General features: G+C 43.5%; 2 protein-coding genes across 9 annotated transcripts; one reads left to right on the top strand and one right to left on the bottom strand.

Moving 5' to 3' along the window:
- Positions 1–2,252: 2,252 nt before the first annotated feature.
- On the bottom strand, positions 2,253–14,786 carry LOC119174156 (uncharacterized). 3 transcript variants are annotated; one of them, XM_075878035.1, is made up of 7 exons: positions 14,454–14,785; positions 14,209–14,381; positions 14,006–14,115; positions 13,870–13,931; positions 13,749–13,806; positions 10,269–10,443; positions 2,253–5,027 (listed from the first exon to the last, which is right to left on the bottom strand). In XM_075878035.1, exons 1-6 carry the CDS (start codon positions 14,482–14,484, stop codon positions 10,398–10,400), a joined length of 480 nt encoding a protein of 159 aa, XP_075734150.1. In that variant the 5' UTR covers positions 14,485–14,785; the 3' UTR covers positions 2,253–5,027; positions 10,269–10,397. The 3 variants fall into 3 exon arrangements, with proteins under 3 accessions (XP_075734150.1, XP_075734152.1, XP_075734151.1); XM_075878037.1 differs by having other exon boundaries at positions 14,209–14,324; positions 14,454–14,767; XM_075878036.1 differs by lacking the exon at positions 2,253–5,027 and adding an exon at positions 9,671–9,783 and having other exon boundaries at positions 14,454–14,786.
- A 95-nt stretch (positions 14,787–14,881) lies between these two features.
- LOC119174117 (uncharacterized protein F13E9.13, mitochondrial) lies at positions 14,882–31,326 on the top strand. Of its 6 annotated transcripts, none has more exons than XM_075878032.1 (7): positions 14,882–15,029; positions 15,102–15,186; positions 24,742–24,928; positions 30,482–30,535; positions 30,614–30,632; positions 30,727–30,854; positions 31,049–31,326. In XM_075878032.1, exons 1-7 carry the CDS (start codon positions 14,920–14,922, stop codon positions 31,255–31,257), a joined length of 792 nt encoding a protein of 263 aa, XP_075734147.1. In that variant the 5' UTR covers positions 14,882–14,919; the 3' UTR covers positions 31,258–31,326. The 6 variants fall into 6 exon arrangements, with proteins under 6 accessions (XP_075734147.1, XP_075734144.1, XP_075734148.1 ...); XM_075878034.1 differs by adding an exon at positions 18,404–18,440 and having other exon boundaries at positions 14,962–15,029; positions 30,482–30,632; XM_075878031.1 differs by adding an exon at positions 24,337–24,446 and having other exon boundaries at positions 14,992–15,029; positions 30,482–30,632.
- The last annotated feature ends 30,060 nt before the right edge of the window (positions 31,327–61,386 follow it).

Genomic DNA, 61,386 nt, shown 5'->3' with positions numbered 1-61,386 from the left:
CGAACTCAGCACAGCTAATTGCACAAAATGAAGAAGACCAGCTATGAAAACACGAGCGGTGCACATAGCGGCCAGTCTAATGGCGTCCCCTTGAGCAGCGAGCAGTGTAGGTCCATCATAAGGGGTGGTGACTTTTTGCAGACGTGAGCACAAGGAACGATCAATCACAGACAAACAAGCACCAGTGTCTATTGAAGGGTCCACGTACACACCTTCTATTAAAACAGATATCGTATTATATGGACGCACCGGAGGAATTTGTCTTTTCCTTCGATGCAGCTTTTCCTCTAAAAGCTGCAGAGATTAGTTTTCCGGGCGTTGGTTGGTGAATTGCGAGACAGATCGCAATGGAGACGTGGAGCGGCGTCTAGTAGAGCGGTAAGAAGTGGTTGGCTCAGATTTCGCAGTTGGAGATGGTGAGGAACGTAGCGGCGGATCATAAGGATGACGTTGAAAAGTGTACCAGCTTGTCCCATCATCCCGTCCGTAGGTGTCGAATCCACGACGCTCGTCCTGCTGACGCTTCCGACAGACGCGTGCAATGTGGCCCCGATAGCCGCAGTAATAACAGATCGGACGAGGCGGCCGCCATGGTGGGTGAAAGGGCTGGCTAGGCGCACTCGGAGTTAACGAAGCCAGTGGGACAGGCGTCGAGTGTGCGGGCATCGGTTGTACGACGGTTAGTGAGCCAGCGAGGACTTGTGCGTACGTCGGCTGGAGTCGAGGTACTGACGAGTCTAAATATACTGGCCCGGTCATGGACACCAACTCCTCTTTGATAACGTCGCGCAAAACAGTGTTGGAGGGGAAAGGTTGACTCGGTGTCATTGAGAGGCCGAAAGATTGCAGCTATTCCCGTATAATCGCCCGGATCATGGCACGCAATGAGGCACCAGTCGTGGTGGTGTTTTCAGCGCTATCCGGCGGTAACCGTTGGGACTCAAGTTCCTCTAGGCGTTGGCACGTGGCAACAACGTCAGCGACTGTGGTCAGGTTTTGTATGACCAAGGCATTGAATGCGACCGTGCCGATCTTTTTCAATAGATGACGAACTCTGATTCAGACATAGACGTGCTGAAACGGTGACAGAGAGCAAGCACATCCTCTATGTACGATGTGTAAGACTCAACGCATTGTTGCTTGCGAGCATCCAGTGTCTTCTTCGCGAGAGCTGAACGAACCACCGGGGTGCCGAATATTTGGCGAAGCTGTTGCTTGAAACGTGTCCAGTCCGTAATGTCCGTTTCATGATTGAAAAACCATGTTTTCGCTGCACCTGTCAGATAGAAAGAAACACGGCAAAGCTTGGTAGGATCATCCCAGTTAGTAGAACTCGCTCGATATAACTGGTCCAACCAATCCTCCACATCTTCACCTCGAAGTCCGGCGAACGTGGGCGGCTCACGCTGGTGCGCGGTGATAATCCACGATGGATAGGCCGCGGTAGCCGGGGCCGTGGAGGTAGACGCAGAAGCGCCGGTTGGCTCGTCCTGAGGCATTTTACCGGACACCTGGCACAAACGACGACCTGAACGGAGCTCCAGGAGGCAGATCGGGCTGGGAGAGGACGGAAGATCGCAGAGCACACTCCACCACTTGTGATGTAACAGTGAAGGCAACCTTTATTAGGTCCAGAAGACACGATGAAGCGACTACGTCCAAGGCACAGAACTCAGGCAAGCTAAATCCCCACAGCAGATGAAGATGACGACCACTCATGATGATGAATATGTGTAAAGATAGTAGATGTGCTTAATGATTGCCTACAATATATATATATGCTTCAAATAAATTTTCATTTGTTGGACCAGTGCTTGTCTTCTTTCCTTTTATGTGCTGCCCAATTATGAATAAGTTCCAACTCGCCTACCTTTCAGTTCTACTATAAAAAGATATCACATGACATGTCCATTTGCGTGCCACGATTGTAGTGCTTATAAATGTTTCCTGTACAAACGATATGCTTCTTTAGAAATCATTCATGACAGCAGTAAGTCGTACACAATAGGTGCATCCTAGCACAGCGACCACCCTCGGCGCTGCTCACCTTTTGAGCAGCAGCGTACCCGGCCAAGCACTACAGTCATTTGCATACACATGTTAGGAAGCACTGCCATCCCAGCATGCATAAGCACACAAGCAGTCATGTCCCGTGCTATCTTTCAAATTTTGCGGGCATCAGTAACAAGCAAAAAGAAACATATTAGGTAGAAAGTTAGAAGCCACCAAATCAGATGTTTTGCACACCAATCTACAACTTTCATTGGAATTTATTGCTCAGTTTCACTGCTTCAAAAGCCCATTAATTAATCTCACTTGACTAAACAATTGAACAGAACACAAGAGTGATGTCACTTAATCCATGCCACAGTCAGCAATATGTATTTGGTCTCATCGTCATAGAGTGTGTCAGCATATTTGTAAACTCTGGCTAGAATTAGCTACAGTGCCCTTATAAACCTCTGCACCACTTAACGAAAAATGATGGAAAATCAGAATATCATGGGGAGAACAATAACACTGATAATAGCAGAAAAAAAAAACTGCTCAGTATGTTTTCGTAAGTGTTACAGTTTCAGCTTGACAATATTACTAAAAAAGAATTTAAAAAAGAACATCTGTCAGTAAAGAATTTGACCAAATGCCACCAACTAAAAAGCATTAATTCCTAGTACTATTTCTGGCCTTCAAATTTTCTATCGTAGTTGATGCAATGCAAGACAGCTGTCATTATTATTTTAGGACATTTTGTGGTCGAAAGCAATAGGCGGCACTAATACTTCTTTTTTTACAGCATTGTGTGAAGGGCTCCTCAATTAACAAAATTTAACAGTGATTATGAAATTTGTGCTATACCTATCAGAGCTTTCCATTATGAATAGGGGGTTGTCCTATGAGTAGGGGGTTGGCCTTTGATAACCTTTACGCCCACTAGAGGAATTTTGCAGAACTTATTTGCAATGTTTACATAAAGAATACTATACTACCATAAACTAAGGCAATATGTGTTACATGCATGAAGTCCAAAATAATGCAGATTGGGCGGCATTGGTAGAATACAGGTAACATTGGAGTGCGTGTTAGCCACCTACACAATATCGCAGACAGTCTAGCATATTGCCAAGTAGTCAATAGCTCACAGAAAGTTCTGTACGAGTTCTGAGCAGCATCAAAAGGTTCAGCATAATCAGTGCACAAAAATCAGCAAAGGTTTCTTACAAAGTAAAAAGTGGGGTTCATTAGGCCAATTTAGAGAAACTTCTTTCTTGCTTCCTCCAAACCAAGTTTAAAATACATAAATATTCATGCAAGTTCAAAGCAAAATTATAATTAACTAGTTACTTTATTAGCTCATAACTTTTTGAAAGCTGAATGGCAACCTTTTTTGGCTAAGTGAAATGGAGAAGGAAGCACCACGTCACAATTTCGAAGCCGAGCATAAAAAAACAGGAGCGTGCTGGGAATTCTATCATGAGCATCAAGCACAAAATGGGAGCAGCTTTAGGGGATGCTGGCTTGCGGATGCTAGGCGCACTACCTCTCAAGTTTAAAAACAGTGAAGCTATTTTTAGTCGAGGCTTTCATGTCCGGGATCTATGGCAGGGGGCATCATCAACAAGTATGCACCATAAAAGCTGGATAAATCCCACTATTCAGCCTTGGTTCACTCAGAAGAAAGAAGGCAATAGACTAACAAATGGCGTGCAATTTACCACCGTCGCACAACTGTCCTGCTATACTTTGTGGTTATAAAAGGTGGTGGCTATATTACCAACTCAAAACTTAACAAAGTATGTTTATTAAAGAGCAGTGACACAACATATCTGAAAGACTTGTAAAACATACAAATTCAATAGCCTGAGACCACCAGCTTTGCAGTTTCATCAGTGTCCATGAAGCATAGCTAGTTAAGTGTTTCTTTTTTTTTTCTCCATGCAATGCTATTGACACATTGACACAGTTGTTACATGAAAACTTCAAGCAGCAAATCAACATCCACAATTCGAGTACACACCATTCAACCAGCAGACGAGGTATAAACCACTACTTTTTAAAGGGCCAGTAAACAACCCCGAGGTCCAAAAGTTATGAAGAGAAATATGCGCACTTTTGCTACGTACACATGCTGCCACAAGAATTTTGCAAATACGTGGTAAATAACAAAATTATAGGGGTTAGAACATCCGTTTCAGCGAATTTCAACATTACACGTGACCTTGCCACCTTTCTTTGTCGTAGGGAGGGGAAAGGTGTAGCCCGCTGTCGGGACTCCGCTCACTTTGGCAATGTGACATGACGTTCGCGATACATTATCGGCAAACAGACAACGACCAAGTGCAGCATCGCTGACATGAGCATGTGTCATAGCAGCGTGGAGAGAAAGTGCAGTTCGAGGAGCACGCCTCCCCTAGTAGTAAAGTAGAGAGACGCCTCTTTGTCTTGGAGGTTTTCGTTTTGGTAATACTGCTTCTCCCGGTATTCTTGGGCTCTACAAAATGACAGACGGCTGCACAGGAAAATGAAATGCGGACTGCGCCGCCGAAAACGCATCACCGCAGAGCCAAGGTGTCGTTTAGTACAGCAAAGGACCAATCGACGAGTTCAGTGGTACAAAAAGTTGCCCAAGAGCAAGCTTTCATTACTGTGCTTGTACGAGGATTCTTCAGGCAAAGAAAATGGATGTGGGATTATTTTTCGAAATGAAGAGTCTACATGGCGTGTAACACTGTAATATTTCAAAAGTTTTGATCGCCACGGTGTACTGTACAAGTTGGCAAGCTTGTTTGCAGAGTGTAAAAAAAAGTCAAAGCCTGTTTACTGGCCATTTAAGTTGTAATGATACTGGAACGAAGGCAGCAAGTAAAATGCAAAAAATTTAGTAGCAGTAGGAAAGAATACAACCGGCAAAGAGTATGAGTAATCAAGTGCGTTAGGAGGCTGCTAGAAGAGAAGCCATCCAAGACCTCTATAGATGTACTCCAAACCAGGCCTTCCAGTGATAGGAGGGAGTAGTAGTCCATGAGTTTCTGTAATAGGAGGGAGGAGTAGACCATTAGAGAAGCGCTTTGTACAACGAAAGTTCTGGTTGACCAATCTTCTTGATTTATACGGATAAACATTTCAATGCCTGTCTAACCTGCATTTATCTCCACAATTACATACCAAATAGTGTTAGAGCTGCATCAAGGCGATGTTTACTATAATAAGCACGTTAATATTCAGGGTGTGCCAAAGTTTTTTGTGAGAAGTAGGTTGAGTTTGTTATAGACAAACCAATGCTTCTATAAAAGTTTAGTCTTTCTGCATGCATGAAATAGTGAATGCCAATGTTAATGTTAATAGACAGTTATAGTGTGTTGAATATTCACGAGTGAAATCACAGCTTGAAATTGACGCACTTGCGAACATTCAACATGCAGGGAAGCAACAGCCGAAATTAAATTTAGAGCAATTTTTGGAAATACAAAATCTTACTTTTATATCATGAAATAGCAAATTTGGAACAGCATAAAAAAAGAAGGCTTATATTTAGAAAAAAAAAAAGATGTATAAACCATTTAACATCACCTAAATCATGCAGTGTGAACATCAGCGCTGCCATTTCAATGAAAGTAGTATTCAGAATCCCCTGCTGAGCAAACAATGAAGACTCAGAATTGTGCGGCATACAAACGCATGAGTAACTGAGCAAAATGTGCAGTGTCCCACTAGCGCTAACAGCCCCTTCCAAATCTCAATATGCTATTCCGCAAGGCACTAGTGTACTGCGGCGAAGGTGGCTCAAGCAGCATTAGAACCAAAGCTAAGAAATTTTATTTATTTATTCATTTATTTAGCAATGCTACCGATCTCACAAGAAGACCATTGTATTTTCTAACCGCTACACCACCACTCCACTCACACCCCCCCCCCCCCCCCTTTTTTTTCACCGTGGAGTTAGGTGCCGCTTCGGCTCCCTTGCAAGGCGTGTTCGACCAGGTTAAGTAACAATGGCGCACGCCCGCAGGCCTGGCAATGATACCGGATATCTATCGCCAGGACCGTGGCAGGGATGAAACTTCAAGACAAAAATAAATGTTTTATGTACCACTGTTAAGGCATTCAACATGTTTGCTGGCATTCGCAGCACGTCGAGTTTGTTCGCCCGAGAAAAATGCGGCATTCGCTTCCAGCTATAGTTCTTAACAAGCCATAGCTGCATTTTCAGGTTAGGAAATTTACATTTCCCGCGAAGTGTCGGTGGCTACAATATAATATTTTTGTCTTGATGGTTTCTTTTCTCACCGATAGGTATTTGCTGCGGTCAGCGAACCGATGGGTGCACAGCGTTATTTTATCTGGTCGATCTCATCTCACGAGCATATGACGGGTGTTTAGAATATTTTAAGCATATTCAAGGCATTATAGTTCGAGTCTGCACGGTTTGACTGATGGCGCAAGTTGCAGGTGGCCTACATGGCCTGCATTTCTTGCCGAAACTAAAAAGTCATGGAGTTTCATCACAATCAGTCAAGAAATTAAAAAAAAGTTTTATAGCAGTATAACCCGTCAACAGAAGTGTGCAAATATTCGAAAATTTAGAACAACAAATCAAATAGCAATCTATTCCATTCGGTGCTCAAATTGAATTGGCATATTTGAAATACCAAATAATTTCCTAATATATTTTTGGTAAGTCAGGATGAATTATAAATGCTCAAATGAACAAGACATTGGAACAAGGAGCCCCCACCTCCCCTCCCAGCAACTTTTCTTTTTGCATCATTACTGAGATGCATGCAGCCCATGTATACTTGCAATACTATAATCGCTATATTTACCACAAGGTAAAGACATTCTTGATTAAAACTTCACAGTCACTGATGTGGCAGAATCATCAATTCACTCTCCTTACCACGGCATTCATGATGATTTAAAATGAAGAAAATTACTTAACATTTATGTATGACGTTTATTTAAAACATTTCGAAAAAATACCACCTTGAATATTGTATGTAACTGCTATATTTCAGCCAGCAGTTACAAGATATTTCGAACGCTCTAGTTGCTGTTGTATATGAGCATGCCCCCAATTAAAATAACTGTAGTATTTTCTGTCAGCTAAAAGTCACTGCAATGTTTCCAGTGAAAGCTTTTGAATATTTGTTTTAAGTTAAACTACTATAAAATTCTTAGGTCATTTTGAAAATTGTTACTTTATTAGTCTAGGGTTGCTTTGAAAAAGATTGCCTCACTATTCAAAAACTATAAACAGTATTCGATTTTTTTTTCGTGTTTGATTAAGTATCCTCAACATTCAATTCATACTTGATTCCGCCCTAAAACTCACACCCATGCTATTTAAACATGACTATCAAACCTTTCCGAAAGCTCGGAGCACTAAAAATGAAGCTTAGAACGACGTAAAGTTGAGTTGGTTGATAAGGGTTCATCTTGAAAAAAAAAAAAAAAAAAAAAAAAAGAAGGGCTTGTGCACAGAAACACAAGATAACAGGACAATACAAACATTGACAATCAACTGAAAGGGCACTCTTTGGAAAAAAAAGAAGTAGAAGCCAAAACTTATCGCAAGTGCCAATAAGTTTTGGCTGCTCCTTATACACATTCAATTTTACATGATAAATGCTTTACATGAGTACAGCACTGTTAAGCTAATGTTCAGCATATGTATTTGCCAAGTTTAGCTTTAACTTCTCTCAGAACCAAATCCCAGCTGCCTAAACGCTAGGAGTGTCAAAGTGAATCAAAAATGGGTCAAGAAGTCAGCACAATCATTTGTTGAATGTTTGTAGGACAAGTAGCTGTATTTTTATTTCAGACTTCCGACATGACGATCTTGTTTTAAATTATAAACGAAAAGTCTCACACAAGCCAGGCAATAAAATTATATCGGAAAGAAAAATGGAACGAGTGCATTAGCCACTGAGACTGTTATGCATTCTTGAAAAGTTGGGTAATAGAGAAAGTTCCCCGTACGCTTAAGGAATCTTTCGCATGTTCGGATGAAGGATTCATGTTTGGTGGCTTGCATTTCCTAGAAATAATAATACCAACCAGCAGAAATACTAGAAGCATAGGATATCATGATGAAATGGTGTTAGTGATGTGATGTAGTTCAGCAAAGACTGCAGAAAAGACACAGAAAGTCTCAGGTCTACACATTGCAGTCATTTAAAAAAAATGAAAGTAGTGCAAAAAGTACAGTCAAATCTCGATATAACGATCCTGGATACAACTATATATCAGTTATGATGAAATAAGTGAAGAGTACCTTTTTGGGAATATACCTTTATAACTCATATATATTTTGATGCAAGATGCAGCTTTGTTCCAATGAGGTTTGAGTGTAGTTCACTGTCTTTCATACGGGAATGCAGTCATATTTCTGTCAGCCATACAAGTATTGACGGCAGAATACAGAAGCTTGCATTTCTTTCCGATACTCTGTACTTTATGAAAAAAAAAATCACGTACACTGCCCCTCTAATGTTCTCAATCAGTCCCATGTGGGGTGTTACTCACACGATGGCTAATTTTCAAGCCCTACACTTCAGCTGCTATGCCACGGCAATACTTGCAACACACCCCGACATTGATTAAAAAACAATGTCAGTAACATAATTACAGTAAGAAGCTTCTATTTGAATGATTCATTCATTCATCACAGAAATTTTATCGTCACTCAAAGGGGTCCCGAACTACTTTTTCAAGTAAATATCGAATGATCTCAGTGCAAAAGTTTATTGCCTAGTGGATCGATTGCCGCAAAATTATTTTGAATCCATCAAGTATAAGCAGAGTTTGAGGGGGTATTTCACATGTTTTGAGCACTTTTCTTTTCTCCATCTTGACAAGAATGCTGGAGGCTAAACAGGGAGGGATGGCATGGAGGAGAGAAGCTATGTCAGCGCTCATCTTTAAACGTATTCACTCACTTTTCATGCGATTGGGTGAACAGTGGTATGCTGCCATGTAACATTAGCACACCATACAGGTTTTCTCACACAACTTGAACCGACACTTCAAAAATGAAAGGCTGTCAGAATTGTGCTGAATTGAACACATACTATTTGCATCAGCCTTTATTCACTCAAGGTACCTTTTGTTTTTCTTTAACTAATGTTTAATTAACTAACTTTATCATTATTGGCAGAAGGCACAAATATGATCACCGAGTTGTAAAGAACCTTCAGAACCCACAGACTAAATTGTTTCCCGTGTGGTACATCTTATGTTGTCCTTTTTTCTGTGTTGCAAAGAAAGCTAGCAAAATTAAAAAAACCTACCTGATGAAGTGCTTATACACCGATAGTGCTGCTTTGAAGCATACATTCAGTTTTCTAACATTAAGACAATGTTATAACAAACTGATCTTAGTTTAAGATTGGTGAAAGTGCATTCAAACCGAAGACACAAAAAAGGCAAACATACACACACACAGTGCACTACTATCAACTAAACCAGGTTCAAAGTAGTGCTATGTATGTGAGTGTCTATGCCTTCTTTGTGTCTGTTTTCAGTATGCTTTCAATGTTCTTAAACATGGAATATCAATGTGCCCAGATGTTGGCCTTGGTGATTTCGATTGACTTGTGTCTAACTACCACAAGTAGCTATGAGAAATACAGATCCAAGCAGCTGCCTATATAGTATAAAAGATAGCATAATTACTTCTCTTACAGGTTTCTCATAATGTGGCAAAAACTCCTTCAAGTCCGGGTCGTAAGTATCAGGAACAAAGCACTGAAGCTCAAAGTGGCATGCTGTCGTAGTGTTTCCATCCTATTCCCCCCAAAATCAGACACATACAACAAATCACACAAAGCAATATTTCAAGAAATACTAATGTTGATTTCTATATGCACCTATATCAAGAATGAAAAAAAAAAAGGATGGAATTAACATACATGTGTTTATGCTTTATGCTGCTAAAGAAAGCTAGCCTTAATGACACAATTTACGATGTGAAAATTTAATGCAAACGCGACTCATACATGTCAAAAACAACATCACTGAGAGCCATTCAGTGCCTCCATTGAGGTAATTGGAGATGAGAGAATAAAATTTATCCAAAGCATTTAGTCACACTAGTTGTTTTCAGGCATCATAGCTACAAATTCATCTGTGCAAACCATCATCAGTCAAAGTTATCAGAAACTAGTTCTTTTTTGTTTCCTTCTGACTAAGTGATTGAATGACTGAAAAAAAAGAGACTTGTATTCCTTCAACACAAATAGGATGCTCCCCTAAAAAATTACTTGACTCACAGTGAAGCGTCCTTTCCACACGGGAAGCCACTCATAGTGAAGGTCTAAGCCAGTAACTTTCATGCTATTCATCCATTTGTCCATCTGTATGCTCGAACCAACTCCCAGAGGTCTAAAAGTAGCATGATGCTACATATAGGCTCTGAACAGGGCACCATAGAGCATGACATTGTCCCTGCAATAATTTTGGCAGCAACCAAGAGAAACAGAAGTTAACACATGTTATTAGTGGCTGTTGAAAACTCTTAATTTGACATTACTAGATCTAAATTCAGGTGGCCTAAATTAACACAATAAAAGAGATTCTCAAAATAAAAACAAAAATGCTACTTCATAAGCCACATCATGACACATGCTTCATTCAAGCAGTATGAAAATGAAAGCCCACACTGCCTCCAAAAAACTGCAGCAGCTATACACACATATTGCAGGGAAGCGTCCTGCGGGGCCAAATATTCAGAAAGCCACTTACATATGAAGCCATTATATTTAAATTCAACTGTCACATGTAACCGATGTTTTAAGATTGTTCCATTTTTCAATCTATTAAATCGGAGCCTCAGAAAAGGTCTGGCAGCACCACACTAAGAGTGAAGCGAGCATCTTCCATTCTTGGAGCACTTAGTCAGTTTTCATCACTTTGGTGCTGTCAACCCCCACTGGCTCACTAACTAATACTTTGTCCCTGGTGGCATCATAACACATAAAGGATACAGTGGAAGAGCCAAGCTATGGGCAAGTTTTTTTTTGTTGTTTGCTTGTTTTTTTAATGTTGTGACATGCCTGCAAGTTGTAGTGCAGCGGCATTTGAAATTATTACCGTCGCGGCACAAGGTACATGATGCGCATGTTTATCAGACTTATAAAAAATTGTCAAACATAGTTCAAAGGCCTTTCATGAGCAGTAAACATTAGCTTTGTTATGGTGAAACTAGCTCAGCCCAAATTTGCACAAACATCTGCCAACTAACCAAGCACTAATGCACCCAAATACGCTCACGAACACACTTCATCAATGACTGTGAGCACATGCCACTGCTAATTTTTTGTGTTGCAGGCCCTTCTATTGTTCATGGTTCAACAGATCACATGACATCTCACATACGACAGAGCTTTCTTAAATCACTGTTTATCAATAGAAAAATGTGGCTACGAGGACTTGTTGACTGTATATTGTCAAATATCCATTTTTTCTGCGTTTTTAATGGCACATACCGCCGTTAAAACACAATGAGGTCAAGAGAAAGTATGCCCTGAGCTTAAAGACTTTGATGGCTCCTCTGTAATGTTTTGGTTAGTGATTAAACAATTCTGTTATGTAGTATCAAGAAGGCCAAAATGTTTCAGAATTCAGCTTATAGACGTCAGACTCTGCCCAGGCGGCGCTGCGAAAAACGCCGCCACCAGCGCCCTCATCGCTGCGCTGGCCATAAAGGGGTAATACAAAGAGAGCCGTCTGCGAGCAAACGTGCATAGGTGCCCCTCTTTCGTTGTTATTGAGACGGGGTTTCCTAAAAATCAAACACCTGGCAAGCCTCTTCCTTCAATCCAAGCTCATTTTAGTAAAGTAGGAAGCTCATCAAAACGAATTTCTGGTACAATGCAAAAGATGTTTGTTATTTCGGGGTGCTGCAAGCGAGCTTTGCATGACATCCGAGTTTAAGGCAAGCACTCCGACGAGCGTTCTGTAACGCCTAAATGCATCAAATTTGGGCATACACATGATGCCAAAGCATTGAAGTGAATACGCAAGCAATATAACAATCAGTGGCACGAAGTTTGCTTTATTCGGCATGAATGGCCCTGGCGATTTTCGCCTTTGCAGTTGCATTCTTCATCGATCTCTCGCTTCCTGTGTGTTGAAGTGTTTTATTACGCATGCTAGAATGTTTTGTTGAAGGTTGTCTTCCATTTGTATATACTGCAAATGGGGACACATGCATGTCTACTTTCTAGGTATACGACGAAAGGCACAACTGAGGCCTCCGAGATATCTCCGGCAATCACGAAGACCACCGGCCACAAAAACCTGATTGTGGTCCGATCATTTTGCGATTTACCTGTATGACATACGTGTTCGCATTTACTATTTAAAGCCAGAACTTAGAGCCTTCAAAGGCGTACATGCGTAATGGTGCATGGTAGCAACAACTTCATATTATCGGTGGTCGCGGCATGTGCTATGTTCATCGCTCGCATCACCTGTCTACTGTTGCACGGCATGCACCGTGGTCAGAGGCTTTGTTAAGCTTCATAATCAATGTTACCATGGTTCTCTGTCAAGGCTACTGAAAACAATAACAGGAAACCTACAATATCACACTTTCTCATGCAACCGGCTGTGGAGATCGCAAGTAATTTGCTTACACAACACGTTCGCAACGGTTATATCCAGCGCTCTCGCCATTCGGATTCGCGAAAGCTGCAGAAATTGGTGAAACTGAAGTTGTTTACGCCCGTGGCAATTCACAACCCAACAGTAGCATCGAGCGGGGTCTTTTTTCTTAAAGCGCAGAGACATTGCGTCTGCTCTTGTTTTCGCCATCGTTCTGTTGAGTGAGCCAGCTAACACTTCATGGCGGGTCGGTGACGCGTCCTACTAGCTGAGAGAAATTGGTGGGTCTTTTTATAAGCGTCCAATGCAAAAATATACACCTATTATTTAGCTAAATTGGTGTTTTGTAAGCTGCAGTCACATGGTTCTGCAGCAAACTATGCAAAAGAATCGGGCTTTGCACTACTCAAAATTGTGTCGACAGGTGGTGCTGCGTGTCCGCAAAACTTATAAAGTCATAAAGTGAGATTCAATAAAGAACAAAGCCCATGATGTGGGGGAGTTAAAAAAACAATGGAACATGATGTGATTTAATGCGGCGATATACGTGAGGGTGCAAGGCTACATGAGGCTTTGGGTTTTAGGGACAAACGTGGAAAGCTGAACACGTCCGCGATAGAAGCAAGTAATAAGAGACGGTTAGACTATTGGTGGCAGAAAAGTAGTGATGAAAGACACAAATAGTGGAAAAATGAGGTCATTCTGCCTGAAGAGGCAGAGAGAGGAACATAAATTTATATTTTTCATTGTTATAGTAAGATCAATTCGATCAAAGTAGATAAGGCCAACATAAAAAATAGTTTTTTTTTTTTTTGCAATCCTGGTGGCACACATGTCACCGCCTCGTTATAAAAGGGACGCTCATAGCATCCATCCATCCACTCCAGAGTCTGAAGTTCATAAATCCGAAAGAATACTTCTAGAAGATGTGTACTACATAACAAAAATAGAACTACAATTCCTTTGGTGGTCATCTTAGCCCCTGGACTACAACATGTTGCAAGTGTAATTTCATAAATGCAAAAGCAACAATGTCATCTGAAAAATCACAGCAAAACGTTTTAGAGAAGAATCCTTTACAAAAAGCATGTCAGTCCGACTTCGAGTATGAGGAAAGAAACACGATATGCAAACCAAAGACTTACATGACATCTAGGTCACTAAACAGACTCCTGTCCACTACAATCTCTAGCATTGCCTTCCCTGAAATGGAAAAAAAAGTCCGAGTTAACATCAGTTTGGAATATTTATTTATCAGCACCATACCAGGGATCGGCAAATTGTCGAGCAGACCTTCGATGCGTTTTGTAGCGCTGGTAAGTACAGCCCTGAAGCAAAGATCAAAAGCTAAGAAAAAGCAGAAACAACCCTTTGTGTCAAGCGAGCAGCGTAGAATACATACGGCGACAGCTGAGATGGAAAGTGGTAGGTGTCTTTCAACCTCGCAATGTCGTCTGACCAGCTTTGCAAAGCACTCTGGAAGGAATCCAACTGGAAAGTCTTCCAAAAGGCCTAAAGCAGCAGAATGACAAGTATCCGAATGGACAAATTTTAGTGATCTCCCCCCAACAATCGAAAGCTTTCAATAAGCATATTTATGCATACCTGAAGTTCTTCACATGGGCTCAGGAGAAATGGCAGGATCGCGAAGTGGACCTCACGACTTGGGATCAGTGGCAGCAAGTGGCTCTTCGGTGAGTCCGGCTTCCATGTCGGAGCATCTATCAGAAGATTCAAAAGGGAAAAATAATCTTCCACAATATCCTTCCCAGCATCATCTAAAAAGACACAATTTGTTACAGGTTACAGTTGACCACAGCGTCGACTTACGCGAAAACAAGCAAACGCACCTTTGATCAGGAACAGGCACCACCACTTCATGATCGCAGGTACCTTACACCGCCACGCACACTCGGCGTTCTGGCCACGGTTCGCATATTAAGTCTATTTTCTTGTCAGATGAAGAAAAAAGAAAATCAGCACGCGCTACGATGCTCGCTCGTGCTGTGCTGATTGTTTACCGGCTCGTGCATGCATGCGCGTGCGCCAAGCTACGTAGCCCGCGAATTATTTGAATCAATGTGCCTAGACTACTACATCCGCTGCCTACATTTGGAGCGTCGCAAACGTAAAAACGAAACTGAATTCTTGGACCACAGTTTAGAGGTACGATGTAGCCACAAAACACCTATATACACATAATATATGATATAGCGAATAAGCTTAACAAAACACGTTTCAAGTTTACCCTTATCAGCAAACATATCGCGACCACGGTGTTATCAACTGAGGTCAGAGAACATTTAGGTTTCGTTTATGTCGTCCATCTTAGCACGGCCAGATGACTTCGTTGCTCAAGTTCCGCAAAATTTTCAAACATACGCATTGTGCTGTGATTGGCATGATACATGTGCAAGCATTGCCAGGTTCGGCGGTAAATGTGCTTTGAGGTAACTCGGTACTATGGCTTTGTGTTCGCAATGAAAATTTCTTTTCAGGTGCACAGCTTTCAACAAAATGAAATGCAAGGAGATAGTGGACGCAGCTTGTGAAGAAGCAGCAATGTACAAGAAATGCGGCGTTGTATGTATCCGTTTGCTTAATTATCTTACAGTTAGCAATATATGCTAATATACGCTGTTCGACGGTGCTCGACTGGGCAAGTTGGCATTTCCCAGCTCCCCATTGTATTGCTGCAGCAACGCACGAACCACTGCGCCGAATTCTGTTTTCTCTCCAAGTTGCACTTAATATAATGAACTAGTCAAGTTCAAAAGCTTTTCTATATAATTTACGTCCTTGTCTCAAGGTCTCATTCAGGGGTACAGTGATCCAGGGCTGTCAAAGTGAGCGATGTGAAACAGCTTTTTTGGTCCACAATACACACGAGTAAGCTCAACGTCACCTAGCTAGGCCCACTCGGGGATCGGTCAGGCTCGCGCAGGTTCTCTGGATATGACCAGGATTTTAGAGCTGGGGTCCTGGGCCTTACTAAGCCATATCGTCATTTCCTCTTAGTGGAAAGGGGAAATAGGTGCAGGACATGCTCAAAGCTCGCATAACTATCACTAGTGCCACCACACTAGGATGTCCTAGCTTGGGAACCGTCCCGGGTATACCCTGTATCAGACCACATTCCTTTACCTAAATTCTTGACAAAGTCTAAACGTTAAAGCACTTGCCACTTTTATTTTTTCTGAACAAGCTGCAAAATATTAAAGGATAAATTGTGAGCACAGTAATGGTTTCATTCCTTGAAAAAGCTGCACACTACTATACAGTACTTGTGTAGCACAAGTTTTACTTTAGTTGCATTTAACTCTGCATAACCATCGTAATTCCCATGATATCGTTGATGATTTGATAGGTGGGGTTTAACATCCCAAAACCACCATATGATTATGAGAGACGCCGTAGTGGAGGCCTCTGGAAATTTTGACCACCTGGGGTTCTTTTAACATGCACCCAAATCTGAGCACACGGGTCTACAGCATTTTCGCCTCCATCGAAAATGCAGTCGCCGAAGCCGCGATTCGATCCCGCAACCTGCGGGTCAGCAGCCGAGTACCTTAGCCACTAGACCACCGTGGCGGGGCATGATATCGTTGCCATGTTTACTAAATGGAAACGGTTGCATGAAATTTTTGTGCACTTTTGAAATGCGTTATAAATGTTTCTTGTGAGGAACTATGCTTGTGTACTTTGAAATGAAGAATTATCATCGATATAAGTGCATCTTTCTCATCTGTAACAAGTTGTTTTCTCATATGAATCCTGCTTGGTAAAGTCACTATTTATAATTAAGCACGATCCAAGGTTCAGGCCACTCATGTATCAAATCTTTTTATATGGTTCTGTGACCAAATATTTATATCTGTATAAGTGATCAGTTGCCAATTGTCTACTGTACTTGAAAATATCTTGAGCTCTGGAATAAATGGTAACTATAGTCTCAGAATAGGTGAGAAATGGTAGTGAGGCAATTGTGAGAGTAATATCAAATAAAACCCAGCTATTTTATCCCTCCAGCACTCATTAAAACATGCTATTACAGCGGTTCACCTTTCAGCATATAAAATGGTCATTCACCCATTGGTTAAATATGAAACCATTTTACTAACTTTCATTAATACACTACGCCCCTCCGCGGTGGTCTAGTGGCTAAGGTACTCGGCTGCTGACCCGCAGGTCGTGGGTTCAAATCCCGGCTGCGGCAGCTGCATTTTTGATGGAGGCGGAAATGTCGTAGGCCCGTGTGCTCAGATTTGGGTGCACGTTAAAGAACCCCAGGTGGTCGAAATTTCCGGAGCCCTTCACTACGGCATCTCAAAAGTTAGATGAATTATGGAGCCTTCTCTTGCATTTTTTGTAGTGTATTAATGATTGATTGATTTGTAGGGTTTAACGTCCCAAAACCACCATATGATTATGAGAGACGCCGTAGTGGAGGGCTCCGGAAATTTTGACCACCTGGGGTTCTTTAACAAGCACCCAATTCTGAGTACACGGGCCTACAACATTTCCGCCTCCATCGGAAAATTCATCTAACTTTTACGCGTGGACTTCAGCCCGTGAGTTGCTAGCAAAAAGTGGCTCGCAGCCTCTTACACACCATGGTAGCATAGTATCTAAAGTAGGGGCCTCAAACTCGCCTCACAGAGCGGGTCGATGTCAAGCAATTAACTCCCACAAAGCGGGGGCAGTGAAGAAGGTAGGAGCCGGGGGGGGGGGGGGGGGGGGGGAAGGGTGAAAGAAAAAAAAAGCCAGCACAATCGCTCTGTCTTTTGTGTCCTCTCAAGTGTCTCTTTCTCTTGTGTTCTTTTGTGTGTTTGCTAGTAATATGGGAGCATTCAGTCATTACCAACAAATGCAGTTAATTGCCTTAAAAAACAATTTGCCAGGAAATGCTGTCATTTGAAAGAAAACTTTCCTGTGTGTGCAGGTCATTTCTCAAGAATATTTGGTGTCAGATTTAAATACTTGTCTATGCCGATCTCCAAAATTACTCAAATCTGGACGCTGATTGTGAAAAATAACTTTTGTTTCATGGTTATGCGTCACAACATGGTAAGCTCATGGGATGACCCATGGAAACAATACCTTAAACCAGTTATGCCTGTGTAGCCCACAAATGTACTTAATAAGAAATTTTTAAAAATGTGAGGTTTAAGACAGTATTGTGTGGGCTGTCGGCCGCAACCGAGAGTTTGAGACCCCTGATCTAAAGCGCTGCACTGCAAAGCTCAAGGATGTAGGTTCAATTCCTGGTCATGGCAGCTGTATTTAATGGGGGCAAAATACAAGAACATGCATGTTCTTAAGTTTAGATACAAGTTAAACAACCCCGGGTGGCAAAACTCCACAATTCTTTTTTGGCCCCTTAATTTTTTATTATTTTGTGCTAACTCTTGTGAAAACAAAATATTGTGTCACCCTATCTAATTTAAATAGCATGAATGAGTTTTAGAGTGCATACCTTTACATAAAATTGTTGAAAAAGTTTAAATGTCAAGTTATTTGCCACTTTTATTTGCCTCGAGACAAGTTGCAATATATTAAAGGAAAGATCATACGTGCAATAATTGTTCCATTCCCTGAAGATGCTGTACTATGTACTATTCAGTGTGTTGTACGAGTTTTACTTCACTACACACTATTGGATTAGTCAGTAAGGCAATGCTATAATATTGCATTGCCGTGTACTTTCCAATTTAAAACCACCTTGGTCACTTGATTTCAGTTTGTGTTGATATAACTTCTCTGCTTTTTTTTTCTTCTCTCCCTTTTTGAATTCATTCAGCTATGATTTCAAGATTGAACAAATAAACATAATGTTGGTGAGTGGATTTACAGGCAGTTCATTAATTCAATGATTGGTGCCCCTCACCAGGCTCAACTGAAAATTTTGGTTACTCGCTGAAAGTTGTAAGGCACTTTCAAAGAGCCCTCCTACTGAAATACTTTTTCAAATCAGTTAACTACTAGAGTAATGTTGCCATGCTGCATGGAGATGAGAACCACATTGCCTTGGGTGTAATCCACTAGTAGCACACTTTCCTTATGGTCTTCCATGTGCCGAAGCCAAACCAATATGTCATGTTTGTGTCTTGGGTCCCAGTGCAGTGAATTTTTGTGACGAGCAGTTTTCTTTTTTATTCTCTTTATGGTGCATTTTGCTGTGCATTTTGCATTGATTACCAAAGTGAAGTCGCATGACATAATTAGTGGCATCCAAAGCAGTGCATGTGTGCATGCTTTTGACTCTCACTCGAAGCACAGCTGTCTTGACAAAGGCACACACTTTCCTGTAATAAATTTCAACTGTTTTCACACTATGGAGCCGTTTGATATGTTGCAAAACCAATTGTCACCACCTGATTCTCACGATCATGATAATGAGCCACACTTATTTAATTTAAAGCCCCTGAAACTTTATAAAGTAGCGACATACTTTGAAGAAAGTGCTCCTCCCTTTTCTTCGCCTTCTCTCATACTGATGCCGCTTTGCAATTAGCCAACTGGCGTCATGTAAGAGTGCGCAGAGAGTTCATTCTTTTACAGTTGCTCTCGATCACCATCTTTAATTTGTATCTCTGCATACTGTCGAAGAGTGCATGTATCAAGTGCGTATGAAGTTGCTGCTTGATGAGCATTTTGTTGCAACGTAAGTTGGGTTACAAATGCGACGGCGCTTTTCGTCATGGGTAGGTGCTGTGCTTGCGGAGGCCGACACAGATTTAGTGATGGCAAAAATATTCTCACGACACCGTCCTGTAGGTGCGACGAGTCACAAAGAAATACATGTGGCTGCACCAAATTGGAATGTAGAAATTCTAGAGCAAAATCTTCGATCTACAAGTATCTGAATGCAATTGGTTTTGTGGTTTGGACAATTAGCTGTATGGAAATACATATTAAAGGTTCAATTTCAATAAGCATGTCGTGTCTCTTGGATGCTCTAACACAGCATCTGCAGGATCTTCACCTTGTATCAACCCATTGAAAAAGAACAGCTATTTGGGCTAGTTGGTTGGAATTCATAGTAATAAGGGCTGCAGCGCGAGCACGAAGGTGCTAGAAGAAACGTGAAATGAAAGGCGAGGCAAGGAAAGCAAAGAGGACAACACGAGACCTGACTACCAACTGAATTTTATTATTCGCAGCACACATGATAATATATACAACAGGCAATCTATTAACAGCAAACGTGAGCAACGTGACATATTCTGGGGAAGGGTAGGATAAAAAGATGGTACAATGATAAAATGGCTAACCCTTATCTAAAAGTGCGAACTCTTTGTAATGCAAGGCCACCGAAGGTTGGCTCACGCATCCGTCACCATGTTTTCTAATGAAATACGCCTCAGCTATTTCACGAGTTACTTTGTCCATGTGGCGTACCAGCACACTCACGCCCAGAAATCGCTAGGAATGTGTCAGCCCGTGTGCCTGACGATGAACGTTGTCGGTGCACTTCGGAATGCATCGAGGTCCTCGTGAAAGGTGGGTGTCGATCAAGATCGGTCATGTGTCTAAAACCACTCTCTATGTTCTTGTCCACGAATAATTTGCGTGTTCTTCAAGCGGATAAGGAAGGTGTTTTCATTATTCTACACAATGATGTCTTTTTGCAAAAAGCCTCACAGGCTGTTGTGAAACGCTTTGTACAAGTTGTAGCAAAAAGTTCAAATATCAAGAAAGATGCTATAGCTTGCCTCCAGGCTGTGAATTTGCTAGGTTTAGCCCGCAGCATAAAGAAAGCTACTTCCCAAGAATTGTCTATTTTTTTCACTAATAAGAGTCATAAACCGGAACAACCTTTGCGTGCAATTGTTTCTGAAAGAGGAATCTGGCAGAAGCTCTTGGGATGTTATTTGCAGAAACATGTATCTAGTTTAGTTTTGGATGACCCCTACCGCGTCCGTAATTCGCAAGAAGTTGTCAGATACCTCGAGGATCATAATCCAATCGGGTGCCCTGTTTTAGGTATCGACGTTGTAGATTTGTATTACTCCATTCCTCAGAGCACATTGTTAAATTATGTTAGAGATTGTATAACCAAGGATAATCATGAAGATCTGTTCATTAATGATAGTGGTGTCAGTGTTAATTCTTTCATGGAACTTTTGCTTTTCTACTTGAACTCCACTTTGTGTCGTGGGGAGGGTCTCTTTATAGACAATGTAAGGGAGTTTGCATTGGGTCAAGGGTCGCCCCGGTTCTGAGTGACATTTTCCTTGCCAAGATTGACACCATCCTCAGTGATAAACTTGTGGATTTGGTGCAAACCGCTTTCAGATATGTGGACGACTATTTAATTTTTCTGCTGCCTTCCGTAACGAATAGGAAAAACCCGGTTGAACTTGTATTGAGTGCTTTTAAAACACATGGAGGTGGGCTAGACTTCACTTGCGAAGTTCCCCAACAGAGATCACTGAGGTTCTTAGATATTAATATTACATTGTTTCCAAATCACGTATGCTGGGAGTGCCAACCACGTAGTGTTAAACCCTTGTTAAACTATGCTTCCTGCCACACAAAACTGGTCAAGAGAGCTATTGCTTCGTCGGCTGTAAGTGCTGGCTTATCTTAGTCATGCCTACTCAAGATGACCTATAGTGTAACAATGCAGATTAACAGACTTCTGTCAGCGGGATTTCCAAAATCTGTAATTCCTTCAGTGTGCGAAGCTTTGTGTCAGAAAATCAAACAAAAACAAGAAAAAGCAGGAGGAAATAAGGAGCAAAAAAGAGTTGCAGTCATCCCATACTTCCACAATATATCTCATCGTTTGAAGAAGGTAGGCTCAAGATATGGTGTGGATGTAGTTTTATCAGCCCCGTGCAAACTAAGCCAGACTTGCAGGATGACGGATGAGCGCCTCAGTGGAATCACAAAAAAAAGTTGGACATGCGCCGTAAAACACATAAATAAATTTGTAGATTGCGCAGTTGATGTTGCTTACATGCTTCCTTTAACGTGCGGTCGTTGTTGTATAGGCCAAACGGCGGTGCATTAATAAAAGGTTAGGAGAACATATGAATGATGTATGCAAAGGAATTAGTTCAAACCTCGTTCTGCACTGTAAAAGCTGCGGGTGCCAGCCTCGATTTTTGGGCGCGAGTGTGCTGGTACGCCACGTGCACAAAGTAACTCGTGAAATAGTTGAGGCGTACTTTATCAGAAAATATGGTGACGGATGCGTGAGCCAACCTTTGGTTTCCTTGCATGACAAAGAGTTCGCGCTTTTAGATAAGGGTTAGTCATTTTATCATTGTACCTTATTTTTATCATACCCTTCCCCAGAATATGTCACGTTGCTCATGTTTGCTGTTAATAGATTGCCTGTTGTATATATTATCATGTGTGCTGCGAATAATAAAATTCAGTTGGTAGTCAGCTCTTGTGTTGTCCTCTTTGCTTTCCTTGCCTCGCCTTTTGTTTCACGTTTCTTCTAGCACCTTCGTGCTCGCACTGCAGCCCTTATTACCATTGTATCAACCCACCGTCTGCTTTTGTGCACTTAATATTACACACACCAAATGACTCATAGCTGTGATCTTATTTCGTGGGGCCTAACAATAAAAAAAAAATTAGGCTGCTTGCAATGATGGTGCAAGGCTGGACTAACAACGGAGCTGATGGCCACCCTATTACCAATTTAGGTGGGGCACAGACAGAATTAGCTTATTAAGCCACTATGACTTCACCAAACATGACTTAACTGGCACAAACACATTGAGCACGGATTAATCAATCGTGACTCAATCTGTGTTAGTCTTAGTTTAGATTAAACTAATCTGTGTTAGTATATCAACACACATATAACTGGCTTGATCACGGAGAACCAAAATTTAGTTTCAATTTTGTTCATTATCCCATCTATTCACATGTATTCTAAAGCATTGTTATTCATACACCATTTCAATATTGATTAATTAGAGGCATGAATTACGTTGAAAGGAGCCTTGTCCCCCATCAATTCTTGTAGAGAATAACTTGATTAATATATCTTATGCTGTCATCTTTCGAAGAAAAATGATCTTATGGGTTTGTAAGCACTCGGAACTTGTTTTTGAAGATACTATGCCAAACGGGACCAAAAAGAGTAGTGACTACGTGAGATATTGGTGTTAAAGAGTACTGACACCATAGTCGGAGAAGCTAATTCTAGGCTGACGGAGTCGACTCACTCGAACTAACTCTGACCGAGATCGACCCATGAGTCTGAGTCTGAGTGATTGCTCGTAAGTAATGTCTTGGTGACCTGGCTGAACAAACTTTTCGTGAGTGTGAGTCCCAGTGACTCTGGCTTAGGAAACTTTTCGTGAGTTTGAGTCCAAGTGAGTCCAAAGCTCAAAATATATTTTATGAGCGAGTCTGAGTAAGCTCCACATGTTTTGCCAACCTATGCGTTGCATAGACATGTATTCTACCGCGGTGCCCTACGGATGTAGATTAATATGCGAGAACTCACCTGGCCCTTCTTGCCCAATAAGACCTGCAACACAGCCACGACCATTGCTTTTAAGTCCCAACGTGTGAGAATGTAATTTTTTTGGACCGACTTTTAAAGAGACTTTTCCTCATCATAGTGCTTGCTGTGCTTTTTATTTGTGTCGTTTATGTATTTTTATGTCAGAAACAGGTTGTTGTGCTGTGCCAGTTGTCTCCTCTTCCTTGCTGCCCTAGAAAATGTTTATGAAACCTTTGTATAAGCCTTCTCCCTAACCCTGCCTCGTAACATCATGCTTGACTTGTTGCATTGCAAGCACTTGGCAATGTTTGATGCCATATAGGTATAGGTCAATCATGATAATGATAGTTTTTATTCACTCTGCACAGCTTAACAGGTCTTCTGTAATAAATGAACAGACTAATTTACAGGAATGGAGGGCCACACGCAAGAATTTAATTTCGATACTTTATAAATTCGGAACAGTTCTTTTGATAAAACATTTAGCTCAGTCTTGTGCCTATTTTTAATGAAAAGTCACTTTTTACAGGTAATGGGGCTTTTTTCCTCTTCCTAGCTGGCAGTAAAAAAGTGTATTATGTACCGTGCACAAAGTGCGGGTCCGACGAAGATTAGCGGCTTAGTCATTGGTAGACAGCAGCATTACAAGCTTTCGAGACGCACGTGCCATTTCACGGCATGTACTGCTGTTGATGTTGATGCATTAAACTCATAATTGCACCGCTGCCCATCATCTGTGTCAGTGTGTGCTTAGTACAGACATTGGCAAGTGAGTGGTACTGAAGCTGTAACACCTTTCTGAATCTTCGGAGTGGCTGTCGCTCATACTTCGTGTGTCACAATGATACACCCTGCAAATTCACCGAGGAAGATCAACAAGTATTAACTAGGTATCAGAGAATTGGCTGCAAACCATGACGTTTTCACTTAGTCTCAAACACGTTACTTACAATGATTCGCTACAGGACCAAATGATATGGGCTCATTACAGAAGTTCCGTACTGAACTGTAGCGTTCATACTGTCGCCTCCGATATGTGGGCAGCCATTACACTAGTTTAGACACTTTCATTGTGGAATAGTTATCACCACAGTATAACAGTGCAGTTAATATGTTCGTGTAACCCATCAAAGAGAATCATTGTGCTACAAACAAAGGCACTTCTAGCCAGACTGCAAGCATTAAAGATTGTAGTGCACTGCCTGACCCAGCGCGCATTAACTCTACTAAATGCCCTGTGCTTTATGCTGGAGCAGCAGTGCAGGTGGCGCTACGGTCAAAGAGGAGGCACGAAAGGGACAAGAAACGAGGAAGTGTGTCGCTACTTTACAAAGTTCCAAAGCTTGCAAAGCACAAAGCTATTCAGGTACCCTTTAATGTGCTGTACATGTCTGCTTTGAACACAATGCATTCATGTAGGTTTTTTAAATATATATAGGAGCAAGGATAATGAAATCCATATTGTACATGATGACATTTGTGCATAAATGATTGTGCAAACAGTATCTTACCTTGCTACCATTTTTCGAAAAAAAAAAAAAATTATTTCTCAAACCTATGGCCACTTTAACTTAGTTGAAACTTATTATTATTTAAAACCCAAATTTTATGCCAAAAACCACCAGTGATGTACAAGATTCTATTGTACGTTCCTTCCTCAGGATGGTGTCCTCGTTGAAAACATGTTCGACCTTCCTTATGTGAAACCGAATCAGGCTGGACCGGAATTGAATGCCTTCATGACACGTGTCTGCACAGAAGTAAAAAAGATACTTCCTTCTTTGCCCTGTGGTGTACAAATACTTGCTGGAAATAATAAAAGTGCATTAGCTGTTGCAGCAGCCACAGGTAATTCCTATTCTTTGCATACTTGCTGGAACCAATATTGTGACTTCATAATATATTCAGTGATTGTGTTCTGCCTGAATTGTTTCCACTGTTATTGCATACTTATTTAGTGATACTAGTATATCTATTTAATAAAATTTCTTTTAATCTGTCCAAACGATTTCCTCGTGGCTTGAAAAATACTATCTAATTATCCCATAAACAAGCAACCTTGTTTTCCTGTACGTTTCGTTTTGGCTACCGTTACCTTACGACATATTGACCCAATAGACCATACACCATGAAAAAAAAAATCTCTTTATAAAGTTAGCTATGCAGATGTGAAGCTGTCATTAAAGCTGTGCAGACAAAATTTTGTTGGTGAGAGAGCTTTTCAGGTTGATTTGTGTTAACAGACATAATCTCATTATTATTGGCAAATGTAGCTTAGAACATAAAATCATTGTTAAAGTGTGTGTCATGCAACTGAGTGCACAAAGCAGAACTTGGCTTGAATGTAAGCAAAAATAATTTGCATCGGGAGCCTCAACTTGTAAAATACGTAGTCTTTGTCATCTCTGGATGGCAAAGACATCAAAAGTCCGGAGATTCGCAGTGTAGGTGGTCGTATGTCTTCAACGAAGAGCATCAATCTTAATCTACACCCATGTGGCCAGTTGTGTTTACATTCCTGCAGCTCTGGACCCACTTTTCTTGGTGCTCCCTGAAACTGAAAGTGAGACTGGGCTCTATGAAAACGACTGGAAATAACCATCAAGCGCTGGAGAAATGCAAACAGCCATCATAAGTGGGTCATAAATTACTTACTGCGAGAGAAAAACTGTGAACTATTCCACTCTATTAACGTTGATGGTAACATGGCAGAGGCCAGTTTGATATCAAAGGCCAGGTTGTGAGTGGGCTCCATAGTGATCAACCCACTGTGCAGAGTCTGCCACTGCATGCTGATGACCCCGCTGCAAGAAATGCACATTAAGCGATGTTTATTTACCACGCCCACCTATAAGACCACATTATTTGCTTCACGATGTGTGTCAATTTTTTTTTCTTTATGAGTAGGCTTTGATAAAACACACAATCTGTGCAAGCCAGCTTTCTCATAAATCACGCCAACGCCGATTCTTTTTAGCTTCACTTCTGAAGATAGATGCATTGCTGAAAAGACATAATCTTCCAGATACAGTATGAACATATTTATTTGAATATGATGGCCCTAGAACCTTTTCTTAAAGTACGAAAAGGAGTGAAGCATGGTGGTTTGGTAATGATGCACATGGCATCTTCTTTCCACATTTAAGCATAAGCGATTCAGTCTTTCACCATCATGTTGTCAGAATAAGAAGCATAATAAACACAACAGCACACCACGTACAAGAAGTCGAATTCTCTTGGTTCTAGTTTTATCAGTAAGATAATGTATCTCAAGAAGGGAAAGAATACAATCTCTGTTTGTAACACGAAGCCACAAGAAAAACCTTGAGGCTTCGTGCTACAAATGGGTGGTTGGCTTCTTCCCCTTTCTAAACTCTACTACCACCTTGTGGGTTTCCACAAAACTCGTTTGCAATAAGGTATCTCGAATTATAAATATGTTTTCCTCAGTTAGCTGGCCCTGTCCTAGGGAACAGCAAACCAGGACACTACAATGTTAAGGTGTAAAATGCATGCAGATCTTATTGAACTGACCTCAACAACCTTAACAATCGCTTATTGCAATAGGATGTGTCTTTTCCTGTAAGAACTCGAGCATTCATACCAAGACCTTTCATTTAAAACATTTGGCAAAGCATGTTACTTTGTTTCTGCATATGGGTAAACAGGCCTTGTACGCGGAGGTGTAGGTGACATATGATTATTATAAACCCACCACAGGTGCCAAGGAATGGCAAGCATTGGGATGTTAAAACAACAACAAAGCCATTACGAGGGTTCCGTGAGAAAGAAAAAGATAAGGGAAAAACTGGGAGGTTATTCAAGGTTCTACCACGTTGATTACCCTTCATGTGAGAAAGGGAAAAGCTGTGTTAAAATCACTGACTAAATAAGGAGCTCATTTCTGTGTCAAACACATGGCTGCCAAATGTGCAGATTAGCAAGAAATCTATGAATGATACGCACACCTCTGGCAAATGAGTTTTGTGGAAGTAAGCAAGATGAATGCCTGTCATTGGATCATGTAATCAGCAGCTATGGTTTGTGTACTGAAGTGCAACCAGGTGTTACTCATGGAAACTGTCCCAGCAATGGACATTAGTTTGTTTATAGTACAAGCAGCTTCCACAGTAAGCGGTTAAAGGTGGACTTTTGCTCGAATGGATGGGATCGTGTAGATGTAATGTTTTCCTCGTATTGTTTAAGGCCACAGTCGGGGAGAGGTGCAGCTGGGCTTAGCTTGGTGTAGCTAGGCTTATCCGTCTTTGACAGTACCGTACCAACTCCAAGGGTGGACCGATTGATCAGTATTAGGATCTAAGTGAAATTCAGTCATAGACAGTTTGAAATTGGTCTTGAGCTAATACCAACAATATTGTATTTGAGCAAGTCTCTGGAATGGGTGGGACGTTTAAGTGTCATAGAAAGGTGAATATATAAAAGATAGTAATTACTTGCCCTTAAAGACATCTTTAAGTCACGGTTATGCAAATGATAAGTCAAGTAATCACTTGCAATCTGAACAATGTGGGACACAAGCAAGGGTGGTCACCACAGCTGACCCTTGAAAAAATATCAGTGAGCAAAGGTTTCCGATTTCACGTGCTTCTCAGGACCTTCCTGTGGATGCTGTGCATTTTTTATTTATCCGTGGCGTATTCAAACAATATGCATTATTCTAAAAGCAACTTTAAAGGGACACTAAAGGCAACTAATAAGTCGACATTGATTGTTGAAATTGCGGTCCAGAAACCTCGTAGTGTTACTTCTGTGCTGAGGAAAGGTCCATTTTGAAATAAAGCCACGTTTTAGTAGTCCGCATTAGGTTAGCGCACTTCAAATTACCCGCCTCAAGAAGCAGATCGACCGGACCGACTCGCTGCTATCTATAATTGCACGCGTCGGATTTCCCTCTGAAATCTAATGCGACAATAGTGTCTTCACCATCTGGCTTACCTCTACCTTTATGGATAAATGTGGAATAAAAGTGGTGCACAGCTCGATCCATCCCCCACAATCTCATGCGGTAGAGCGTACGCATTCCGTTCTGAAACGGATACTGAGAGCTCTTTGCTACGTCCACAAATGCGACTGGGAAGCATGTATTTCTCCCGCTATATGTTCGCTTTGAGATCAGCTCCTCCTGAGAGCACTGGCTTTAGCCCTGCAGAGCTTGTGTATGGTAGGAGTTTGAGAACACTATTGCGAATGCTACGCGAGTCCTGGGAGGCCCGGCTTTACTGCGCTAGTAGCAGCACACCGAAAGAAGCGAGAACCACAGTGGCAGTGACGGCCATTGATCAATTTCTCACCATTGGCTTCGAGATTGCAAACGTTTTGTATTCAACTGCGCCCCTCTAGATGGCACTACCTGTCCAGTGTAACTATGCGAAAATTGAATTTTTGAATCACTCGTGCCATTCCCCATAGAAACGCCTGGTGGTTCTTTTTTCCATGAATTAAACAGAAATGAACAGGCAGCATTTTATTGAGTCTCTTTACGCACGGAAGATTCTTTAATTAGTGCAGCTAGATTCATTACTAGTGAATAATTGTAGGCGGTGTGTCTTACGTCATCGCGATCATTTTGAGAATATCCTACTGTAGTGCATGTGTTCTTGTGCATTTACCTTAATTTTTCGGTAAGTAGGGCACTGTTGTTTATAATATTGTCGTTTTAGATGTTGTCATACATTGAGCTTTCACTTTGACGTAAATTGTTATTTGACTTTACTGATCCCTTTAAGTGTAAGAATTTAAATAGATGACATTTGGATAAAAAATTAAATACTAAAGATTTTCTTTTTCTCTAAACGAAGCAAAGAGGATCATTCAAAATCTGTTCGATAAAAGAAAAAGGTTTTTATTATATGATATACTTAAGCATGTAATGCGAAATGCCAGTGAATGCCCAGTAAACCTATGAGCTAGTAAATAAAAAAAACATCCGATTTGTTATAGTATCGTAGATCATGACAGTGACTGTAATAAAACAAGGCAACATCATGTCGCCATAATACTCATGGTGTGGTGTTGTTTACTTAGGTTTCAAATGCTTTCCATTACCAGAAAAGGAAGCGATTATGTCCTAAAAGGTTATTATCGGTCTTGAGATGTTCATCCACGGAACATGACCTACATAGACTGGTGTTGTTCTCCTCTTTGTCCCATGATGCAGATGAATGTCTGGAGATGTGGAGCTCAAACAGGAAACTGCAGATATCTCAGAAATGGTACTAGCCTTGAGGCCTTTGCTAAGATTGCTTTAGCATTGGCCAGTTCCAATTCTGCAACATAATTCCTAAACTACACAAGAAGTTTTTCAGCTTTAGTTTGTGCTGAATAATGATAATCACAGTTTCTGGTGTTCGCGAATCCTGATAATGTGTAACTTGCAAAATGGCTTGGCACATGAGGTAAAACAAGGAGTTCACAGTAACATGGTCATCGGCAGGATTTTTCCCTAGGGGGGAGGGGCGTGCAAACCAGTGTTGCATTGCGACTGCTAGAGGGGCACCCTGTAGCTTGGGTTAGGGCCAAGTGCTGGCGAGGCTTGAAGGGGGCTTGTGCCTATTTTGCACCCTCTGCCAACCCCTATGCACAGTAATGCCCCACCGTTTAATTAAAACATTGTTTGTATGAATAACTCAAGTCATTTTTTTTGTGGACACCATAGTTTTGAGATACTTCCTGACTACAGAGTAGAGAGGCCCTGTCAATAGTCTAGAAAGCATGCACGTTGACTGTCAGTCTACTACTGCAATGACTACAAGAAGGCTTTTATGCTCATGGGCTCTGTGGAGAGCAAAGATGATTTCTAGGACAAACACTGGGCTTTCCACTTTTTTTCATCTGTTTGATAACATCTTATGCATAGAAGTCGATGGTTAAGGAACAGCTCCTTCTCCTGCTTACTAGCTTCATCAGCAAGCAGTGGCCATCCCTACAAAAGTTATCTTCTCTTTTTTTTAACTTTATTTGAGTGAAAGTCTTTTCAGTGGCAATTCTGTTAGCACGAAACACATTGAAATTATCTCTAATGGTCCACTGAACACTTGCACTGTGATTTTTTAGAAATAGCAACAACCAAGCTAATTCACTGGAGTTGTTCACATTTTATTTGTTCATATTTAATCAAATCTCAATTTCATTTTGTAGTATGATGCACAGTACAAATTTAATTATGGAGCTTTGTATCAGTAAATCTCTAAAATATTTTCTCAAAAGATTTGTTATTATTGACTAATCAGTTTATGAGTGGCATGGATTGGTAATCAACGCTCCCAGCAAGACGAGTGCTTCTACGTTTAAAAAAATGAAGATATTGAATGAAGCAGCTTTACACATGAAGGTTGTGTAGCCATATGTATTTCAAGAATTCATACACCAAACTTTGTGCAGGTTTCCAGTTCGTGCGTGCTGAAGGCTTCGTGTTTGGGCACGTGGCAGATGAAGGTATCATGGAATCCTGTGCCAGCGAGCTATTGCGCTACAGACGCATTATTGATGCTGAGGACATTCTTGTGTTTGCAGACATAAAGAAAAAACACTGGTCAGTATCAGGGAGTTCTTTCAACATTATATTGTTGTTCCAGTCATGCCAATTGTGTTTCTATAATGTCTACATGTAATTTCACCCTGGCCAGTTCACATGCAATCACAAGTGATGTCAGCATCCTGGAAACAATGAAAGCAGCCGAATTCTTTCAGTGTGATGGCATCATCCTGACTGGAGGTGCAACAGGCCTTCCACCCAGTACCACTGAACTGCAAGGTGTGTGCTTGCGAAATGTTGCTTCTGTTAAAAATGTCATGAGCCAGCATAGTTTTGTTTTTTGATTCAGTGCAAGCACACATGGCTGCCAGTAATCATTTACAGGCAGAAGCCACTGTAATCTTGCATCCTTGCATTACAGCCCTTCATAATTGCCAGCATTACATGTGACCGAGTGTATTACTGCTTTTCAGAGGTGAAAGCAGAAGCAACAGTGCCCGTGCTACTTGGATCAGGAATCACAGAGAACAACGTTCAAGATTTTTTTGCAGCAGATGCAGTGATTGTGGGATCATCATTTAAACATGGAAATATCTGGAGTGGTGCACTGAATGCTCTACAGGTGGAGGCATTCATGGAAAAAGTGCACACACTACGTCAAACATTATCATATTCATCTTGACTCTGTAATACAAAAGAAATAAGGACAGCTCTGAACTGGAATGTGGCATAAATAATTGTTTCAATTTTTTCCTTCTTCCCATCTTTGTCAGGATACATCTAAACATAGTAATAGACTATTGGAATATTGGCCATCAATTTATAAATAACAGTTATACAGTTTTCATGGTTAACTTTTGTTTCATCGTACAATATTTTTATCTCTGGTATTTTCAATATAAAGTGCAGAAACTATAAAAAATTTTTGGTTGGATATATTCCGGTGACACAGTACCACACAACATATGCATAGTGAGTACACTTTCCAAGTGCATCAGTAGTGAAGCATGATCAATCTGTACAAGTATGTTTTCTTGTTGTACATCTGCTGCACCTATGTGCTCAATAAATAGTGGATAGCACGATACATGAATTCATAAAGAGCTTTCAATAATATGCATCCATTGAAAGCTGGACAGAAAGGCTTAGCCAAGTAACTTGTCAAAGACCGTAAAGTGCACTAGTACAAAAATGCCATAGAAGTAACCACGAAAGGCACAAATCAAAGTTAGTGCCGTTTGTAAGCTTTACGCTTTTGTAGGACACTGTCACGTACTACATACTGTCATTCACAAAGCACAAATCTAAGGTGCTGAAAAACCGACAAATTAACAGTTGAGCCTTCCATCCCAGCAGTTTGTAAATATATTTTTCTTTAGATCTGCATAGGTAAAGTTCAGCTCAGAAAGAAATTACTGCTGGCATTCTATAATTAATTACACAGAAAAGTATAGAATTTACTATGAATTTGAAGCAATTTTTTTTAGATTTTCAAAAAGGTTGCGATACTGCTCGGAATTAAGGAGTACTGCTGTAAAGCAGATGTAATAACATGTCACGAAAATCACATGCAAGATACATATAGCATTTGGATCACCACCAATAAAATAAGTGGGAGTGAAACAACATTGCGCTTTGCCCAGTGTACCAGAAGGCAACAGAAAAAAAGAAGAGTGCCTAAAAAGTATGGCTAATTCAATATATGCCTGCTACTCATTTTACCTTTGCAGTATCCATCTGGTAAAAAAAAGTATTGAAAGCTTTACAGACATGCAAGCCAGGGATTAATTTTTTCAAGGTGCTTGAGTCATCGGTATTGATGAAATCAGCAAGGCATACATTGCATAAAACTTGCTTTACACTCAGATTTTGCTGGAAGCATTTTCTAGCAGTTTTACTTGTATTTTGAAACAGTTCATTGAGTTGCTATTGCTTGAATAAAGCAATATTGTTTTAAGACATGCACACATTTGCACGCACTCCCCCTCCCTGTACAGCTCCTCCCCTTACCTCTTTTTTTTCTGCATTTACATTTTTCTTGATGGGCCTGCTTTTACACACTGTAGGGCCATGGACTAGACTTTTGGTTTCATCCTGCTGTATTCTTTTGTTCATATATACAACTAAGGATTGCTGAGCTCACACATGCAGTCACAAGTCGCACATCTCTCAGCAGGAAGGTGTCATTATAGTATGCTATACCATTCATAATATTTAGGAAAGGTGGTTGGACTGAGTTAGGGGTTGAAACACCCAGCTTTTCACCAGTGGATATGCAGCCTAGGGTGCTGATATTGCTAGGCTATGTCTGGCAAGCCTGATCCCACGTATGCAAATACAACATTTCTAACAACTTTCTACCACAGGTACTGCTACAATTATTAGGTGCTTAAAATGAGGCAGCATTTGCCAACAGCTGTAGATTTTTTTCTCATGGACTCAGCTTCGAATGCATGTAGAAGGATCACAAATACTCTACAGTGTTAGTGATAAAGTGTTATGAAAATGAGCATTTTAATGCAGCATGTTGTATTAATACAAGCACCAGGTGTAGATAACTCTTTTAGCTAAGCCGTTGGCTCTTCCACATTTGGACAGAGATAGTATCTTGTGGCGAATGTATTTTGATACCACATTTGCTACCATGACCCTTCAGTTCCACCAAGGCTAAATTAGAAGCATGTGATTCTAAACAGAAGGTGCAGAATTTTCAGGGACAGAACCAAGACATTCATTAGCACTTGTCACTGTGTGGTCAAATTTTTAAGCCTCCAAGTATTTCTGCCAGCATTGTACAGCTACTTACTGTATGTGCATGATAAAATTGTGTGTGTGGGGTACCAACACAACATGTCTTGTAGAGAGAGGGGGTGCAGGCCCCTTACAAGGGTGTCAAATGTGAACCAGCAAACTAGCTGAGTAACACGTATTTTGTGCTCCAGCTGGCAGTTGTTAATGACTTTTCTATGGCAGTTTGAATGTATTAAAATAGAGGTGTTGTACGTCGAAAAAGGTTCAGACGCAGCTTGGCAAAATATGCTTTATCAGGCAGGTCTGGCTAATGGCGAGCGGCGTGCGCGAGCTACTACTGCAGCCACCGATCATCGTCTTCTTCATTGCCAGCAGAGCGTCCGTTATTCAGATTCATTAATTCATTACAATTACTCCCCGCGAAATAAGGAGCCATCCTGGGGACCTATGGACAAGTAAACACGGGAGGATCGTAGCAGGGCTTAAGTCTCGAGAGGTGGACAATTTCCTGGCCACGACGACATTGGTCAGAAGATGGTTCCAGTGGCTCAATGAGGTAATTCACTGGTGACGTTTTTTGTAGCACACGATATGGGCCGTGATACTTGGGGACCAACTTGGTAGAAAGGCCAGGTGTAGCAGCAGGGACATGCAGCCAGACGAGTGAACCTGGATCGTAGGAAGTAGTGTTACTTGATGCCTCATGGTGGTGCTTTTGGCGTCCTTGGTCTTGGGTTGTGAATGATCTGGCCAGTTGGCGGCATTCTTCAGCATATGTAGCGGCTTGAGACAAAGTCGTGGACTCTGAGGAGTCAGGTTTGTACGAAAGAATGGTGTCCATAGTGCAAGAAGGTTCGTGTCCGTAAAGGAGGGAAAAAGGAGAGAACCCAGTAGTGCTTTGAATGGCGGTATTATAGGCGAACGTGATAAACGGTAGCGCTCGGTCCCAATTGGAGTGGTCTGACGAGATATACATAGACAGCATGTCACCAAGGGTGCGGTTGAAGCGCTCTGTCATTCCATTGGTCGGGGGATGATAGGCGCTTGTAGTGCTGGGAAGGACGTGGCACTCACGCAGCAATATTGTGATGACGTCTGACAAGAATACGCGACGACGATCGCTCAGTAACTCCCGAGGTGCTCCATGACGTAATGCGATTTTGTGAAATACGAAAGTCGCAACGTCATTTGCTGTAGACGAGGGAAGGGATGAAGTTTCGGCATACCGCGTGAGATGGTCGACGGCAACTATGATCCAGTGGTTACCGTCAGCAGTGTTGGGAAGGGGACCATAGATATAGATGCCGACGCGGTCGAATGGTCAGGATGGGCATGGTAAGGGTAACAAGGTACCGCTGGCGTGATAAGGGGGAGTTTTTCGTCTCTGGCATGTCGAGCAGGCCCGAACGTAATGTCGTATATAACGATACATGCCACGCCAGTAATATCGGAGACATATGCGAGAATAAGTCTTCAGGAAACCTGCGTGTCCACATTGGGGGTCGTCATGAAACGTGGAACAAATTTCGGATCGCAGATCACGTGGAATCACGAGTAGCCACTGACGTCCACCGGGTGCGTAGTTGCGTCGGTACAGCACGTTGTCGCGAGTGGCAAAGTGCTCGACTTGCCGACGCAACGAGCGAGAAAGGGGGGAAGCCGTCCGCCCGGCCAGGATGTCTAGAATCGAAGCAACCCACGGGTCCTTCCGTTGCTCAGATGGCATGTCGGCGATGGTGACGGCAGTGGCATCACAGGTTAGCCTTTCGCAGCAGTCCGGGTCAGGGGGTAGGGGCGAACGGGATAGGGCATCTGCATCCGAATGTTTCCGGCCGGAGCGATAGACCACGCGAATAAGATATTCTTGGAGGCGTAATGCCCAACGGGCGAGGCGACCGCTTGGATCCTTCAGTGACGACAACCAGCAGAGGGCGTGGTGGTCAGTCACGACGTCAAAAGGGCGTCCGTACAAGTAAGGTTGAAATTTCTCTATCGCCCAAATAATGGCCAGGCATTCCTTTTCAGTGACGGAATAGTTGATTTTGGCTTTGTTAAGAGTTCGGTTTGCGTAGGCAACGACGTACTCTTGAAAGCCGTCTTTCTTCTGTGAAAGATTAGCGCCTAGCCCGACACCACTAGCGTCGGTGTGGATCTCTGTGGGTGCCGGTGGGTCGTAGTGTCGCAGAATAGGCGGCGACGGGAGGAGGCGGTGCAGTTCATTGAAAGAATCGTCACAGGTGGCAGACCAGGCTGAAAGGTTTCTAGAGCCGGCGAGAAGCTTGGTCAAAGGAGCGATGATCGTCGCGAAATCGCGAACGAAGCGCCGGAAGTAAGAGCACAGGCCTATGAAGCTTCGGAGCTCTTTCATGGTGGTCGGTTTGGGAAACGCTGAAACGGCTGTAAGTTTGGCAGGGTCAGAATGAATGCCGTCTTTTGAAACCACGTGGCCAAGGATCGTAAGCTTTCGAGCGGCGAAATGGCACTTCTTCAGATTCAGTTGCAGCCCCGTGGCAGAAATACACGCGAGGACTTTCTCGAGGCGGGTTAAATGGGTTGCGAAATCAGTTGAAAAGACGACAATGTCATCTAAATAACAAAGGCAAACGTTCCATTTGAGGCCTTGGAGGATAGAGTCCATCATTCGCTCGAAAGTAGCCGGCGCGTTGCAGAGGCCGAAGGGCATGACTGTGAATTCGTAAAGCCCGTCGGGCGTGATGAAAGCTGTTTTCTCTCGATCGGCCTCTGCCATGGGTACCTGCCAGTATCCAGAGCGCAGATCTAAAGAAGAGAAAAATTCGGCTCCCTGTAGGCAGTCCAAGGCATCGTCAATGCGTGGCAGCGGATAGACATCCTTGCGCGTGATTCGGTTGAGACGTCGCTAGTCCACGCAAAACCTGATGGATCCGTCCTTCTTCTTCACCAACACAACTGGAGAGGCCCAGGGACTGCTTGACGGTTCGATTATGCCACGTGTCAGCATGTCGTCAACCTGTTCATTAATGACAAAGCGTTCGGTAGTTGACACACGATATGGACGCTGCCGTAATGGCGTCTTTTGACCGATATCTATACGATGAACAACAGATGACGCTCGACCTAAGGAAGGCTGATTGTGGTCAAACGAGGCCCGAAAACGCTGTAGGAGCTTGATCAGCTGTTCCTGCTGCCCAGGCGTGAGGTTGCAATCAATGGACTTGCGGAATACATCCATAGGTTCATTAGCGTCAGCTGCGGGTGTAATGGCACAAGTCAGTAAAAATGGCTTGTCTGGATAGATCGGGTCTTCGAAAATACAATTTAAGGTCTCGAGGCTCCCCAGACACTCGCCGCGTAGCAGGATGTATGGGCAAGCAGAAACGTTGCACGCATAAAGTACCGCCGAACCATTGGAAAAGTTGATGACGGCAAACGCGAGGACGATGGTTCGGTGTTGCACACTAGCTATGGTTGGTTGGAACAGGAGCGCTGAGTTAGTGTAAGCAGGGGAAAACACAGGCACTAGGACGGCGGACAACGGCGCGATGTGGACGTCAGCTGCGGCAAACACTTTCGAGGGACTTTGGTGGTCGATATCAAGCCACGGATTCGTCAACGTGAGTTCAGCACGAGCGCAGTCGACGAGGACCTGATGGGTAGAAAGGAAATCCCATCCTAGTATGACGTCGTAAGATGAACGTGGGAGAACAACAAAGTTGACGGCGTACCAAACATCTTGAATAAGAACGCGTGCTGTGCACTGAGCTGTCGGCGCGATGAAATAGGAGATGGCTGTACGCAGAGCAATATTCGTAAGCGGCGTTGTAACTTTTCTCAAATCGTGGCACAGTTTTTCACTAATTACAGAAACGACGGCGCCTGTGTCGACAAGTGCACGTACAGCAACACCTTCTACTAGCACATCAATTTCGTTGGTCGGACAAAGAGGAGGTCTTAGAAAGTTCGATGACGACGCAGTTCTTGCCTCCGGAACTGTGGCTGTCAGTTTTCCTCTCGAGCGGGGCTCATGCGCCGAAGCATCGGGGAGACAGATCGGCGACGGGGTGGTAATGACCGGCGAGAATCGACAGGGCGTCGTGGGGACAATGAGTCGGTGATAGGAGAAGATGGTCGCCGGTGATTCTTGGCAGCTTGGTAATTTGCAGAATTCTCATGGCCTGGAGGTTGGAAGTTGCGACGGAGACAGTAGCGTGATATATGTCCCACGAAACCGCATGCAAAACAGATGGGTCGATTATCTAAGGTGCGCCATGGGTTAACGACAGAAGGTGCAGGTGGCGAAACGGGATGGGGTGCCGTGTATGTAGGCAGCGTCGTAGGGTAGGAGGACCCAGTGCCCCGGTATGCGCCAGAGACAGGTGGGGCTGGGGGTCTAGCAACGACGGCAGCGTAGGTCAACGGCGTAGGGACGGGTGGCGATGGAGGCAGTGCCTGCGTGACCTGTGTCTCAATGACCTGGCGTAAACGTGGATCTAACGAGGTCACTGGCGCGGATGCTTCAGCCACAAGAGAAAGCTGACGCGCAACTTCTTCACGAATGAATTGTTTGATGTGGGGCAGTAAGACGGTGTGATCAGCAGCGACATCGTGCACGAGGGCGGAAACTTCAGCCGTATCTTCAGCGGCCCTGCGCGTCGAGACACGCTGTATACGCAACTCGTCGTACTCCTGACAGAGCTGGACAACATCGGTGACGGTCTGTGGGTTCCTAGCGACGAGCATCTGGAAGGTATCGTCATCAACTCCTTTGATGATGTGCTTGATTTTGTCGCGTTTGGTTAGAGATTCATCGACGCGCTTGCAAAGAGACAAGACATCTTCAATGTAACTTGTAAAGGTCTCATCTCTGCGCTGGACTCGACTACGGAGACGCTGTTCCGCGTGAAGCCGGCGCACTGCGGGACGACCGAAGACCGCGGCGATGGTGGTCTTGAAGGCGGACGAGTTGGTGATTTCGCCTTCGTGGTTCTTGAACCAGAGGCTGGCCACAACAGCGAGGTAGAAGCGCACGTTTGTGAGCTGGTCGCAGGCGTTCCACTTGTTGAAAGCACTTACTATTTCGTACTCGACGAGCCAGTCCTCGACATCTTGTTCATCGTTGCCGCGAAAAATTGGTGGGTTGCGTTGCCGAGGTACGCCAGTACAGTAGACTGTCGTTGGTAAGGCAGCTTGAGAAGGGCCAGGAGCAGTCATGGTGAACGGTGAGGGTAGCGTCCGATTGCGAAGTTCCAGGTTGATGGGAACCCCGGCTCCTCCACCACTTAAAATAGAGGTGTTGTACGTCGAAAAAGGTTCAGACGCAGCTTGGCAAAATATGCTTTATCAGGCAGGTCTGGCTAATGGCGAGCGGCGTGCGCGAGCTACTACTGCAGCCACCGATCATCGTCGTCTTCTTCATTGCCAGCAGAGCGTCCGTTATTCAGAATCATTAATTCATTACAGTATATTTAATAAGTATATTTATATTCTTCTTCCATAAATCAGAAGTCAGCACCTGTACATTTTTCTTTCACTGTGGTGGTTTCTTCACCAAGAAGCATGAAATCAACATTGCTTGCAACATGGGTGCCGCATTGGCCATTTCACCTTTGTGCAAAGGCACGGGCTTTGTCGCTGTTGCAACAGAAAGGGTGTGGTGCTGAAAAGTTGACTTAGGTTGAGTTATTCAAAAGGAAGAGGTGCGTAACCGTTCCTATCTTGTGTGCAGTGAGTAGAAGACAGACAAAAAAGAAAGTGGTATATTGAACCAACCTTAATTTACTTTCATAACACATTAGCTGTGCAGTTTCAACATACTTCTACATACTAATACTATTGATGCATTTGGGCAATAAATGTATTGGGCTTTCAGTATTAGTTGAGTGTCAGAAGAACCAATATTGTAATGAATCTGAATAACGGACGCTCTGCTGGCAATGAAGAAGACGATGATGATCGGTGGCTGTAGTAGTAGCTCGCGCATGCCGCTCGCCAATAGCCAGACCTGCCTCATAAAGCACATTTTTCCAAGATGCGTCTGAACCTTTCTCGACGTACAACACCTCTATTTTAAGTGGTGGAGGAGCCGGGGTTCCCATCAACCTGGAACTTCGCAATCGGACGCTACCCTCACCGTTCACCATGACTGCTCCTGGCCCTTTTCAAGCTGCCTCGCCAACGACAGTCTACTGTACTGGCGTGAATCGGCAATGCGACCCACTAATTTTTCGCGGCAATGACGAACAAGACGTCGAGGACTGGCTCGTCGAGTACGAAATCGTAAGCGTTTCCAACAAGTGGAACGCCTGCGACCAGCTCACAAACGTGAGCTTTTACCTCGCCGATGTGGCCAGCCTCTGGTTCAAGAACCACGAAGGCAAAATCGCCAACTGGTCCGCCTTCAAGACCACCATCGCCGTGGCCTTCGGTTGTCCCGCCGTGCGGCGCCTTCGTGCGGAACAGCGTCTCTGTAGTCGGGTCCAGCGCAGGGACGAGACCTTTACAAGTTACATTGAAGATGTCTTGTCTCTTTGCAAGCGCGTAGATGAATCTCTAACCGAACGCGACAAAATCAAGCACATCATCAAAGGAGTTGACGACGATACCTTCCAGATGCTCGTCGCTAGGAATCCACAGACCATCACCGATGTTGTCCAGCTCTGTCAGGAGTACGACGAGTTGCGTAATCAGCGTGTCTTGACGCGCAGGGCCGCTGAAGATACGGCTGAAGTTTGTGCCCTCGTGCACGACGTCGCTGCTGATCACACCGTCTTACTGCCCCACATCAAACAATTCATTCGTGAAGAAGTTGCGCGTCAGCTTTCTCTTGTGGCTGAAGCATCCGCGCCAGCGACCTCGTTAGACTCACGTCTACGCCAGGTCATTGAGACACAGGTCACGCAGGCACTGCCTCCATCGCCATCTGTCCCTACGTCGCTGACCTACGCTGCCGTCGTTGCTAGACCTCCAGCCCCACCTGTCTCTGGCGCATACCGGGGCACCGGGTCCTCCTACCCTACGACGCTGCCTACATACACGGCACCCCATCCCGTTTCGCCCTCTGCACCTTCTGTCGTTAACCCATGGCGCACCTTGGATAATTGACCTATCTGTTTTGCATGCGGTTTCGTGGGACATATAGCACGCTACTGTCGCCGTCGCAATTTCCAGCCTCCAGACCATGGGAGATCTGCAAATTACCAGGCTGCCCAGAATCCCCAGCGACCATCTTCTCCTATCCCCAACTCATTGTCCCCACGACGCCCTGTCGATTTTCGTCAGTCATTACCACCCCGTCGCCGATCTGTCTCCCCGATGCTTCGGCGCACGAGCCCCGCTCGAGAGGAAAACTGACAGCCGCAGCTTCGGAGGCAAGAACTGCGTCGTCGTTGAACTTTCTAAGACCTCCTCTTTGTCCGACCAACGAAATGGATGTGCTAGTAGAAGGTGTTGCTGTACATGCACTTGTCGACACAGGCACCGTCGTTTCTGTAATTAGTGAAAAACTATGTCGCGATTTGAGAAAAGTTACAACGCCACTTACGAATCTTGCTCTGCGTACAGCCACCTCCCATTTCATCGCGCCAACAGCTCAGTGCACAGCACGTGTTCTTATTCAAGAAGTTTGGTACCCCGTCAACCTTGTTGTTCTCCCACGTTCATCTTACGACGTCATACTAGGATGGGATTTCCTTTCTACCCATCAGGCCCTCGTCGACTGCGCTCGTGCTGAACTCACGTTGACGAATCCGTGGCTTGATATCGACCACCAAAGTCCCTCGAAAGTGTTTGCCGCAGCTGACGTCCGCATCGCGCCGTTGTCCGCCGTCCTAGTGCCTGTGTTTTCCCCTGCTGCCACTAACTCGACGCTCCTGTTCCAACCAACTATAGCTAATATTCAACACCGAACCATCGTCCTCCCGTTTGCCGTCATCAACTTTTCCAATGGTTTGGCGGTACTTTATGCGTGCAACGTTTCTGCTTGTCCGTACATCCTGCTACGCGGCGAGTGTCTGGGAAGCCTCGAGACCTTAAATTGTATTTTCGAAGACCCGATCTATCCAGACAAGCCATTTTTACCGATTTGTGCCATTACACCCGCAAATGACGCTAATTTATTTATTTTATTATTTATTTATTTATACAATACTGCAGGCCACAAATGGGCCCAAGCAGGAGTGGGTGTGTTGTAGAGCCGTTAGAACAATTATACAATCTTTGGCGAGGTAAAAACAATAAACAGGACAATACAAAATATTTTGAAAACACTGTAAAATATTAATACAAAATTTTTCAACTCAAACATTTGATCAATAGATTTCAGCACATTGTCAGATGAAAGAATTTCATGTGGGCGGTTATTCCAGTCGGTTATAATGCGGGGAAAAAAAGAATACTTAAAATTGTTAGTGCGCGCTGTGATAGGCGAGAACTTTGCAGAATGGTAATTCCTGGTGGGACGCGATGATAACGGGGTCAGGAAGGCCGATGTTTCGAGTCTGATATTCCCGTGTGATAATTGGAAAAGAAATTTTAGTCTATTCATTTTTCGTCGAGATTCCAAAGTAGGGATTTTATTCATCTGCATTAGTTCTGTCGGGGAGTCATAATGGCGGTATCGGTTGTAAATGAAGCGGACGGCCAATCTTGAGATTTTTTCGAGATTGTCAATGTCTTTTGTAGTATGTGGATCCCAGACTATGCATGCGTATTCAAGGCATGGTCGTACTATTGAGTTATACGCAAGAAGCTTTACGTTCGCAGGCGAATTTTTCAGTTTGTCTTAGTAAGCCTAGTTTTCGTCGTGCTGAGGCGCATACTTTAGGAATGTGGGAGGACCATGTTAGATTACTAGTAATTGTAACGCCAAGATATTTAAAGCTATCAGTTCGCGAGATAGGAAGACCATTGATTGTGTACTGATGTTCATATGGTTGCTTTTTTGTTAGTAATACGCATAAATACGGTTTTCTCAGTATTTAGTTTCATGTCCCAAAGGTCGCACCAATTATTTATTGCGTCAAGGCTATCGTTTAGAATTTGCTGATCATTAGAAGAATTAATTGTGCTGGATAACAAACAGTCATCTGCAAATAATCGTATTTCAACGCCTTCTTTAACACATGATACTACATCGTTATTCTAAATCAGGAAAAGTAATGGTCCCAGAACACTTCCCTGGGGGACGCCGGAGTTAACAGGAAGGAAGTATGAATGAGAGCCATTTATATCTACAAATTGAACGCGGGAATGCAGGTAAGATTTTATCCAGTTTACGATTGTAGATGGAAGACCCAGTAAATTAAGCTTAAAAATTAACTTTGAAGGGGAAATTCTGTCGAAGGCTTTACTGAAATCTATGAAAACTACGTCGGTTCGGCCTGATTTGTCAATTACAGCAGAGAACGAATGAATAGAAGTAATAAGCTGAGTAGTGGTAGAAAGGCCCTTATGAAACCCATGCTGAAATGGTGACAGAATATTACGCCCATCTAAGAAGTTCAAAATGTAGTTCGAAATAATGTGCTCGATGAGTTTACAACACGACACAGTTAGTGATATGAGCCTATAGTTTGTTACGATGGCATTATCTCCTTTTTTAAACACTGGGACAACCCGGGCGATGAGCCAGTCTTTAGGGACAATGCCTTGCGACAAGGACGAGCGAAAAATTTCAACCAGGAAACGTGCGAGTGACTCGGCGTAGCGACGAAGAAATACATTAGGGATGTTGTCTGGGCCACATGATGTTTTAGATTTGATATTAAGAAGCATGGCAAATATGCCTTCAAATGTTATGAAATCTGGATCAACCTTAATACAGTTATCATTTGAATTGGCACACACGGACGGGTCAGAAAACACTGAGTGGAAATAGCGGTTTAATTCAATCGCGATTTGCTTAGAATCGCGAATAATCTCGTCTCCGAGCTCAATACATTCGACTGATTTATGTTTCTTAGGCTGAAGTTTGCGCCAGAATTTTGCCGGATCACTTTTTAGGAACTGTGGCAGGGTCACCGAGAAGTAATGAAGTTTAGCTGCGCGTATATTATTAGCAAGTGTATCTTTTAACTTTTGAAGCAGCGGGCCTTTCGGTTGCCGCCTTTTCGTTTTCTTAACCTTGCGCGTTAAATGAATAATTTCTCTGGTTATCCAAGGGTTTCTGTGGTTTAACTTTTTAGCTTTGTTTGGAATGAAGTTTTCGAGGCAAAACTCACACAGCGACCGGAAGTTTTTCCACAGATAACTAGCATCATTGCCTGAAAAACCGTCGAAAGACAAATCAAGATAGTCGAGAATAGATTAATCATTAGCCCTACTAAAGTCTTTAAACATTTTTCGCTGTAAGGGCACCTGGTCAGACAGATCTATTACAGAACATGAGAAAAGGACAAGCTTATGGTCGGACAGACAGTCTTCTACAGATACATATACATTGGAGAAACTTTTACTATGAAAAACGAGATCAAGAATGGATGCCGTATTTTCCTGAACGCGTGTTGGAGTTCCTGCTGCTTGATCAAGATCACACGCCAACATAATATCAAAAACAACTTGATCGCTAAAACATGGAGAGCGTAACTTAGCCCAGTTGATGTTCGGGAGATTAAAATCACCGGCAATAATCAAGTGGTTTTTGGAATGCTTGAGTGAGTAATCATAAAGCTTGGTTAAAAATTCTACTTCTGAAGACGGGGGACGGTAAACGGCAATTAAGATAATTGCATTTCCAAAGACGTTTAACTGTAGGCATAAGCTTTCATGATCTTCTATTTGATCTAAAAGAATAGTGGTTATGTGAGTATTCAAGACAACAGCGACACCACCACCTCTATTCGGTTTATCTCGTCTAATTATTTTGTAGCTTTCCGGTACTATTTCTTCATCAGAATGATTATCGTTTAACCAAGTTTCCGTAAGAACGGTGATGTGGGGTGCGTAGGATAACAAGATACTTTCAAGTTCGACAGTTTTGTTAACAATGCTTTGAGCATTAATATTAAGGAGGCGCAAATTTTGATTACATCGGCGAAGGGCTTGTCATGCACTAACTGTGCTTGAAACTGGTGTCGGCTTTGGAACGGCTAAAACCTTCACGCGCATGTTCTTGCTATCGTCCCACATAAAAGTGTCGTCATCGATCCGTAACTTATCGTGTACAAGATATGGCTTTTTACCATTTGCTTTGTCAATCTTTCCACTTTCCCACAGTAGTTTACGTCGACGCAGTGCGCAACGGGAGTAATCGTTTTGAATGTAGATTTCAGTTCCTTTGAGTTTTTTTGCGTTTTTTAATATTTCTTGTTTTTCCGTGAAGTCCTGAAGATACATGATTACGGGACGATTTCCAGCTTGTCTACCAAGTCTATGTATACGACCAATCGAGTTGCAGGATACATTAAGTTTTTTACAAAACAGTTCATCCACTACTTCTTTTCTTAAGACGGCCTCAGTTTCGTTGGGTTTTTCAGTGAGGCCGTACACTATTAGGTTTGATCGCCGACTACGGTCTTCAATATCGTTTATCTTCTCCGACTGATCTGCTACCGATGTTTTTTGTTCACTTATACTTGTATCAAAGTTATCGATCTTGCAAGTAGATTTGTAAATGGTGTTAAGAAGCGTTTCTAGGTTAGAAACCTTTTGAAGGACAGCTGTGAATGTTTCCCGTTGGGCGTTTTGTTCCGATTTTATATCAGAGATACTCTTCAGAATTTCTTTCTGCCCTTCCAAAACCTTATCTAGTGTTTTTTGAATATCGGGTCCATGGTTTGACTCAATATCGCCACAGAGCATAAGTTTGCACACAAAAAAACAGTCGTATAAAATACCGAGGCAGGTGCGTGGGCATGGCACAACAACCAAGAACCTGTTGCTTGAACAAACAGAAGAATGCGTACAACCAACCTGCATAACGAAGTGACAGAGCTTGGTAAGCATTGCTGCTTGGTGCATTTCGCCATGCGCACTGAACCTATGGATGTATTCCGCAAGTCCATTAATTGCAACCTAACGCCTGGGCAGCAGGAACAGCTGATCAAGCTCCTACAGCGTTTTCGAGCCTCGTTTGACCACAATCAGCCTTCCTTAGGTCGAGTGTCATCTGTTGTTCACCGTATAGATACCGGTCAAGAGACGCCATTACGGCAGTGTCGATATCGTGTGTCAACTACCGAACGCCGTGCCATCAATGAACAGGTTGACGACATGCTGACACGTGGCATAATCGAACCGTCAAGCAGTCCCTGGGCCTCTTCAGTTGTGTTGGTGAAGAAGAAGGACGGATACATCAGGTTTTGCGTGGACTAGCGACGTCTCAACCGAATCACGCGCAAGGATGTCTATCCGCTGCCACGCATTGACGATGCCTTGGACTGCCTACAGGGAGCCGAATTTTTCTCTTCTTTAGATCTGTGCTCAGGATACTGGCAGGTACCCATTGCAGAGGCCGATCGCGAAATAACAGCTTTCATCACAACCGACGGGCTTTACGAATTCACAGTCATGCCCTTCGGCCTCTGCAACGCGCCAGCTACTTTCGAGCGAATGATGGACTCTATCCTTCGAGGCCTCAAATGGAACGTTTGCCTTTGTTATTTAAATGACATTGTCGTCTTTTCAACTGATTTCGCAACCCATTTAACCCGCCTCGAGAAAGTCCTCGCGTGTATTTCTGCCGCGGGGCTGCAACTGAATCTGAAGAAGTGCCATTTCGCCGCTCGAAAGCTTACGATCCTTGGCCACGTGGTTTCAAAAGACGGCATTCTTCCTGACCCTGCCAAACTTACAGCCGTTTCAGCGTTTCCCAAACCGACCACCATGAAAGAGCTCCGAAGCTTCATAGGCCTTTGCTCTCACTTCCGGCGCTTCGTCCGCGATTTCGCGACGATCATCGCTCCTTTGACCAAGCTCCTCGCCGGCTCTAGAGACCTTTCAGCCTGGTCTGCCACCTGTGACGATTCTTTCAATGAACTGCGCCGCCTCCTCACGTCGCCGCCTATTCTGCGACACTACGACCCATCGGCACCCACAGAGATCCACACCGACGCTAGTGGTGTCGGGCTAGGCGCTATTCTTGCACAGAAGAAAGACGGCTTCCAAGAGTACGTGGTTACCTACGCAAGCCGAACTCTTAGCGAAGCCGAAATCAACTATTCCGTCACTGAAAAATAATGCCTCGCCATTATTTGGGCGATAGAGAAATTTTGACCTTACGTGTATGGGCGCCCTTTTGACTTCGTGACTGACCACCACGCCCTCTGCTGGTTGTCGTCACTGAAGAATCCAAGCGGTCGCCTGGCCCAATGGGCATTATGCCTCCAAGAATATAATATTCGCTCCGGTTGGAAACATTCGGACGCAGACACTCTATCCCGTTCGCCCCTACCCCCTGACCCGGACTGCTGCGAAAGTCTAACCTGTGGTGCCACTGCCGTCACCGTCGCCGACATGCCATCTGAGCAACGCAATGACCCTTGGGTTGCTTTGATTCTAGACATCCTGGCTGGGCGGACGGCTTCCCTCCATTCTCGCACGTTGCGTCGGCAAGTTGAGCAGTTCGCCACTCGCGACGACGTTCTGTACCGACGCAACTACGCGCCCGGTGGACGTCAGTGGCTACTCGTGATTCCACGTCATCTGCGATCCGAAATTTGTTCCACGTTTCATGACGACCCCCAATGTGGCCACGCAGGTTTCCTGAAGACTTATTCTCGCATACGTCTTCGATATTACTGGCGTGACATGTACCCTTTTATACGACAATACGTTCGGGCCTGCTCGACGTGCCAGAGACGAAAAACTCCCCCTTATCACACCAGCAGTACCTTGTTACCCGTACCATGCACATCCCGACCATTCTACCGCGTCGGCATCGATATCTATGGTCCCGTTCCCATCACTGCTGACGGTAACCGCTGGATCATAGTTGCCGTCGACCATCTCACGCGTTATGCCGAAACTTCATGCCTTCCCTCGTCTACAGCAAAAGACGTTGCTACTTTCGTACTTCACAACACCGTATTACGTCTTGGAGTACCTCGGGAGCTACTGAGCGATCGTGGTCGTGTATTCTTTTCAGACGTCATCACAACATTGCTGCGTGAGTGCCACGTCGTTCACCGCACTACAAGCGCCTATCATCCCCCGACCAATGGAATGACAGAGCGCTTCAACCGCACCCTTGGTGACATGCTGTCTATGTATATCTCGTCAGACCACTCCAATTGGGACCGAGCGCTACCGTTTATCACGTTCGCCTATAATACCGCCATTCAAAGCACTACTGGGTTCTCTCTTTTTTTCCTCCTTTACGGACGCGAACCTTCTTGCACTATGGACACCATTCTTTCATACAAACCTGACTCCTCAGAGTCCACGACTTTGTCTCAAGCCGCTACATACGCTGAAGAATGCCGCCAACTAGCAAGATCATTCACAACCCAAGACCGAGGACGCCAATAGCACCACCATGACGCATCAAATAACACTACTTCCTACGATCCAGGTTCACTCGTCTGGCTGCATGTCCCTTCTGCTACACCTGGCCTTTCTACCAAGTTGGTCCCCAAGTATCACGGCCCATATCGTGTGCTACAAAAAACGTCACCAGTGAATTACCTCATTGAGCCACTGGAACCATCTTCTGACTAACGTCGTCGTGGCCAGGAAATTGTCCACGTCTCGAGACTTAAGCCCTGCTATGACCCTCCCGTGTTTGCTTGTCCATAGGTCGCCAGGATGGCTCCTTATTTCGCGGGGAGTAATTGTAATGAATCTGAATAACGAACGCTCTGCTGGCAATGAAGAAGACGATGATGATCGGTTGCTGTAGTAGTAGCTCGCGCACTCCACTCGCCATTAGCCAGACCTGCCTGATAAAGCACATTTTGCCAAGCTGCGTCTGAACCTTTCTCGACGTACAACACCTCCATTTTAATATAGCGGTGAGACTGCGTGAAGAACCGTTTAGAGACTGGCACAGCGGCTAACCGAAGCTCAAGCTGAGAGAGCTGGGCGTTGACGAAGTTGCTCGCTGCAGGCACATATTCTTTTTCACAATCACCTCCGCTGAAAAAGGAGCCATCCTGGTGGCCTAAGAAGTTTCAGGCCGAGGCTCATGTACGATTTCAGGCGGAAAACACGGACGATGTCACGTGCACGGCGGCGCATGTCGTCCGATCGAGAAAGTGGCTCAATTAGGAAATTAACAGGAGAGGTTTTCTCCAAAACGGTGTAAGGCACCTCGTAGGGGGACAAGTTTCTAGGAGAGTCCCGGAATTCAGTATGGGATGGCTAGCCACACAAGAGACCCTGGGGCATAGCTGGGATCAGGAAGGGCGGTGTTACGGTTTTCTTTCTGGCATTGCTGCTCATCCGAGGTGAACGTACGGGTGAGCTGGTCGCATTTTCGACTTGTCGAGCAGCATCGGAGATAGGTAGACACTCTGAAGCATCAGAACGGTAGAGAAGTAGGGTAGCGATTTTATGGGGAGGCTCGCGTTCGTAAAGAAGAAAGAAAGGTGAAAATTCCGTGGTTGTTTGTATTGCAGTGTTATATGCGAATGTGACGTATGGTAGAACACGGTCCCAGTTGCTATAATTAGAAGTCACGTACATTGAGAGCATATCACCCAGGGTGTGGTTAAACCGTTCCGTTAGCCCGCTAGTCTGCGGGTGGTATGCTGTCACTTTTCTATGAGTGACGTGGCATTCCGAAAGCAGAGTTTCGACAACCGTGGAGAGGAATGCGCGGCCTTTGTCAGGAAAGAGCTCTCGAGGTGCGCCATGTCGAAGGATAAAGCGACGTAAAATGAAAGATGCGACATCCTGGTGGTAGCGCTCGGCAAAGCGGCTGTTTCGGTGTAGCGTGTCAGGTGGTCGACCGCCACTATAATCCACCGATTGCCATCTGGTGTCAATGAAAGGGGACCGTAGAGGTCAACGCCGACGCAATCAAATGGCTTGGCAGGAAGTGGAAGTAGCTGCAATGCACCAGTCGCACAATGTGGTGTTTATTTGTGTCGCTGGCAGTCAGGACAGCACTGCACGAATTTGCATACAAAATTTTGCAAACACCTCGACATGGCCACATTGCAGATCGTCGTTAAGAGAGGTGCATAATTGCGATCGCAAAGTGCATAGAATAACCGGTATTCACCGGCGGCCATTGGGAGCGTAGTTGCGTCTTTAAAGAAGTTGATCACAGATGGCGAAATGGTAAACTTGACGTCAGAGGGATCGCGTCACCAAAAGGTTGGACGTGTCGGATAGATATTCGAGAAGAGATGCGGTCCACGGGTCACGATGTTGTTCAGTGGCAATCGAATCGAGATTTAGCGATTACAAGGCCTGGAGGCAAGTGTTTCAGCACGTTGGTGCAAGGGGAACAGCTTGGGCAACCTCTTGCAAAATAGCAGTGCGAAGCGGGACAGGTAGATGGGTGGTGGTCTCGTGAGTAAAAGGCACTAGGGAAAGTTGAATTGAGACTTCCTCACGGACGAAGGCTCGGACTTGCTGAAGCAACGGTGAATTGTCAAGCACGGTGTCGAAACTGAACAACGACTCGCCACCATGCTGAGGCTGCCGAGTCAGAGTGCATTGCTTCTTCAACTTGTCGTAGCTCTGACACAAGCTGACGACTTCGGAAACTGTACTTGGATTCCTAGCCAAAAGCATTTGAAATGCGCCATCGTCGATGCCCTCCAGAATGTGTTTGACCTTGTCAGATTCAGGCATGGTGTCATTCGCACGTCGACAAAGGTCGACGACGTCCTCAATATAGCTGGTAAAGTTTTCGCCAGTCTGCTGAGAGCGGACGCGCAAGCGCTGTTCTGCCCGCTGCTTGCGGACAGCTGGGCGACCGAACCCTTCAGCACATGACGTGAAGACGCTTCATGTGGAGTTGTTGTGTTTGTGGTTGTTAAACCACAATTAAGTGACACCAGTGGTATAAAATATGATGTGGCCCAGTTTGTCGGCTTCATCCCTTTTATTATTGGCGCTCACTAGTTCGTGGTGCTCGAGCCAGTCTTCCACATCGGTCCCATTCGCACCGCTGAAGACCTTCGGGTCCCGTAGCCTGGGATGGCCTGGGCAGTTGACGAACTGGGGTTCCGAAGGCGCCGATAGGTTGGCGTTGTCAGTAATGACGGGCGGTAGCATGCGGCTTCGCAGCTCCAGGGTCTAGGGACGGTGATAAATAGCACCCTCCACCAAGTGTGACGAGGTTTATCAGTCATTAAGGACAGCAGCGAGACAGTGTGAAGAACCGTTCAGAGACCGGCACACCAGCGAACTGAAGCACGAGCCAAAAGAGCCGGGCGTTGGCGATGCTGCTCGCTGCAGGCTCAGAGATTTGAGACATTTTTCGGACAGAATTATCTACATGATTATCAACACAACACAGGGTGGTCCTAAATTATTAGTTACTTTTATACTCACACATATGATTTGGCTCTTCAGTTTGCATATTTTGTCCTGCTGAATATGTAAAATGTTGTTGTTATACTGCAAATGTAATGTTACACACACACACACACACACACACACACACACACACACACACACACACACACACACACACACACACACACACACACACACACACACACACACACACACACACACACACACACACACACATATATATATATATATATATATATATATATATATATATATATATATATATATATATATATATATATATATATATATATATAAGGAAAACTATAGGCAATGACACTTAAACATTACAGGCATCATTAACATGTCTTAATGATGCCTCCTCCCCTCAGATATCGATGAGTTCTCCGTGAAGCACAATGTTATCATTAGCTATGGTTGTCTTGCTCTCTTGCCAATTTTGTAACATCTTTTGACATGAATGGCATGTTGAAATAAAACTGGCTTACTACTATCGATTCTTATATTTCCAGCTGGGTAAAAAAAAAAGGAGGACAAGTGTGAGCAAACTGGTCTTGTTAAATTTGTTAAATAACAGCATGTTTAAAGACCTCCACGGTAAAAACGTGGAATGTCACTACGCATATCCCATCACCGTGTAAGCCTTGTGAAACTTTATTGGCGTCTCCTTTGGTGCTCGTGTGTAGCATTGAAGCACAGCAAGAGCAATGCGATGCAGCAAACTAGTGTGGCCTCATCCAGTTGACAATGGCCATATTTGTTATGAGAGAACGCATGCCACTCAACTGCACCAGCTATGTGATGGTAAATTTTCACTATATCTTTGTCGGTGCATTTGTTTATGTGGGTAGGTAACCATCGCTTGCATGGTGCCACGTCGTATTGTGTCAAGGTGCCCCCTTCATCCTAATCACATAAAGAGGGACATCATTCGCAGCTGAGCTTACCAACAGAAAATTTTTGATTTAGGAACACAAGGTATCGAAAAACGACTGCTTACTATTTACAGACCATCATACTTGTGGAGCATTACAAAAGATTGCGTGTGTTTAGTTTTATACAATTGTCGCAGTAAATGTAAGTGGGACAAAGAGCACTTAGCAGTGAATGATTGTTGTTTACTGAGGAAATGTTACATTCAGGACTGTTGCACGCACTCACTATGCACGCACTCAATATCACAACAAGTACAACAAGTTGTACTTGTTGTTGCACTTCCTCCTGTGGATAACATGTGTTAATGATGCCTCCTCCCCTCAGATATCGATGAGTTCTCCGTGAAGCCCATAGCAGCATTTAGATACATTCAGAATCACAGGTTGATCAAAGAAATCTTCAGTGATGCTGTGGTGCCTGACGTAAAATCGGTTGCCACAACAGCGCGAATGAGTGTTCTTAAACGTCAAGTGAAGTCCCTCACTATGCGCCAGGTATGTATGTCCCTTTGTGCTGTCTTGATTCTTAGTGGTATATTAGCTGAGCTTTACACTGCATAAATCTTGCATGTGCCCGAATTAAATGGGAATGTTTCGTCAGCTGTGGTGGTACACCGTTAACAACGCAGCACCTGAGAGGATTTGCACCTGAAGTAGAGGAAAGTAGTTTCCCGTGACAATTTTAAGGAATACAAGCCACTTTAATGAGATTTCCTATGACTGGCGTATGACAGCCACCTTCATTCCCAGTGCCTCGCAAACAGTGTATCGCATGCTTGGCTCTGTTATAAAGGCTTAGTTAAATCATAACTGCTGTGTATATTTGATTTGTTTACTGACAAAAAAATTTTTTTTGAAGGAACTTAGCTGAAAATACCAGCTTTCATTAGGTCTTGAGTATTGTTGCATTGAGGGATGGCTGTATTTCTTGGCAGAGTATGATGAGATCCATATATTTTCCCCACTAGGTACAATTAAGGTTTGGTTACTGCAGAAATTTCTTTCAGGAAAAAGTGGAAGCTGAACTGCAGCAGATTGAGGAGAAATTCAAAGCCAAAAAGTGAAAGTTCCTTGATGCCAGTGAGCTATTTCAGGCAGACTTGAAAAAGGTACAAAATTTCTTCACTGCTTTCCCCTGCAGTTTCTTCCATCGTCGTTCTTGTGCTCAACGCACATTTTCTGCCAACAGCATTGGCTACTAGAAGTGGAGGTAGTGACGATGCACATTTTGCTAGTAAAGGTCAACTTTCTTTCTAAGAAATTCCCTAAATGTAATTAATTGTGAAAAAAAATGCCCGCCCTTGCTATGTGCAATATCTTTTTCAATCTTCACTAAATTTGCAATGCGAGCTATGGAGGCATGTTGGAATAGTGACTTTGCAGAGTAGTGGTTTGGGCTTATTGCGTTGCCTTAATACATATGAAGCAGCTAGTGTTGCACACAAAAGAGGTTTATGTAAGCCATCGATTGCCTTTTCGCAAGAAGAGTTCGCACTCCTGAACTTCAGCATGAAGGGGAGAGGGAAGTGGTGATCTTTTCTGTATCATTTTGTATTGCTTTCTTTATTTATGTGTAAACCTCTGTGTCTAATGAAAGCTAAGTTGGCAGTTAACGTTTTTCCACATCTCTTCGCCCCCCTGCCTGTCCTGGGCTGCATTACTTACTTTTACGAAGTAATGAGTTAGGCGAGCTAGTGACATACGTGTAGGTGTAAGAGCTTTTCACAGTGGCTGTACTTCAGCGGCACAACAGCTAGAAAATTGGCCAAATCAGAAACATACGAGCCATGTTTTTTTACTAAGTACACGAGAAAATAAACATGGTGCACACGCCTTCACACACGCATAAAAACAAGTAGAAGAGGGACTTTGCTGCCTCTGTACATGCAGCGTTGTCGAAAGACTATCGATGTGGAGACGTACCTGAAGATGGTGGAGCGTGCTCTGGAGCAGCTGAAGAAGGACAATGCAGCCAAGGAGGAGTAGCGTGGCAATGGCGACAGCAAACCTGAGGAAAGAGAAGAGGAAACCAATGGTGGCGCGACAGGCTCGCCTAAAGACAATGGAGGTGTCTTCAAAGAGGGTAATAGCCTGCCCGAACCCATGGACACATCGTTGTCGCCTCCCCCCTGTGCCCCCACAGGAGGGCAGCACCAAACAGAAGCTTCGGCTGTGCCCAAGGAAGAAGACGACAACGATGATGAAGAAAGAGGCAGTGGTCCTCCTCCTGCCACCAGCCAAGAATCTCCCACAGAGGACACTCAGCAACAAGCGTGTAGTGGGGCAACCACAGCACCCACCCAGCAGTAGCAACAGCAGCCTCTCTCAACCCTCATGGAATGTGAGGACACTGCAGAAAGCCGAGACTCTCAGGTGAGTCAACTCCTAAAGGCATCTGTGGCCAGGCTTTGTCTAATGACCGGCACACATCTTTCTGTTCACTGTGAGGTGTGTGACTGTGTGCCTTCGTTTCCAAAATTCGAAGTGCTGTAAAGGAGCAGGAAAATAGCTGCATGGTTGTCACGCGAAAAAAAAAAAGGTTGCAGATGGTGTCACCCAAACGGCAGTGTGTTTGGGGAGCGAATTTGAGCTGCTTTATCGTAATCTGTAGCAGATCTTTTGATCAGATTCACCTTTTGATGTGTGCACAAATACACCTGTGTCATATTGAGTGCGTGCATATTTTCCTCAGTTTCTTCTAATAAACCGGGTGGTAGTGAGTGGTATCATAGTGAGCTCCAATTTTGTATTGAGACCATGAACTAACTCACCCAGCAATGTATTCTATTAACTTTATGTTCTTTCACATTGCGAGGGTATTGGTTTGAAGTCAGGAGAGACACTTATTTCTGCAACCCATGAAAGAACGTGTGCAGTGTCAAAAGGTAGGGGAGTGAAATATATAAGGGTGGTAAGGTGACTGAACCTAGTACACTGTCCTTTGCACTGTGCTCACTGAATACCTGCTGTGAGGCTTTCACTTCCTTTCGTCTTGTCTGTACCTTCCATGGTACCATAGTGGGCAAATGCGTTGAGTCGCAAAGTTCGAAGACGCATGTTCGATTCCGAATCGCCACAGCTGCATTTCAGTGTGGGTGCAATGCAAGAACACTCCTGTAATTATATGTACATGACTGCTGAGAAACTTTATACAGTCAAAATTAATGCGTAGTCCCCCATTATGACATGCTCGTAATCATATTCTTTTGTTAAGTATAATCTCAGAATTTTTTTTCATATCAGCTTGTCTCTGTGAAATGATTTATCTGTGTGGTGGCTTTTTGAGCTTGAATCTCAGCTGAAGGGGACTGCAAACTTAACTAATGTAATACGGGCCTGGTGACTACAATGCTAGTTTTCATGAACTAAAAAGCTCACTTTCTGTGCGGCTACTGAACGCCATTCACCTCTGTTATATTTGTGCTAGAACGAAAATGTGACATACGACCAATCTAGCTGTTTACTGGTCACGAAATTGCACATTATGACTCTTGTAATGCATTGTAGTGTTTTTTTAGCCAAGAAATTGAGAGTAAAGCTGAATCAATAATTACTGTCTGTCCAATAAGATCGTGCCATATTTGCTTTCTGCATGATGTCGGACTTACGGTGTGTTGCCTTTTGCAGGAAAGAAGTGATGGGACTTTTTTCGGACCAAGAAAGCAAAGACACATCAAGTCATGGTCCTGAAGTTAGCACCAGGCCAAGCGAAATTCCCAGGATAGCCATCGAATCACTCAGTCAGGCGACACAAGAAATAAGCGGACCTCAGTAGACGTGATGTTTATTATGGCACGAGCAACTTTTTTCATTCAAGTGTTTGTGAGCTATTTTTGCCACGCTGCACTTTGGTGCTAGATGTTTTATATATTTTTGAAAGCCTTTTTGTACAACACATGAGCAGCTTCTAGATTCATTTGGGCGAGGCGTCACGATTAATGTACAGTATGACATGATGCAGCCACTGTGCAGGCATTTTTATATATCACGTCAACAGCAAAAGCATGCTTTTTATCACTTTTAATTTTTGCCCTCCCCGCCTTATGTAGTGAGCTGTTCCTAAAGTAGGTAGCAAGAATGTGCATTTTCTTAAGACTGTTCCAGGAATGTGTACCAGATAAACGAGCACAGCATGTTGTAAATATCATTGTAGTCGCTCGTGACAGTTGCATATTCAATTAAAAACTTCCTGTGGTAACCCATTGCTGCATTCTGCATCTGATTTCTGTTCTGTATTTAAGCACAAGCATTGTACATAAATTCGCGTTTAGTGTTCTTCCAATAAAGGGCCTTTAAAAAGTTTGGGCAAACTGACCAAATAAGCACAGCGTGCGGGTACCCATGCTGAGCAAGAGCAACTAATGCAGCTGAGGGGTTGGATTTTTTTTATATGAAAAGCGAACATATACAATGAAGGGGGAATTAGCATGGGAAAATAATGTTTTCATTAAAATGTGGATGAAACGTCTTTCTACAGGCAGGATCTAAACCTTCATCTTCATGTAGTCCTTTCCCTTTAGAACTGCTTCGACAGCTGTTGGTCACCCATCAGTTTTTTTCAATGTGTATGTCTTTTTCTTTAACCCTGGGAAAATCAGCAATTGCCAACCATGGACTCGGTAAAAGATACCACGATTCGGGGTGTCTGTAGAACCCTAGAACCCTTGAAAGCCCTGGAACCCTTGAAGTTGAGTATGTTGTCCAGGCACTGGAAACCACCTGAATGACTTTTTCTTGAAAACTTTTGACTTTCATAAGTAGCGTGTAACTCGAGTAACGAAAAAAAGAGGTTTTAAAATTACCTGATCTATACTTTCTAGGGCGGATCAACATGGAACTGGTGAAATCTCAAATTTGGATATAGTGCATAATACAACTCTGGATATATAGCATCTGAAAAGGATACACTTGGAAGTTCAATATGATGGTAATTCAGTATAAAAAAAAATGTTTGGCACAAGTACTACTTGGCTTCACTGTAATACATGATATGTTGCAGTGGAGTATTATTAGGCAAATTCGTCATTACCAAGTGCAAACTAGGTCTTGCTTCATATCTTTGTGGCATATATAATCTTCAGATTGAATATCCTCAGACTAAATGACTTTTAATTTGCTCATGTGATAGCAATAATAAGAACAGTAGGCACAGCGCATAATGTCAAATGCACATTATGTAATATTCATTAACGGGGTTGTGCGCTAGAGCCAACAGGCAGACTTGCCTGTTGGCTCCAGTACGAACGCTGTCACGAATTTTTAATCACAAGATTCCATCTTCTCCAGCCTCCTGGCTTTTTTTACATTTTTAACACAAAAGTGCTTTATGCAGGGGTTCGCCATGGCTCTGCTGACGGATATCCGTCACAGATATGACGTAAAATATATACTAACATATTGCAAAGAAAGATACGGGAAGGAAAAGTTCCGCAGCAGGACGTCGAACCAGCAAAGTCACGCTCCTCAGAGCGCGACGCTAACCACTAAGCCACGGTTTGACCCTTCTCCAACTTGTCAACGGCGAGCCATTTATATACACCATGTACCACTGGCAATCCTCAAAGTTGAGCAACTACAGCACATTTTCGTCATCAGTAGCGAAATGGCACGACAGGCGGGCGTGCTCTGAAGGTCCTCGTGGGTGGCATCCCACACGTCGCTATGCATGCGTGCCGCCACGTGGCGTGGTCAAAGTATGTATTGATGTTCTCTAGCCTGGTGGCCCACTTGCTTATCTTGAGACTTGGGTGCTTTGTACCTCTTGTGCTTCCACCGCATATTAGGTTTGAAGAGACAGTAGTTAAAGTGAGCACGAATGTCACTTCGCTCGCAACGTTTACGAAATTAGAATGCTGCTCACACACCAAGTAAAAATTGTGACAGTTGTTCACGCTCATCCTGTGTATACCTGTGCATTCATTTCGTTCATCTTTCTTTCTGTTTGAGCAGTATGCTTAAAGTGTCGAGCTGTGACAGTTTGTCCGCACTCGTCATGTGCATGCTCATTTCGTGCATGCTTTGTGCTTGAGGTGTGTGCTACAAGTTTCTACCGACTAGCTGTTTTTTGCGTGACATAGCAATTTGTTGCTGTAGCATTAATTCCTTCACCCTTGTGGTGAAACAATGCACAATGAACGCTCAAATATTTCTGGGAAGACACGTCTCAATTTTGTGTTATACTGATTCCTAAATAGAGGGATCAGCCACTTTTTTTCTTTGCTTTTGCTCATTCAGCCTATCATTTAAAAACTCTCTGCAGAGTCTGTTTTTAGTGAGACTTGATGCTAAACTTGAAAAACTTTGCAACAATTTCAGAAGAGTTTGCTGGTGTGCCATGGTGTTAAAGCTTCATAGCTGTTGTGATAGGCATTGTAGTGAAGCATGCCTGAGTGTCTTTAGTGTGCAGGTTTGCATAGATAAATTTTAAAACGAGTCACAGTAATTTTAATTATTTGTGTTGCTTTTTAATATCGCAATCGCTGCTTATGTTTTGTGAAGAATATACATGCAAGTTTATGTAGCAGGGTCAAATTTTAAATAAATGGTGGCACATCAAAATATGCCGCATGATCGAGGCTGAGATGCATGCAAAAGCTGTATTGTCTAAACGAATACTTTAAAATGCACTTGTGAACGATTCAAGCTGCCCTCACCTGGCTCCGATTGTGTTATGCTCTATGTACTCTTGCAATAAAGGTGAAACAGGAATGAAACAAGAATAGAACAGCTTTACGGCTTTATTTGTACACACTGCTATCAATTTACTACAGCTGATCACCTAGGCTTTGCGAAAGTTACTTTGATGGCTTCTTGGTGTCGGCGGGTGGTGTCTTAGGCTCCTCCATTATCCCGGACACAGCATTCACGCACCACGAAGCAGCTTGCTTTGAATATTCTGGCGTGTTCAGGAGGTTCTTGAATGTGGCCTTGACACCTGCAGGACTGGGAAGGAAGGAAAAGCATTGTTCTGCTCCTCTCAAACTTTTCAACTCCATCTGAAAGTTACAAGACTGGCAGAGAGGGAGAAAGAAAAGCAAAGGAAAGGCAGGGAGATTAATCAGGTTGCACCCAGTTTGCTACCTTACCAAGGGGAAGGGGGGGGGGGAATAGAGAGAAAATAATGTGCTTGAATGCTTAGCAGTATGTACCAATCAGGCCCAGGAGGTCATAAAACTGAACTGTCGCAGGCTTCGAACAGGACGACTTCGACTGTCTTACACAAAGTAGACTACAATCCATGATGTCAAAGAAGGCTTGCAAGGACTGGCTCCATGGTACCCAGAACTTGCTGTGCACTTCGAGCTGATTGGCTTGTCCATCCACCAGCTTGGTGATGAGTGAGTGCTTTGTGCTTGCCAGTGGCCTCAACACAGCAATTACAGAGGTATGGGAAGGTGAGGGGAGAACAACTGTAAGCACATGAAGGAGCCAACTCTTTGAGGTTGGGAGTAGACATATCACGTTTGCATGATTATGGTGTGTCTCTGATTCTTATGTGCAGGTAATCTTAAATTAGAAAAATCTGAGAAAGGCAAAACTTGATGCCTATTTTATTTCTGGGTCCAGTGGTAATGTGCACAGACATTCTAGGGCTACATTTATAAAAAAATAAAAATGAAAAGTTATAATCTTGCAAATATACTACTGTTTGTCTAGGGTTTTTGTCGTGGACATGGAAGTTCTTGGGACTTGTCTTGAGTTGTGCTGTGTCCTGTAGCCTAGAATATACTTGTACTTTTATAGCCATTCTATGGGGGCAACCTTCCTCTATTTCATGGGATCAAATCCCGGCTGCGGCGGCTGCATTTCCGATGGAGGAGAAAATGTAGGCCCGTGTCCTCAAATTTGGGTGCACGGTAAAGAACCCCAGGTGGTCGAAATTTCCGGAGCCCTCCACTTGGCGTCTCTCATAACCATATGGTGGTTTTGGAACGTAAACCCCTCAAATCAAACAAATCAAGCCTTCTTCTATCAGAAGTCTAGTACTGCAACAATGTGTAGAATTGAACCTCTGATCTCATGAACCTCTGATCTCATGAACCTCTGATCTCATGCACAAGACTGCATTGCTGAAAGAAAAACCAGGAACCATAACCCCTTTTCATATTCCTCTCACAACATCATACCTATTGTAATTCCACAATGCCCTATTTTTCATCACCACTGCATTCCTGTTACCTTTAGTCCTTGCGTATATATTTTGTGTCCCCTTAGGTACTCGGTCCCATTGCTTATCCATACGCCCAGATATTTGTATTTATCTGTTACCTCTACCGTGGCCTCCTGTATCCTAAGGTCACTACTTTCACTATCATTAAAAATTACGACTGCTGATTTTTTTTACTGAATCTGACATCTAACCTATCTCCCTCATTATCGCAGATGTTCATCAATCTCTGCAAATCTTCCTTGTTGTCGGCCATTAGCACTATATCAGCTGCGTACATCAATGCTGGTAGTGCCTGTTCAGTGAGTTCTTCTTGTTTGATGAAAGAGAAGTTGAAGCCAAGTCTACTCCCCTCTAATTTGGCCTCTAATCCTTGTAGGTACATCATGAATAACAAGGGTGACAGACGACATGCCTGCCTAAGCCCCCGTTTTATTTCTCTGGGCTTGGATACCTGTTTTTTCCAATTTATAACTACCTTGTTGCTTTTATAGATATCCTTCAAAGGATTAATGACTCCATCTTCCCACCCAATGTGTCCAGTATTCCCCACAAGTCCTCTTGAATCACGCTATCGTACGCTCCCTTGATGCCCAAAAATGTCAGCCACGGGGGCCCGTGTTCCTTTCCTGCTATTTCGATGCACTGCGTCAGTGAGAACTGATTGTCTTCCAACCTCCTTTGTTTTTACAAACCCATTCTGCAGTTCTCCCAGTACCCCTCATCCTCTATCCATGCCTGCAGTCTTTCCTTTGTAATTTGCATAACCAGCCTGTAGACCACTGATGTCATTGTTATAGGACGGCAGTTGTTTATGTCAGCTTTGTCCCCCTTTCCTTTATGGATCATGCTCATCCTGCTAAGTTTCCATCCGTCGGAGACTTCACCACCGATTGTTATTTTGCTCACTGCCTCTCTTGAAGTCTGCTTATACTTGGAACCCAATGTCTTTATCAGCATAACTCGGATGCCATCCGGGCCTGTTGATGTACTACTAGAGACCCTCTTCTCAGCCCTTCCACTCTCTTGTTGTGAAAATGGAGCCACTGCACCACTTGATCCATCCTTGTGTATTAAGGTGCATATGGCACTTGTTGAAATTTCTCTGTCACCCTTGTTCTTATATATTCAATAGCTTCGTCCCCTTCTAGCTTAGCACCTTGAGCTGTTGTTATAAACCTCTGCTCTAGGCTCGTCTCATTTCTTAGTTTAGATAGTTCCAAAATTTTGCAGCTGCCTTTCTATCTTTCTCATGTACTTCTGCCAGCCACTGAGCCCCATTTCTTCTAATTTTTTCATTGATCAGAAGGGATGCTTCCCTTCTACAGCTTAGAAAGATGTCCCATTTTTTTGAACATTATCTGTTGGTTCACCCCGCTGCTTAGCACGTCTGTGTTCCCTAGAGGCTTCCTGACGTTTTGCTATGGCCCTCGTAACTTCCTAATCCCACCAACTCTTGTGCTTGTGTTTCCTTTTCTCGGGGCGACTTGTCACGTGCCTTAGCAAGATGCAGCTGAGTCTAATTAGATTCGTATACCTCCAAACTGTTTTA

The sequence above is a fragment of the Rhipicephalus microplus genome, chromosome X, assembly GCF_043290135.1.
Source record: "Rhipicephalus microplus isolate Deutch F79 chromosome X, USDA_Rmic, whole genome shotgun sequence".
In the NCBI taxonomy this organism is placed as follows: Eukaryota; Metazoa; Arthropoda; class Arachnida; order Ixodida; family Ixodidae; genus Rhipicephalus; species Rhipicephalus microplus.
This window is presented reverse-complemented; position numbering and strand designations above follow the sequence as displayed.

Coding starts and splice junctions, on each gene's coding strand:
- LOC119174117 (XM_075878029.1), top strand. CDS start 14,920: ATGTCGTCCATCTTAGCACGGCCAGATGACTTCGTTGCTCAAGTTCCG. Junction 15,187..24,741: donor TGTACAAGAAATGCGGCGTT/GTATGTATCCGT, acceptor TTCCTTCCTCAG/GATGGTGTCCTCGTTGAAAA. Junction 24,929..30,481: donor AGCTGTTGCAGCAGCCACAG/GTAATTCCTATT, acceptor AACTTTGTGCAG/GTTTCCAGTTCGTGCGTGCT.
- LOC119174156 (XM_075878036.1), bottom strand. CDS start 14,484: ATGAAGTGGTGGTGCCTGTTCCTGATCAAAG. Junction 14,382..14,453: donor GTGCCTGTTCCTGATCAAAG/GTGCGTTTGCTT, acceptor GTGTCTTTTTAG/ATGATGCTGGGAAGGATATT. Junction 13,932..14,005: donor TTTCCATCTCAGCTGTCGCC/GTATGTATTCTA, acceptor TCTTTGCTTCAG/GGCTGTACTTACCAGCGCTA.